Consider the following 72,089-nt stretch of genomic DNA (forward strand, 5'->3'; position numbering starts at 1 on the left):
AAAAAACCTAAACCCTAAACCCTAAACCCTAAACCCTAAAACATAAAACCCTAAACCCTAAACCCTAAGCCATAAACACAAATCCCAAAACCCTAAACCCTAAACCAAAAACCCTAAACCCTAAACCTTAAACCCTAGACCCTAAGCACTAAACAATAAACCCTAAACAGCAAATTATAAAACCTAAACCCATAACCCTAACACATAAACCCAAAAGCCTAAAACACTAAACCCTAAACCCTAAACCCAAAACACTAAATCACAAAACCTTATACACTAAACCCTACACCCTAAACCCTAACCGTAAACCGTAAACCGTAAACCGTAAAACCCTTAAACCCTTAACCCAAAATCCTAAACCCTAAACACTAAACTTGAAACCCAGAAAAACGTACAACCTAACTCTAAACTTCAAACCCTAAACCCTAACCCTAAATTCAAAATCCTAAAACCTAAACCTAAACCCTAAAACATAAAACCCTAAATCCTAAACCCAAAACCCAAAACCCTAAAACCTAAATGCTAAACAATAAACCCTAAACCCAAAACCGTAGACCCTAAACCGTAAACCCTAAACCAAAAACCCTAAACCCTAAAACCCTAAAACCCTAAACCCTAAACCCTGAACCATAAACCCTAAACCCAGAAAACCATAAACCCTAACCCTAAACCCGAAACCTTAAACCGTAAACCCTAAAACCAAAACCAAAATCCCTAAAACTCAAAACGCTAAACCCAAAACCCTAAACACTAAAACATAAAACCCTAAACCCCAAACCCTAAACCCTAACCCTAAACCCGAAGCACTAAACCCTAAAACATAAACCCTAAAACTCTAAACCCTAAACCCAAAACCCTAAAACCTAAACAAAAACTCTAAACCCTAAACCCTAAACCTTAAACCCTAAAACATAAAACCACAAACCATAAACCCTAAACCCTAAACCCTAAACAAAAAACCCGAAACCCTAACCCAAAACTCGAAACACTAAACCCTAAAACATAAAACCCTAAACACTAAATCCTAACCCCAAAACCAAAAACCCTAAACCCCAAACCCTAAACCCTAAACCCTAAATGCTAAAACATAAAACCCTAAACCCTAAACCCTAAACCAAAAATCCTAAAGCCTAAACTCTAAAACATAAAACCCTAAACCTTAAACCTTAAACCGAAAACCTTAAACAAAAAACCCTAAACCCTAAACACTAAACCCTACGCACCAAACAATAATCCCAAAACCCTAAATTATAAACCCTAAATCCTAAAACCTAAAACCTAAACCCAAAACCCTAAAACTCTAAACCCTAAACCCTAAACCCCAAACCCTAAACCCTAATCGTAAACCCTAAACCCCAAACCGTAAACCTTAAACCCTAAACCCCAAAACCGTAAACCCAAAACCCAAAACCCTAAACACTAAATCGTAAACCGAGAAAAGCCTAATCCTTAACTCTAAACCCGAAACCCTAAACCCTAACCTTAAATCAAAAATCCTAAACCCTAAACGCAAACCTTAAAACATAAAACCTTAAATCCTAAACCCTAATACCTAAATGCTAAACAATAAACGCTAAACCCAAAACCCTAGAAACTAAACCTTAAACCCTAAACCCTAAGCACTAAACCTTAAGCCCAAAAACCTAAATGCTAGATCCTATACCGTGAGACCTAAACACTAATCCCTAAAATCGTAAACCCTAAACCGTAAACCTTAAACCTTAAATCGTAAACTTAAAACTCAAAAAACTAAACCTTGAACCATAACCCCGAATCGACTCCAATAGCGGAAACCAATCGGACCATTGCTTCAGCAATTTCCCCTTACCCCAAAATAAAAAATAAAAAAATCGCACAAGTCGGAGTTGAAATGAAGAAATTTTGCCCTCTTCATTATCCTATAATCTTTAAACCCTAAACCCTAAAGCCTAACCCTAAACCCAAAACCGTAAAACCTAAATCGTAAACCCTAAACCCTAAACCCTAAACCTTAAAACAGAAAACCCGAAACCCTAAACACTAAACGAAGAACTCAAAACCCTAACCCTAAACCATAAACCTAAACCCGTAACTCTAAACCCTAAACCCCAAAACCTAAACCCTAAACCCTAAACCATAAACACTAAACCCTAAACCCTAGACACTAAACACTAAATGACAAACCCTAAACCCTAAACCCTAAGCCCTAAACCCTAAACCCTAAGCCCTAAACCCTAAGCCCTATACCCTAAACCTTAAAACGAAAACCCAAAACCCTAAAACTCAAAACCCTAAACCCTAAACCCTAAACACTAAAACCTACAACCTTAAACTTTAAACCCTAAACGCTAAAACATAAAACCCAAAACCCAAAACCGAAGACCCTAAGCACTAAACAATAAAACATGAACCCTAAATTACAAAACCTAAACCCTTAACCCTAAAACCTAAACCCAAAAGCCTAAAACACTAAACCCCAAACCCTAAACCCTAAACACTAAATCATAAAACCTTATACCCTAAACCCTAAACCCTAAACCCTAATCGTAAACCCTAAACCCTAAACCAAAAACCCTAAAACCCCAAAACCATAAACCCAAAACCCAAAACCCTAAACACTAAACCCAAAACCCAAAAAAAAGTATACCCTAACTCTAAACCCGAAACCCAAAACCCTAACCCTAAATCCAAAATCCTAAACCCTAAACCCTAAACCCAAAACCCTAGACCCTAAATCTTAAACCCTAAACCAAAGACCCTAAACACTAAAATCATAAAACCCTAAACCCTAAACCCTAAACCCTGAACCCTAAACCAAAAACCTAGAAAACGATAAACCCTAACCCTGAACCCGAAACCTTAAATCTTAAACCCTAAAACCATAACCAAAATCCCTAAAACTCAAAACGCTAAACCCTAAACCCTAGACACTAAAACATAAAACCCTAAACCGCAAACCCTAAAACCTAACCCTAAACTCGAAGCACTAAAACCTAATACATAAACCCTAAAACTCTAAGCCCTAAACCCTCAACATTAAAGCATAAAACACTAAACCCCAAACCCTAAACCCTAAACCCTAAATTGAAAACCATAAACCCTAAACTAAAACTCTAAACCCTAAACCCTAAACCTTAAACCCTAAAACGTAAAACCAAAAATCGTAAACCGTAAACCGTAAACCGTAAACCCTAAACCAAAAACCCTAAACTCTAACCCTAAACTCGAAACACTAAACCCTAAACCCTAAAACACTAAACCCTAAACCCTAAACGCAAAACCAAAAACCAAAAACCAAAAACCCCAAACCCTAAACCCTAAACCCTAAACACTAAATGCTAAAACATAAAACCCTAAACTCTAAACCCTAAACCTTAAACCCTAAACCCTAAAACATAAAACCCTAAACCCTAAACCCTAAACACTAAATGCTAAAACATAAAACCCTAAACCAAAAACCCTAAACCTTAAACCCTAAACCCTAAAACATAAAACCCAAAACCCAAACCCCTAAACGAAAAACAATAAACCCTAAACCCTAGACCCAACGCACAAAACAATAATCCCTAAACCCTAAATTATAAACCTTAAACCCTAAAACCAAAAACATAAACCCAAAACCCTAAAACTCTAAATCCTAAACCCTAAACCCTAAACACTAAATCATAAAACCTTATACGGTAAACCCAAAACCCTAACCCTAAACCCTAAACCCTAAAACCCTAAACCCAAAACCAAAAACCCTAAACACTAAACCCTAAACCTAGAAAAGCCTAATCCCTAACTTTAAACCCGAAACCCTAAACTTGAACCCTAAATCAAAAATCCTAAACCCTAAACCTAAACCTTAAAACATAAAACCCAAAATCCTAAACCCTAAACCCTAAACCCTAATACCTAAATGATAAACCGTAAACACTAAACCCAAAACCCTAGAAACTAAACATTAAACCCTAAACTCTAAACTGTAAACCATAAGCCTAAAAACCTAAATGCTAGATCCTATACCGTGATACCTAAACACTAAAATCGTAAACCCTAAATCGTAAACCTTAAACCTTAAACCGTAAACTTAAAACCCAAAAAACTAAACCTTGAACAATAACCACGAACCGACTCCAAAATCGGAAACCAATCGCACCATTGCTTCAGAAATTTCCTCCTACCCCAAAATAAATAAAAAGAAATAGCCCAAGTCGGAGTTGAAACCAAGAAGTTTTGACCTCTTCATTATCCTATAATCTTTAAACCCTAAACCTTAAACCCTAAACCCTAGAGCTGAACCCTAAACCCTAAACCCTAAATCGTAAACCCTAAACCCTAAACCCTAAAACATAAAATCGTAAACCCTAAACCAAAAATCGAAAACCCTAACCCTAAACCATAAACCTAAACCCTTAACTTTAAACCCGAAACCCCAAAACCTAAACCCTAAACCCTAAACCATAAAGACTAAACCCTAAACCCTAAACCCTAAGCCCTAAACCCCAAGCCCTAAACCCTAAGCCCTATACCCTAAACTTTAAAACCAAAACCCAAAACCCTAAAACTCAAAACCCTAAAACCTAAACCCTAAATACTAAAACATAAAACCTTAAACCCTAAACCCTAAACCCTAAACACTAACACTAAACCCTAAACCCTAAACCTTAAACCTTAAACCCATGAAACCCTAAGCCCTAAACCCTAAGCCCCACACCCTAAACCTTAAAACCTAAACCCAAAACCCTAAAACTCAAAACCCTCAACCCTAAACCCTAAACACTAAAACATAAAACCTTAAACCCTAAACTCTAAACACTAAACTCAAACCCAAAACTGTAAACCCTAAACCATAAACCCTAAAACCTTAAAACAGTAAACCCTAAACCCTAAACACCAAACCCTAAACCCAAAAAACCCTAAACCGTAAATTCTAAGACCTTAAAACCATAAACCCTAAACACTAAACCCGAAACCCTAAACCCTAAACCCTAAAAGCAAAACAAAAAAACCTAAAACTCTAAACCCAAAACCCTAAACACTAAAACCTAAAACCCCAAAACCTAAACCCCAACCCTAAACCCGAAGCACTAAATCCTAAACCCAAAAACCTAAAACTCTAAACCCTAAACCCTAAACCCTAAACACTAAAGCATAAAACCCTAATCCCTGAACCCTAAACCCTAAACCCTAAACCTTAAACACAAAACTCGAAACCTAGAAAAACGTACACCCTAACTCTAAACCCGACACCCTAAACCCTAACCCTAAATCCAAAACCCTAAACCCTAAACCCGACACCCTAAAACCCTAAATGTTAAACAATAAACCCTAAACCCAAAATCCTAGACCCTAAACCTTAAAACCCAAACCCTAAACCCTAAACCCTAAAACCCTAAAACCCAAAACCCAAAACCCTAAACCCAGAAAACAATAAAACCAAACCATGAATTTGAAACCTTAAACCCAAAACCCTAAAAACCAAAACCAGAATCCCCAAAACTCGAAACGCTAAACCCCAAACCCTAAACACTAAAACATAAAACCCTAAACCCCAAACCCTAAAGCCTAACCCTAAACCCGAAGCACTAAAACCTAAACCCAAAACCCTAAAACTCTAAACCCTAAACCCTAAACACTAAAGCATAAAACCCTAAACCCTAAACCCTAAACCCAAAACCCAAAACCCAAAACCCAAAACCCTAAAACATAAAACCACAAACCATAAACCCTAAACCGTAAACCAAAAACCCTAAACCGTAACCTTAAACCCAAAACCCTAAACCCTAAACGTAAAACCCTAAACCCTAAAACATAAAACCCTAAACCCTAAACCATAAACCCTAAATCAAAAACCCAAAACCCAAAACCCAAAACCCAAAACCCTAAATGTTAAAACATAAAACCATAAACCCTAAACCTTAAGCAAAAAACCCAAAACCCAAAACCCAAAACCCTAAAATATAAAACCCTAAACCCTAAACCCTAAACAAAAAACCCTAAACCCTAAACCCTAGACCCTACGCATTAAACAATAATCCCTAAACCCTAAATTTTAAACCCTAAACCCTAAACCCTAAAACCTAAACCCAAAACCCTAAAACTCTAAACCCAAAACCCAAAACCCTAAACCTTAAACACTAAATCATAAAACCTTATACCCTAAACCCTAAACCCTAACCCTAAACCCTAAACCAAAAACGATAAACCCAAAACCCAAAACCCAAAACCATAAAACCCTAAGACCCTAAACCCCAAACCCAAAACCCTAAAAACTAAACCCTAAACCACGAAAAGCCTAATCCCTAACTCTAAACCTGAAACTAGAAACCATAACCCTAAATCCAAAATCCTAAACCCTAAACCTAAACTTTAAAACGTAAAACCCTAAACCCTAAACCCAAAAACCTAAATGCTAAACAATAAATCCCAAACCAAAAACCTTAAACCAAAAACCCAAAACCCCAAACCCAAAACTCTAAACCCTAAAACATAAAACCATAAACCATAAACCCTAAACCCTAAACCCTAAAACATAAAACCCTAAACCCTAAATCATAAACCCAAAACAAAAAATCCTAAACCCTAAACCCAAAACCAAAAACCCAAAATGCTAAAACATAAAACCATAAACCGTAAACCCTAAATCAAAAACCCAAAATCCAAAACCCTAAACCCTAAAACAAAAAACCCTAAACCCTAAACCCAAAACCAAAAACCCTAAACCCTAAACCCTAGAACCTACTTACTAAACAATAATCCCTAAACCCTAAATTTTAAACCCTAAACCCTAAACCCTAAAACCTAAACCCAAAACACTAAAACTCTAAACCTTAAACCCTAAAACTCTAAACCTTAAACCCTAAACACTAAATCATAAAACCTTATACCCTAAACCCTAAAACCTAAACCCTAACCCTAAACCATAAACCCAAAACCCAAAACCCTAAACCATAAAACCCTAAGACCCTAAACCCAAAACCCAAAACCCCAAAAACTAAACTCTAAACACGAAACCCGAAACCATAACTCTAAATCCAAAATCCTAAACCCTAAACCTAAACCTTAAAACATAAAACCCTAAATCCTAAACCCTAAACCCTATACCCTAAAACCTAAATGCTAAACAATAAACCTTAAACCCAAAACCCTAGACCCTAAACCGTAACCCTAAATATTAAACCCTAAACTTTAAACCCAAAAACCTAAATGCTAGATCATATACTATGAGACCTAAACACTAAACCCTAAAACCGCAAACCCTAAAACGTAAACCTTAAACCTTAAACCCTAAACTTTAAACCCAATAAACTAAACCTTGAACCATAACCCCGAACCGACTCCAAAATTGAAAAAAAATCGCACCATTGCTTCAGAAATTTCCTCTTACCCCAAAATATAAAAAAAAAATCGCCTAAATTGGAGTTCAAACGAAGAAATTATGACCCGTTCATTTTCCTATAATCTTTAAACCCTACACCCTAAACCCTAAACCCTAAACCCTAAACCCTAACCCTAAACCCTAAACCCTAAACCCTAAGCCCTAAAACATAAAAACCTAAACCCTAAACCCTAAACCCTGAACCAAAAACCAAAAACCCTAACCCTAAACCCTAAACCTAAACCCTAAACTCTAAACCCTAAACCCCAAAACCCTAAACCATAAACACTAAACCCTAAACCCTAGACCCTAAACACTAAATTACAAACCCTAAACCCTAAACCCTAAGCCCTAAACCCAATAGCCTAAGCCCGATACCCTAAACCTTAAAACCTAAACCCAAAACCCTAAAACTCTAAACCCTAAACCCTAAACCCTAAACCCTAAACACTAAAAACTAAAACCTTAAACCTTAAACCCTAAACCCTAAACTCTAACCCTAAACCGTAAACCCTAAACCATGAACCCTAAAACCTAAAACCCAAAACCCTAAACCCTAAACCCCAAACCCTAAATCCAGAAAACCCTAAACCCTAAACCATAAAACCCAAAAACCCTAAACCCTATACCCTAAACCCGAAACCCTGAACCTAAACCCTAAAACCAAAACCAAATACGCTAAAACTCTAAACCCTAAGCCCTAAACCCTAAACCCTAAACCCTAAACCCTAAACCCTAAACCCTAAAATATAAAACCCTAAACCCTAAACCCTAAACCCTAAACCAAAAACCCAAACCCTAACACCAAACCCTAAACCCTAAACCCTAAACTCTAAACCTTAAACCCTAAAACCTAAACCCAAAACCCAAAACCCCAAACCTAAAACACAAAGCCCTAACCCCTAGACCCTAAACCCTAAAAAACAAACCCTAAACCCAAAGCCCTAAACCCTAAACCTTAAGCCCTAAGCCCTAAACCCTAAACCTTAAAACCTAAACCCTAAACCCTAAACCCTAAACACTAAAATATAAAACCTTAAAACCTGGACCCTAAACCCCAAACTTTAACACTAAATCCTAAACCCTAAACACTAAACCCTAAACCCTAAACCCTTAACCCTAAACCCAAAAAACAATAAACCCTAACCCTCAGCCTGAAATCTTAAACCCTAAACCCTAAAATCGAACCCAAAAGCTCTAAAACTCAAAATGCTAAACCCTAAACCATAATGAGTAAAACAAAAAACCCTAAACCCTAACCTTAAACCCGAAGCACTAAAACCTAAACCCAAAACCCTAAAACTTTAAACCCTAAACCCTAAACCATAAACACTAAAACATAACTCCTAAACCCAAAACCCCAAACCCAAAACCCAAAACTCAAAACCTAAACCCAAAACCCAAAACCCTAAAACATAAAATAAAAAATCGTGAACCCTAAAGCCTAAACCCAAAACCCAAAACCAAAAACCTTAAACCCTTACCCTAAATCCGAAACCCTAAACCGTAAACCCTAACCCCTAAACACTAAATTACAAACCCTAAACCCTAAATCCTAAGCCCAAAACCCAAAAGCCTAAGCCCTATACACTAAACCTTAAAATTTAAACCCAAAACCCTAAAACACAAAACCCTAAACCCTAAAAACTAAACTCTAACTCTTAACCGTAAACCCTAAACCATAAACCCTAAAACTTAAAACCCAAAACCATAAATCCTAAACTCCAAACCCTAAACCCGAAACCCAAAACCTAAACCCTAAAACAAAAAAAAAATACGCTAAAACTCTAAACGCTAAGCCCTAAACCCTAAACACTAAAACATAAAACCCAAAACCCTAAACCCTAAACCCAAACCCGAAGCACAAAAACCTAAACCCTAAAACTCTAAACCCTAAACCCTTAAAACTAAAGCATAAAACCCTAAACCCTGAACCCTAAACCGTAAACCCGAAACCCAAAACCCTAAATCCTAAACTCTATAACATAAAACCCTAAACCCTAAACCCTAAACCCTAAACCGAAAAATATTAAACCCTAAACCCTAAACCCTAAATCAAAAACCCAAAACCCTAACACTAAACCCTAAACCCTAAACCCTAAACCCTAAACCCTAAACCCTAAACCCTAAACCCTAAACCTTAAGCACTGAACCCTAACTCCTAGACCCTAAACACTCAACAACAAACCCTAAACCCTAAACCCTAAGCCCTAAACCCGAAACACTAAAATCAAAACCCAAAACCCTAAACCCTAAACACTAAAATATAAAACCTTAAAACCTAAACCCTAAACCCAAAACTCAAACACTAAACCCTAAACCCTAAACTTAGAAAACAATAAACCCTAACGCTTACCCCGAAACCCTAAACCCTAAACCCTAAAATCGAAACCAAAAGCTTTAAAACTCAAAACGCTAAACCCTAACCCAAAAGACTAAAACATAAAACCCTAAATCCACAACCGTAAACTCTAACCTTAAACCCGAAGCACTAAAACCTAAACCCAAAGCCCTAAACACTAAACCCAAAACCTTAAATCCTAAACACTAAATCATAAAACCCTAAACCCTACACCCTAAACCCAAAACACAAAACTCAAAACCTAAACCCTAAACTGAAACCTTAAACCCAAAAACATAAAATAAGAAACCGTAGACCCTAAAGCCTAAAGCCTAAAGCCTAAAGCCTAAAGCCTAAAGCCTAAACCAAAAACCCTAAACCCTTACCCTAAATCCGAAACACTAAACCCTAAACCCCAAACCTAAACACTAAATTACAAACCCTAAACCCAAAACCCTAAGCCCTAAACCCAAAAGCTTAAGCCCTATACCCTAAACCTTAAAACCTAAACCCAAAAACCCAAAAACTCTAAACCCTAAACCCTAAACCCTAAACACTAAAACCTAAAACCTTAAACCCTAAACCATAAACCCTAATCTCTAACCCTAAACCGTAAACCTTAAACCATAAACCCTAAAACACTAAACTTTAAACCCTAAACCCTAAACCCAGAAAACCCTAAACCCTAAACCATAAAACCCTAAAACCCTAAACCCTAAATCCTAGACCCGAAACCGTAAACCTAAACCCTAATCCCTAAATCGTTAACCCAAAACACTAAACCCTAAAACCTAAAACATAAAACCATAAACCCAAACCCTACACCCTAAACCCTAAACCCTAAACCAAAAACCCTAAACCCTAACCCTAAACCCTAAAACCTAAACCCTAAACCTTAAACCCTAAACCTTAAAACATAAAACCCTAAACCCTAAACACTAAATCGTAAACCAAAAACAAAAACTGCAAAACCCTAAACCCTAAACCCTAAACCCTAAACCCAAAAATGTAAAACCCTAAACCCTAAACCCTAAACCAAAAACCCAAAACCCTAAAACTAAACCCTAAACCCTAAACCCTAACCCTAAACTCTAAACCCTAAAACCTAAACCCTAAACCCTAACCCTAAAACCTAAACCTTAAACACTAAGCCCTAACCCCTAGACCCTAAACACTAAACAACAAACCCTAAACTCTAAACCCTAAGCCCTAAACCCTAAACCCTAAGCCCTAAACCCTAAACCCTAAAACCTAAACCCTAAACCCTAAACCCTGAACACTAAAACATAAAACCTTAAAACCTAAACCCTAAACCCTAAACTCTAACACTAAACCCTAAACCCGGAACCCTAAACCTAGAAAACAATAAACCCTAACCCTCAGCTCGAAACCCTAAACCCTAAACCCTAAAATTGAAACCAAAAGCGCTAAAACTCAAAACGCTAAATCCTAAACCCTAAAGACTAAAACATAAAACCCTAAACCCCAAACCCTAAACCCTAACCTTAAACCCGAAGCACTAAAACCAAAACCCAAAACCCTAAAACTCTAAACCCTAAAACCTAAACCCTAAACAATAAAGCATAAAACCCTAAACCCTAAACCCTAAACCCTAAAACATAAAATAACAAACCGTAAACCCTAAAGCCTAAAGCCTAAAGCCTAAACCAAAAACCCTAAACCCTTACCCTAAATCTGAAACCCTAAACGATAAACCCTAAGCCCTAAACCCAAAAGCCTAAGCCCTATACCCTAAACCTTAAAACCTAATCCCAAAACCCTAAACCTTAAACCGTAAACACAAAAACCTAAAACCTAAAACCCTAAACACTAAACCCTAAACTCTAACCCTAAACCATAAACCCTAAAACCCTAAACCCTAAACCCTAAAGCCTAAAGCCTAAACCCCAAACCGCAAACCCCAAACCCAGAAAACCCTAAACCCTAAACCCTAAACTCGAAACCTTAAACCTAAACCCTAAAACCAAAACCAAATACGCTAAAACTCTAAACCCTAAGCCCCAAATCCTAAACACTAAAACATAAAACCCTAAACCCGAAACACAAAAACCTAAACCCAAAACCCTAAAACTCCAAACCCTAAACCCTAAACCTTAAACACTAAAGCATAAAACCCTAAACCCTGAACCCTAAACCCTAAACCCCAAACCAAAAACCTTAAACCCTAAACATAAACCCTAATCCCTAAATCATTAACCCTAAACCCTAAACTCTAAAACCTAAAACATAAAACCACAAACCCAAACCCTACACCCTAAACCCTAAACCCTAAACTAAAAACCTTAAACCCTAACCCTAAACCCTAAAACCTAAACCCTAAACCCAAAACCTTAAACCCTAAACCCTAAAACATAAAACCCTAAACCCTAAACCCTAAACCGTAAACCAAAAACCCAAAACACAAAACCCTAAACCCTAAACCCTAAACCCTAAACCCTAAACCCTAAACCCTATAACATAAAACCCTAAACCCTAAAATATAATACCCTAAACCCTAAACCCTAAACCAAAAACCGAAAACCCTAACACTAAACCCTAAACCCTAAACCCTAAGCTCTAAACCCTAAACCCTAAAACCTAAACCCTAAACCCTAAACCCAAAACCTTAAACACTAAGCCCTAAACACTAAACAACAAACCCAAAACCGTAAACCCTAAGCCCTAAACCGTAAACCCTAAGCCCTAAACTCTAAACCCTAAAACCTAAACCCTAAACCCTAAACCCTAAACACTAAAACATAAAACCTTAAAACCAAAACCCTAAACGCTAAACTCTAACACTAAACCCTAAATCCTAAACCCTAAACCCAGAAAACAATAAAGCCTAACCCTCAGGCCGAAACCCTAAACCCTAAACCCTAAAATCGAAACCAAAAGCCCTAAAACTCAAAACGCTAAGCCCTAATCCCTAAAGACTAAAAGATAAAACCCTAAACCCCAAACCCTAACCTTAAACTCGAAGCAGTAAAACCTGAACCCAAAACCCTAAAACTCTAAACCGTAAACCCTAAACACTAAAGCATAAAACCCTAAACCCTAAACCCTAAACCCAAAACCCAAAACTCAAAACATAAACCATAAACCCTAAACCCTAAACCCTAAAACATAAAATAACAAACCGTAAACCCTAAAGGCAAAAGCCTAAACCGTAAACCAAAAACCCTAAACCCTTACCCTAAATCTGAAACCCTAAACCCTAAACCCTAAACCCTAAAACATAAAACCCTAAACCCTAAACCAAAAACCCTAAACCCTAAACCCAAAACCCCAAACCCTAAACCCTAAACCCTAAACCATAAACCACAAACCCTAAACCCTAAATCATAAACCGTAAACCCCAAACTCTAAAACAAAAACCCTAAACCCTAACCCTAAACCCTAAAGTAAAAACCCTAAACCCTAATCCTAAACCCTAAACCCTAAAGCAAAAACCCTAAACCCTAAACCCTAACCCTAAATCATAAAATCCTAAACCCTAAACCCTAAACCGTAAACCAAAAACACAAAACCCAAAACCCTAAACCCAAAACCAGAAACCCAAAACCCAAAAGCCTAAACCCTAGACCCTAAGCACTAAAAAATAAACCCTAAACCCTAAATTACAGACCCTAAACCTTAAACCTTAAAACCTAAACCCAAAAGCCTAAAACTCTAAACCCTAAATGCTAAACTCTAAATACTAAATCATAAGACCCTGTACCCCAAACCCTATACCCTAAACCGTAACCCTAAACCCTAAACCCTAAACCTAAAACCCAAAACCCCAAAACCCTAAACCCTAAACCCTAAACCCTAAACACTAAAACCCGAAACCCAGTAAAACGTACCCCCTAACTCTAAACCCGAAACCCTAAACCCTACCCCAAAGTCCAAAATCCTAAACCCTAAACCAAAACCCTAAAAAACAAAACCCCAAGTCAAAAACCCTAAACCCAAATCCTAGACCCTAAACTTTAAACCCTAAGCCCTAATCCCTAAACCCTAAAACCCTAAAACCTAAACCCTAAACCCTAAACCCGAAACCCAGAAAACCATAAACCCTAACCCTGAACCCAAAACATTAAACCCTAAAACCTAAAACCAAAAAAAAAAATCCCTAAAACTTAAAACGCTAAACCCTAAACCCTAAACACAAAAACATAAAACCCTAAACCCCAAACCCTAAACCTGAAGCACTAAAATCTAAACAAAAAACCTAAAAACTCTAAACCCTAAACCCAAAACACTAAAGCATAAAACCCTAAACCCCAAACCCAAAACCCTAAACCCTAAACCCAAAACCCTAATCGCTAAACCAAATCCCTAAACCCTAAACTCTAAACCAAAAACCAAAAACCCAAAACCCAAAACCCAAAACCCCAAACGCTAAACCGTAAACCGTAAACCCTAAAACATAAAACCCTAAACCCTGAACCATAAAACAAAAACCCAAAACCCTAAACCAAAAACCCTAAATCATAAACCGTAAACCCAAAAACATAAAATCCTAAACCCTAAACCCTAAACCCTAAACCCCAAACCCTAAACCAAAAACCCTAAACCGTAAATGCTAAACCCTAAACCCTAAACTCTAAACCCGAAACCCTAGACCCTAAACCCAAAATTCTAAACCCTAAACCCTAAACCATAAAACCAAAACCTAAAACCCTAAAACTCTAAACCCTAAACCCTAAACTCTAAACACTAAATCGTAGAACCATATACCCTAAACCATAAACCCTAAACCCTAAACCCTAAACCCTAAACCCAAAAACCCAAAACCCAAAACCCAAAACCCAAAACCCTAATCCCTAAACACTAAACCATAAACCTAGAAAAACCTATATACCCTAACCCTAAATCTGAAACCCTAAACCCTAAAACGTAAAAACCTAAACCCCAAACCATAAAATGTAAAACCATAAACCCTAAACCCTAAACTAAAAACCCAAAACCCTAACCCTGAACCCTAAACCCTAAACCTTAAACTCTAAAACCTAAACCCTAAAACCTAAACCCTAAACCCAAAACCCCGAACCTTAAACACAAAACCCAAAACCCTAAAGCCTCAGCCCAAAACCCTTAACCCTAAGCCGTAAACCCTAAACCCTAAAACCTAAACCCAAAACCCTAGACCCAAAGCACTAAACAACAAACCCTAAGCACAAAACCCTAAGCCCTAAACCCTGAACCCTAAGCCCTAAACCCTAAACCCTAAAACCTAAACCAAAAACCCCAAACCTCTAACCCTAAACCTTAAACCCTAAGCACTAAAACATATAACCTTAAACCCTAAGCCCCTAAACCCTAAACTCTAACCCTAAACCCTACACCCTAAACCATAAACCCTAAAACCCTAAAACCCTAAATCCCAAACCCAAAACCCAAAACCCGAGGCCCAGAAAACCCTAAACCCGAAACCCTAAACCACAAACCCAAAAACCAAAACCAAAAACCCAAAAACTGTAAAACCTAAACCCTAAACCCACAACACTAAAACATAAAACCCTAAAACAAAAGCACTAAAACCTAGTCCCAAAACCCTAAAACTCTAAACCCTAAAACCTAAACCCTAAAAACTAAAGCATAAAACCTAAGCACTAAACAATAAACCCTAAACCCTAAATTACAGACCCTAAACCTTAACCCTTAAAACCTAAACCCAAAAGCCTAAAACTCTAAACCCTAAACGCTAAACCCTAAATACTAAATCACAAAACCCTGTACCCCAAACCCTATACCCTAAACTGTAACCCTAAACCCTAAACCCTAAACCCAAAACCCTAAGCCCTAAAACCCTAAAACCCTAAACCCAAAACCCTAAACCCTAAACACTAAACTCGAAACCCAGAAAAACGTACCCCCTAACTCTAAACCCTAAACCCTAAACCCTATCCCAAAGTCCAAAATCCTAAACCCTAAACCGAAACCATAAAACAAAAAACCCCAAATCAAAAACCCAAAACCCAAAACCTTAAACCCTAAGCCGTAATCCCAAAACCCTAAAACCCTAAAACCTAAACCCTAAACCCTAAACCCGAAACCCAGAAAACCATAAACCCTAACCCTGAACCCAAAACATTAAACCCTAAAACCTAAAACCAAAACCAAAATCCCTAAAACTCAAAACGCTAAACCCTAAACCCTAAACACTAAAACATAAAACCCTAAACCCCAAACCCTAAACCTGAAGCACTAAAATCTAAACCAAAAACCCAAAAACTCTAAACCCTAAACCTAAAACACTAAAGCATAAAAACCTTAACCCCAAACCCAAAACCCTAAACCCTAAACCCAAAACCCTAATCGCTAAACCAAATCCCTAAACCCTAAACTCTAAACCAAAAACCAAAAACCCAAAACCCAAAACCCCAAACGCTAAACCGTAAACCGTAAACCCTAAAACATAAAACCCTAAACCCTGAACCCGAAACCAAAAACCCAAAACCCAAAACCAAAAACCCTAAATCATAAACCGTAAACCCTAAAACATAAAATCCTAAACCCTAAACCCTAAACCCTAAACCCCAAACCCTAAACCGAAAACCCTAAACCGTAAAGGCTAAACCCTAAACCCTAAACTCTAAACCCGAAACCCTAGACCCTAAACCCAAAATTCTAAACCCTAAACCCTAACCATAAAACCAAAACCCAAAACCCTAAAACTCTAAACCCTAAACCCTAAACTCTAAACACTAAATCATAAAACCATATACCCTAAACCATAAACCCTAAACCCTAAACCCAAAACCCTAATCCCTAAACACTAAACCCTAAACCTAGAAAAACCTATATACCCTAACCCTAAATCCGAAACCCTAAACCCTAACCCTAAATCCAATACCCTAAACCCTAAAACATAAAAACCTAAACCCCAAACCATAAAATCTAAAACCATAAACCCTAAACCCTAAACCAAAAACCCAAAACCCTAACCCTGAACCCTAAACCCTAAACCTTAAACTCTAAAACCTAAACCCTAAAACCTAAACCCTAAACCCAAAACCCCGAACCTTAAACACAAAACCCAAAACCCTAAAGCCTAAGCCCAAAACCCTTAACCCTAAGCCGTAAACCCTAAACCCTAAAACCTAAACCCAAAACCCTAGACCCAAAGCACTAAACAACAAACCCTAAGCACAAAACCCTAAGCCCTAAACCCTGAACCCTAAGCCCTAAACCCTAAACCCTAAAACCTAAACCAAAAACCCCAAAACTCTAACCCTAAACCCTAAACCCTAAGAACTAAAACATATAACCTTAAACCCTAAGCCCCTAAACCCTAAACTCTAACCCTAAACCCCACACCCTAAACCATAAACCCTAAAACCCCAAATCCCAAACCCAAAACCCAAAACCCGAGGCCCAGAAAACCCTAAACCCTGGCCCTGAGCCCGAAACCCTAAACCACAAACCCTAAAACCAAAACCAAAAACCCAAAAACTGTAAAACCTAAACCCTAAACCCACAACACTAAAACATAAAGCCCTAAAACCAAAGCACTAAAACCTAGACCCAAAACCCTAAAACTCTAAACCCTAAAACCTAAACCCTAAAAACTAAAGCATAAAACCCTAAACACTAAATCCTAAACACTAAACCCAAAACCCAAAACCCTAAAATCTAAACCTAAACCCTAAAACCTAAACCCTAAACCCTGAACCCTAAAATATAAAACCACAAACCGTAAACCCTAAACACTAAACCTTAAACCCTAAACCAAAAACCCTAAAACCTAACCCTAAACCCGAAACCCTAAACCCTAAACCCTAAACCCTAAAACATAAAACCCTCAACCCTAAACCCTAAACCCTAAACCTTAAACCCTAAACCTTAAAATATAAAACCCTAAACCCTAAACCTTGAACCATAAACCCTAAACCCTAAACCCTAAACCCTAAACCGAAAACCCTAAACCCTAATCCTAAACCCTAAACCTTTAACCCTAAACCCTAAATGCTAAAATATAAAACCCTAAACACTAAACCCAAAACCCTAAACCAAAAACCCAAAATCGTAAACCGTAAACCCTAAACCCTTAACCCTAAAACATAAAACCCAAGACCCTAAACCAAAAACCCTGAACCCTAAAACCTAAACCCTAAACCCTAAACCCTAAAACATAAAACCCTAAAGCCTAAAGCCTAAAGCCTAAAGCCTAAAGCCTGAAGCCTAAAGCCTAAACCAAAAACCCTAAACCCCAAACCGAAAACCCTAAACCCTAATCCCAAAACCCAAAACCCAAAACCCAAAACCCTAGACCCTAACCACAAAACCATAAACCCTACAGCCTAAACCCTAAATTCTAAACCCTAAACCCTAAACCCTAAAACCAAAACCCAAAACCCTAAAACTCTAAACCCTAAATCGTAAACCCTAAACACTAAAACATAAAACCTTAAACCCTAAACCCTAAATCGTAAACCGTAAACCCAAAACCCTAAAACCCTAAAAACCTAAACCCAAAACCTAAAACCCAAAACCCAAAACCCAAAACCCTAAAACCTAAACACTGAATAATAAACCCTAAACGCCAATCCCTAAACCCTAAACCCTAAACACTAAAGCATAAAACCCTAAACCTTGAACCCTAAACCCGAAACCCGAAACCCTAAACCCTCAACCCTTAACCCATAACCCAAAACCCTAAAACTTAAAACATAAAACCATAAACCCAAACCCAACACCCTAAACCCTAAACCCTAAACCTCAAAACATAAACCCTAAACCCCAAAACATAAACCCTAAACCTTAAACCTTAAACCCTAAACCCTAAAACATAAAACCTTAGACCCAAAACCCTAAAAAATAAACAATAAACCCAAAACACAAAACCCTAAACCCTAAACCCCAAACCCTAAACCCTAAACCCTAAACCATAAAACATAAAACTGTAAACCTTGAACCCTAAACCCAAAACCCCAAACCTTAATCCAAAAACGCAACATCGAAAACCCTAAACCCTAAACCCTATACCCTAAAACATAAAACCCTAAACCCTAAACCCTAAAATATAAAACCCTAAACCCTAAACCTTAAACCAAAAACCCAAAACCCTAACCCTAAACCCAAAACCCTAAACCCTAAACCCTAAACCCTAAACCCTAAACCATAAACACTAAGCCCTAAACCCTAGACCCTAAACACTAAACAACAAACCCTAAACCCTAAACCCTAAACCCTAAACCCTAAACCCTAAGCCCTAACCCTAAACCCTAAACCCTAAACCCTAAACACTAAAACATAAAATCTTAAAACCTACACCCTAAACCCTAAACTCTAACACTAAACCCTAAACCCTAAACCCTAAACCCAGAAAACCATAAACCCTAACCCTCAGTCCAAAACCCTAAACCCTAAACATAAAAATCGAAACCAAAAACCGTAAAACTCAAAACGCTAAACCCTAAACCCTTAACACTAAAACATAAAACCCTAAGCCCCAAACCCTAAACCCTAACCTCAAACCCGATGCACTAAAACGTAAACCCAAAATCCTAAAATTCTAAACCATAAATCCTAAACACCAAACACTAAAGCGAAAAACCCTAAACCCTAAACCCTAAACCCTAAACCCTAAACCCAAAACCTAAACCCTAAACCCTAAAGCATAAAACAACAAATCGTAAATCGTTAAGCCTAAACCCTAAAGCCCAAACAAAAAACCCTAAACCCTTACCCTAAATACGAAACCCTAAACCCTAAACCCTAAAGTCGAAAACATAAAACCCTAAACCCTAAACCCTAAACCAAGAACCCTAAACACTAAACCCAAAACCCTAAACCCTAAATCCTGAAACCTAAACCCTAAACCCTAAACCATAAATCCTAAACACTAAACCCTAAACCCTAAACCCTAAAACCAAAACACTAAACCCAAACCTAACCCTAAACCCTAAAACCAAAACACTAAACCCTAAACCCTAACACCTAAACATAAACACAAAACAAAAAACCCTAAACCCAAAACCAAAAACCCTAAACCCTAGACCCTAAGCACTAAACGATAAACCCTAAACACAAAACCCTAAACACTAAATCATAAAGTCCTATACCCTAAACCCTAAACCCTAAACCTTAACCCTAAACCCTAAACCTTAAACCCTACAACCCTAAAACCCTAAACCCAAAACCCAAAAACCTAAACACTAAACCCCAAACCCAGAAAAACGTACACCCTAACTCTAAACCTGAAACCCTAAACCCTAACCCTAAGTCCAAAATCCTAAACCCTAAACCGAAACCCTAAAACATAAAACCCTAAATCCTAAACGCAAAACCCTAGACCCCAAACCCTAAATGCTAAACAATTAACCCTAAACCCAAAACCCTAGACCCTAGACCTTAAACCCTAAGCCCTAATCCCTAAACCCCAAAACCCCCTAAACCCTAAACCCAAAACCTAGAAAACCATAAACCCTAACTCTGAACCCAAAACCTTAAACCCTAAAACCTAAAACCAAAACCAAAATCCCTAAAACTCAAAATGCTAAACCCTAAACCCCAAATCCTAAAGCCTAACCCTAAACCCGAAGCACTAAAACAAAACCCAAAACCCTAAAACTCTAAACCCTAAACCCTAAACACTAAAGCATAAAACCCTAAACCCAAAACCTTAATCGCTAAACCAAAACCCTAAACCCTAAACCATAACCTCTAAACCAAAAACCCAAAACCCAAAACAAAAAACCCAAAACCCAAAACCCAAAACCCCAAACACTAAACCCTAAACCCAAAACCCTAAAACATAAAACCCTAAACCCTGAACCCTAAACCCAAAATCCAAAACCCTAAACCAAAAACCCTAAACTGTAAACCATAAACCCTAAAACATAAAACCCAAAAACCAAAACCCTAAACCGTAAATCCTAAACCCTAAACACTAAACTCTAAACCCTAAACCCTAGACCCTAAGCACTAAAGAATAAACCCTAAACCCTAAACCCTAAATACGAAACCCCAAACCCTAAACCATAAAACTTAAACCCAAAACCGTAAATCAAAAAACCATATACCCTAAACCATAAACCCTAAACCCAAAACCCAAAACCCAAAACCCTAAACCCTAAAAACATACAACCGTAAAGCCAAAACCCAAAACCCAAAACACTAAACCCTAAACCCAGAAAAACCTATACCCTAAACCTAAATCTGAAACCCTAAACCCTAAACCCTAAAAACCTAAAACCGTAAAGCCAAAACACAAAACCTTAAACACTAAACCCTAAACCCAGAAAAACCAATACCCTAACCCTAAATCTGAAACCCTAAACCCTAACCCTAAATCCAATAACCTAAACCCTAAAACGTAATAACCTAAACCCTAAACCGTAAAATATAAAACCATAAACCCAAAACCCCAAACCAAAAACCCAAAACCCTAACCTTGAACCCTAAACCATAAACTCTGAAACCTAAACCCTAAAACCTAAACCCTAAACCCCAAACCCCGAACATTAAACACAAAACCCTAAACCTTAAAACCTAAGCCCTAAACCCTAAACCCTAAGCCGTAAACCCTAAACCCTAAAACCTAAACCCAAAACCCTAGACCCTAAGCACTAAACAACAAACTCTAAGCCCTAAACCCTAAGCCCTAAGCCCTAAACCCTAAGCCCTAAACCCTAAACACTAAACCCTAAAACATAAACCCAAAACCATAAAACTCTAACCCTAAACCCTAAACCCTAAACACTAAAACATAAAACCTGAAACCCTAAACCCTAAACCCGAAACTCTAACCCTAAACCCTAAACCCTAAAACCCTAAAACCCTAAATTCTAAACCCAAACCCCTAAACCAGAAACCCAGAAAACCCTAAACCTTGGCCCTAAAACCGAAACAAACAACCCTAAAAACCTAAACCCTAAACACTAAAACATAAAACCCTAAACCCTAAACCTTAAACCCTAAACCTAAACCCAAAGAACTAAAACGTAGACCCAAAACCCTAAAACTCTAAACCCTAAAAACTAAAGCATAAAACCCTTGATCCTAAATCCTAAAGACTAAACCCAAAACCCAAAACCGAAAACCCTAAACCTAAACCCTAAAACCCAAACACTAAAATATAAAACCACAAACCGTACACTGTAAACCCTAAACTAAAAACCCTAAACCCTAACCCTAAACCCGAAACACTAAACCCCAAACCTTAAACCCTAAACCCTAAAACATAAAACCCTAACCCCTAAACCCTAAACCTTCAACCCTAAACCCTAAAATGTAAAACCCTAAAGCCTAAAGCCTAAACCCTAAACCTTGAACCATAAACCCTAAACCCTAAACCCAAAACCAAAAACCCTAAACCCTAACCCTAAACCCAAAACCCTAAACCCTAAACACTAAAACATAAAACCCAAAACACTAAACCCTAAACCCTAAACCAAAAGCCATAAACCATAAACCTTAAACCCTTAACCCTAAAACATAAAACCCTAAACCATAAACCCTAAACCCGAAACCGTAAACCCGAAACCCTAAAACATAAAACCCTAAACCCTAAAGCCTAAGGCCTAAACCCAAAACCCAAAACCCTAAACCCTAAATCCAAAAACTAAAGCATAAAACCCTTGATCCTAAATCCTAAAGACTAAACCCAAAACCCAAAACCGAAAACCCTAAACCTAAACCCTAAAACCCAAACACTAAAATATAAAACCACAAACCGTAAACCCTAAACTAAAAATCCTAAACCCTAACCTTAAACCCGAACACTAAACCCCAAACCTTAAACCCTAAACCCTAAAACATAAAACCCTAACCCCTAAACCCTAAACCTTAAACCCTAAACCCTAAAACATAAAACCCTAAAGCCCAAAGCCTAAACCCTAAACCTTGAACCATAAACCCTAAACCCTAAACCCTAAACCCTAAACCCTAAACCCTAAACCAAAATCCCTAAACCCTAACCCTAAACCCAAAACCCAAAACCCTAAACACTAAAACATAAAACCCAAAACACTAAACCCTAAACCCTAAACCAAAAGCCATAAACCGTAAACCTTAAACCCTTAACCCTAAAACATAAAACCCGAAACCATAAACCCAAAACTCGAAACCGTAAACCCGAAACCCTAAAACATAAAACCCTAAACCCTAAAGCCTAAGGCCTAAACCCAAAACCCAAAACCCAAAACCAAAAACCCTAAACCCTAAATCCAAAACCCTAAACTCTAATCCCAAAACCCTAAACCCTAAACCTAAAACCCTAGACCCTGACCACTAAACCATAAACCCTAAAGCCTAAACCCTAAATTCTAAACCCTAAACCATAAACCCTAAAACCAAAACCAAAAACCCTAAAACTCTAAACCCTAAACCCTAAACCTTATACACTAAAACGTAAAACCTTAAACCCTAAACCCTAAACCCTAACCCTAAACCCTAAACCCTAAACCCTAAAACCTAAACAATAAACCCTAAATCGGAAACCCTAAACCTTAATCCCTAAAGTCTACACCCTAATCCTTAAACCCTAAAACCTAAATGCTAGATCCTATACCGTGAACCCTAAACACTAAACCTTAAAACCGTAAACCCTAAACCTTAAACCTTAAACCCTAAACTCTAAAACATAAAACCACAAACCGTAAACCCTAAACCTTAAACTGAAAAACCCTCAACCCGAAACCCTAAACCCTAAACCCTAAATCCTAAATCCTAAACCCCAAAACATAAAACACTAAACCCTAAACCCTAAACCATAAACACTAAACACCAAACCCTGAACCGTAAACCTTAAACACTAAACCCTAAACCCTAGACCCTAAAAAGAAAAAAAACAAACCCCAAACCCTAAACGTTAAACACTAAACCCAAAACCCCAGACCCTAAAAAGAAAACAACAAACCCAAAACACAAAACCCTAAACCCTAAACTTTAAACCCTAAACCCTAAACCATAAACCCTAAACCCTAAATCCTAAACCCTAAACCCTAAACCAAAAACCTTAAACCCTAACCCTAAACCCTGAACCCTAAACCCTAAATTCTAAACCCTAAACCAAAAAACCTAAACCCTAAACCCTAAAACCAAAACCCAAAACCCTAAAACTCAAAACCCTAAACCCTAAACCCTAAATCCTAAACACTAAAACATAAAACCTTAAACCCTAAACCCTAAACCCTAACTGTAAACCCTAAACCCTAAACCCTAAAACCCAAAAACCCTAAACCCAAAACCCAAAACCCTAAATCCTAATCCAAGAAAACCCTAAATCCTAAGCCCTAAACCCTAAACCCTAAAACCTAAACGCGAAACAATAAACCCTAAACCCTAAACCCTAAAGTCTACACCCTAATGTTTAAACCCTAAAACCTAAATTCTAGATCCTATACCGTGAACCCTAAACACTAAACCCTAAAATCGTAAACCCTAAACCCTAAACCTTAAACCTTAAACCCTAAACTTTAAAACATAGAACCACAAACCATAAACCCTAAACCTTAAACTGAAAACCATAAACCCTAACCCTAAACATGAAACCCTAAACCCTAAACCCTAAACCCTAAAACATAGAACCCTAAACCCTAAACCCTAAATCCTAAACCCTAAACCAAAAACCCTAAACCCTAAACCCTAAACCTTAAACCTTAAACCCTAAACTTTAAAACATAGAACCACAAACCGTAAACCCTAAACCTTAAACTGAAAACCATAAACCCTAACCCTAAACATGAAACCCTAAACCCTAAAACATAAAACCCTGTTGACCCTATGGGTCATACCCTATTTTGATTATGACAAATACTCTAGTATTTAATGGTTTGATGAGTTTGTGTGCAGGACCGATCGAACGTATCCTATGGTGCACGCACACGACACATGAAGTGAAGACCTGAAGACCTTATTTATGTTGTCTTGTAATTTAATCATTCATTTGGGTCTGTAATAGTAATTAGGAGACCATGGTCTGTAATAATTAATGCCTTACCTGCATGATAGGATTGATAAGCTCAAGACCATAGATGGACTTTAGGGAACACTCTTCGGTCGACCGACACCGGATTTTTTTGGTGTCTTGAAAAAGGCCTAAAAATGACCCTAGGACACTCACTCATGCATATATTTGAATGGTTATTTAAATAGGGTGTTTGCATGATTAAATGGGACCAAAATGCTCTAAATGGGCACTTTCGGTCGACCATACTTCACAGTACAAATACTCCCGGTCGACCGAACCCGGACTTGGTCAACCGTTTGACCACAGTACGGTCGACCGAATAGTTATAGTTCAAAATCCCTGATCGACTGAGACACTCTGGGTCAAAGTTTGACCATCCGGTCGACCAGCAAAGGTAGTTCAAAAGGCCCTGGTCGATCGAAACCCTCCTGGGTCAACAGTTGACCATCTGGTCGACCGAGAACATTTGTTCTCCAACTACCTGGTCGACCAAAGGGTCCTCGGGAGAATTCCCAGCTGTCTGGTCGACCAAACCAGGCAGTTCAAATTGGCCTAGTCGACCGAACCTCGGTAAAATTGGAAAATCGCCTTTGGAAAGGCACTTTCGGTCGACCGACCATTTAGTTCATTTTTCTCCTGGTCGACCGAACCTAGAAAAATTGCCCTTGACATATATATACGGTCGACCAACCATTTAGTTCAAAATCCTCCTGGTCGACCGAACCATATGTGACTTGGTCGATCGAAACCTTTCTGGTCGACCGGACCTCTCGGGTTGCCCCTTAATTTTTACCGTGGTTAATATTTTTAAACGGGGTTAACTTGGTTAAAATATAATAAAACTTTCCTAATAATCCCATATGTGTCCTCAACAGTTATATTTTAAGGGTAGTCTATATATACCCCTTCATTTGGAATAATTAGTAAGAGATTAGAAAATATAATTAGCCAAAATCCTCTCAATCTCAAAAAGCCCATATTTCATATTCAAGCTTTAAACTCCTACTCTTACTCATTTATATTGCAAATACCTCCTTGTAAGAATATTCTTGTGCTTATCTCACCTAGCTTATACTCTCTTTTGGTTGTTTTTTTGTGATCTATATTTCATAGAGAGTAAGCTACAAGTTCTCCTAGGGGGCTTCATAAATAAGCCTTCCATAGGAAAACTCCCTTGGGCTTCTGAGTTTTGCATTTTCATTGCGATACTCAAGAATTCATATTGAGTTTTGGTTGCGAAAAATATTTTACAAATCGTTTTTCAAATATCTCTTGTGATTTATCTTGAGAAAAATATTTTGAGATATTTGCTTGCGTGCTGAAGATCATTGTTACTATACTTTTTGATTGAGAATATCTTCTTAATACAAAGATCAAATAAATATTTTTGCAAACCATCTTTGAATATTTCTTGTGGTTATATTGAGAAATATTACTTGTTGAGATATTTGAAGTATGCTTGTGATCTTTGTTTGTGCATTGTGACTGAAATATTATTTTGACACAAAGATCATACCATTTACACTCTCACGCACTGATTGTTATATTTGCATAAATATTTGAGAGTAAACACTTAGACTACATCGAGCTTATCAAATCCTATCTTTTGGTAGTGTATTGATTATACTGTGCGTAACTGGGTACATATCTGCTTTACATGAAAGCACAATCACTGTACCATTTGATTGTACTTTAAATACTATTGTATTTCTAGGAACGGGCCTGAAGAGGGAGACTAGCCCTGGAATAGTCCCGGATTGGCTTAGACCCGGTTAGGAAAGCTAGGTGCGTCGTCCTGTTAAGGCGTGTAGGTTGAGGTCAGCCCCGCTAATTGACCTGGTTAAGGTTGAGGTCAGCCCTGTGTTAATTTGACCTGGTTGTAAACGGTGCCGCTCCACCCTTAAGTGAGCTATTAGTGGAATCCTCTAGCTTGCGAGTTAGAGGTGGGGAAGTAGGCACTGTTGGCCGAACCTCGATAACATATCGTGTGTGTTCATTTACATTTTCGCAATTTACTTACTGCACGTGTATGTTATATTGTGAATGATTAGGTTTACATTTGCATAAACAAACCCTAGGTTAAGTAATACTGTTTATCTGGTTTAACCTAGGCGATAAACTTTAAATATCCAATTCACCCCCCCTCTTGGGATTGCACCAAAGCTAACATAGGGTTTAGGGTTTAGGGTTTCAGGTTTAGGGTTATGGTTTAGGGTTTTTGGTTTAGGGTTTTGGGTTTAGGGTTTAGGGTTTGCGGTTTTTGGTTTTATGTTTTAGAGTTTAGGGTTTAGTGTTTAGGGTTTAGAGTTTAGGTTTTGGGTTTTGGATTTTGGGTTTTGGGTTTAGGGTTTATCGTTTTGGGTTTAGGGTTTTATGCTTTAGTGTTTAGGATTTACGGTTTACGATTTAGGGTTTTGGGTTTCGGTTTTAGTTCTCTGGGTTTACGGTTAGGGTTTAGGGTTTAGGGTTTGGGGTTTTATGGTTTTAGGGTTTTAGGGTTTTGCGTTTAGGGTTTAGAGTTTTAGGGTTTTGGGTTTAGGTTTCCCTGTTTATGGTTTACGGCTTAGGTTTAGGTTGATGGTTTTGTTTTAGTAGTTTAGTGTCTAGGGTTTAGGGGGTTGAGTGTTGAAGTTTAGGGTTAGGGTTGAAGGGTATATGGGTTAGGTTGTTCGGTTTAGGTATAGGGTTTCGGCTTTAGGTTGTAGGGCTGCAAACCCTAAAAAACCTAAAACCCCAACACGAAACCCTACCCAAAGCCTAAACCGAAAACTCTAAAACCCGGAACCCGAACAAAAACCGACAGACGGTAAACCAAAACTAAACCCCAAGGAAACGCTAAAACCCTAACCCTAAACCGAAACACGAACCCTAACCCGCACCCTAAAACATACCTAAACCCTAACCGAACACCAATGCCGACCTAACTTAACCCAAAAAAGCCCTGAAACTCTAACCCTAACCCGAATGCCTAAACCCTAAGCCCTAAACCCTAAACCCTAATCCCTAAACCCTAAACCCTAAACCCTAAACCAAAAACCTTAAACCCTAAACCCAAAAACCCAAAACCTTAAGCACTAAACCCTAAACCCTAAACCTTAAACTCTAAACCCTAAACCCTAAACCCTAAACTCTAAACCCTAAACCCTAAAACATAAAACCATAGACGGTAAACCCTTAAACCTAAACCCTAAAGGAAAACCCTAAATTGGAAACCATAAACCCTAAACCCTAAAACAAAAAACCCTAAACCCTAAACCCTAAACAAAAAACCCTAAACCCAAAACCCAAAACCCTAACCGCTAAACCCTAAACCCTCAACCCTAAAACATAAAACCCTAAACCCTAAAGCGTAGACCCTAAACACTAAACCGTAAAGCCTAACCCTAAATCCTAAACCCCAAGCCCTAAACCTTAAACCCTGAACCCCAAACCCTAAAACCCTAAACCCTAAACGTTAAGCCCTAAACCCTAAACCCTAAACCTTAAACCCTAGAAAAAAAAACTATAAACCCAAAACCCTAAAACCCTAAACCCTAAACCCTAAGCCCTAAACTGTAAACCCTAAACCCTAGACCCTAAACAAAAGACCATAGACCCTAAATTTTAAACCCTAAACCCTAAACCGTAAACCGTAAACCCTAAGCCCTATACCCTAAAACCCAAAACCCTAAACCCTAAGCCCTAAACCACAAATTCCAAAGCATAGACCAAAAACCCTAAACGCTAAACCCCAAACCCTCAACCCTAAACCCTAAAACATAAAAACCTAAATCCTAATCCTAACCCTAAACCCTAAACACAAAACCCAAAACCCCAAACCCTAAGCCAAAACCCGAAACCCTAAACCCTAAAACGTAGACCCTAAGAACTAAACAATAAACCCTACACCCTAAACAGTAAACCCTAAATTCTAAACCCTAAACACTAAACCCTAAAACAAAAATACAAAACCCAAAAACTGTAAACCCTAAACCGTAAACCCTAAACACTACAACATAAAACCTTGAACCCTAAACCTTAAACCCAAAACCCTAACCCCAAACCCTAAACCCTAAACCCTAAAACCCTAAAACCCTAAACCTTAAACCCTACACCCTAAACCCTAAAACATAAAACCACAAATCGTAAACCCGAAACCCAAAACCCTAAACCCAAAACTTAAACCCTAAACCCTAAACACTTAACCAAAAACCCAAAACCCAAAACCATAAACCTAAACCCTAAACTGTGTACCCAAAACCCAAGACCCTAATCCCTAAACAATAAACCCTATACCCTAAACCCCAAACCCTAAACCCCTTAAACATAAAACCCTAAACCCTAATCCGAAACACCAAACTCTAAACCCAAAACCGAAAACCATAAACCTTAAACCTAAACCCTAAACCCTAAACCCTAAACCCTAAACCCAAACCCTAAACCCAAGACCCTAAGCACTAAACAATAAACCCTAAACCCAAAACCTTAAACCTTAACCTCTAAAACAAAAACCCAAAATCCTAAAACTGTAAACTTTAAACCCGAAACCTTAAACACTAAATCAGAAAACCTCAAACCCTAAACCCTAAACCCCAAACATTAAAACATAAAACCTCAAACCCTAAACCCTAAACCTTAAAACCCTAAAACCCTAAACCGAACACCCTAAACACTAGACCCTATGCCCTAAACCTTAAACCTTAAAGCGTAAACCCTAAAACCTAAAAGCAGAAACCGTTAACCCCAAACCCTAAACCCTAAACCCAACACCCTAAACCCTAAACCTAAACCCTAAACGCTTAGCCCTAAACCCTAAAACATAAAACCACAAATCGTAAACCCTAAATCCTAAACACTAAACCAAAAACCCTAAATCCTAGACCCTAAACCCTAAACAATAAAACATAAAACCCTAAACCCTAAACCCTATAGCCTAAAACATAAAACCCTAAACCCAAAACCCTAAACGCTAAACCAAAAACCCAAAAACCTAACCCTAAACCATAAACCCTAAATGCAACATAAAACCCTAAACGTTAAACCTAAACCCTAAACCCTAAACCCGAAACCACAACCGCAAAACCCTAAACCCTAAAACATAAAACCCCAAACCCTAAACCCTAAACCCTAAACCATAAAACATAAACCCTAAACCCTAAACCTTAAACCCTAAACCAAAAACCCTAAACATAAAACCCTAAACCCTAAACACTAAACCCTAAACCCTAAACCAAAAACCCTAAATCCTAAACCCTAAACCCTAAACCCTAAAACATAAAACCATAAACCCTGAACCCTGAATCCTAAACCCTAAATCCTAACCCCTAAACCTTAAACCAAAAACTTTAAACCCCTAAAACCCAAAACTGTAAATCCTAAGCCCAAAATCGTCAACCCTAAACCCTAAACCATGGACAACAAACCCTAAACCCTTAACCCTAAACCCTAAATCCTGAACCATAAACCCTAGACCCTAAAACCCTAAACCCTCGACCCTAAACTTAAACCCAAAATCCTAAACCCTAAACTCGAAACCCTAAACCCTAAACACTAAACCCTAAACCCTAAAACCGTAAACCGTAAACCAAAAACTGTAAACCATAAAAAAAAACCCTAAACCCTAACCCTAACCCGAAACCCTAAACCCTAAACCCTAAACCGAAAAACATAAAACCCTAAACCCTAAACCATAACCCCTAAACCAAAAACCCTAAACCTTAAACCCTAAAACCTACAACCTAAAACATAAAACCCTAAACCCTAAACACTAAACACTAAACCATAAACCCTATACCAGAAACCATAGACGCTAAACCCTAAACCAATAGCCCTAAACTCTAAAACCTAAACCCTAGACCCTAAGCACTAAACAATTAACCCTAAACCCTAAACCTTACACCTGAAACCCTAAATTCTAAACCCTAAACCCTCAAACCTAAACCCAAAACCCTAAAATTCTAAACCCTAAACCCTAATCCCAAAACACTAAAGCATAAAACCTTAAACCCTAAACTCTAAAGCAAAATCCCAAATCCCTAACCCTAAACACTAAACCCTAAACGCTAAAACATAAAACCCTAAACCCGAAACCTGAAACCCTAAACCTTAAAACATAAACCCTAAACCCTAAACATAAAACCCTAAAGCCTAAACCCCAAACCACAACCCCAAAACCCTAAACCCTAAAACATAAAACCTTAAACCCTAAACCCTAAACCCTAGACAACAAACCCTAAACCCTAAACCCTAAACCCTAAAAAATAAACCCTAAACCCTAAACCCTGAAAACTAAACTCTAGACCCTAAACCCCAAACCCTAAATCCTAAATTCTAAACCCTAAACCCTAACCTCTAAACCCTAAACCCTAAACCCTAAACCCTAAAACATAAAACCACAAACGGTAAACCCTAAAACCTAAACCCCAAATGAAAACCATCAACCCTAACCCTAAACCCTAAACCTTAAAACACAAAACCCAAAACCATAAAGCCTAAACCCTAAAACCCCAAACCCTAAACCCTAAGCCCTAAACCCTAAGCCCCAAACCCTAAACCTTAAACTTTAAACCCTAAACCCTAAACCCTCAATCCTGAACCCCAAACCTTAAACACTAAACCCTAAACCCTAAACCCTAAACACTAAACAACTCTAAACCCTAAATCCCAAACCCTAAACCCTAAACACTAAACCATAAACCCCTAACCCTAAACCCTAAACTCTAAACCCTAAACACTAAACCAAAAACCCTAAAACCCTAAACCATAAACCCTAAGCCCTAAACCCTAAAACATAAAACCACAGATGGCAAACCCTAAAGGAAAACCCTAAACCCTAACCCTAAACCAGAAACACAATACGCTAAACCTTAAACCCAAAAACATAAAACCCTAAACTTTAAAGCCTAGACACTAAACACAAAACCCTAAAGCCTAACACCAAACCCTAAACGCTAAGCCCTAAACCCTAAACCCTGAAACCTAAACCCTAAAACCCCGAAGCCTAAACCCTAAGCCCTAAACCCTAAACCCTAAACCCTAATCCCTAAACCAAAAACCCTAAACCCTAAACCCAAAAACCCTAAACCCTAAGCACTAAACCCTAAACGCTAAACCATAAACTCTAAACCCTAAACCCTAAACCCTAAGCCCCAAACCCTAAACTCTAAACCCTAAACCCTAAAACGTAAAACCATAGACGGTAAACCCGTAAACCTATACCCTAAAGGAAAACCCTAAACCCTAGCCCTAAATCGGAAACCCTAAACCCAAAAGCCTAAACCCTAAACCCTAAAACAAAAAATCGTAAACCCTAAACCCTAAACGATAAACCCTAAACCCTAGACACTAAACCAAAAACCCTAAACACAAAACCCAAAACCCTAAACCCTAAACGTTAAACCCAAAACCCTAAACCAAAAACCCAAAACCCTAACCGCAAAACCATAAACCCTTAACCCTAAATGATAAACCCTAAACCTTAAACCCTAAACCAAAAACCCTAAATCCTAAACCTTAAACCATAAACCCTAAACCCTAAAACATAAAAACCATAAACCCTGAATGCTAAACCCTAAACCCTAAACCCTAAACCCCTAAAACCCTAAACCGTAAACCCTATGCCCAAAACGAAAAACCCTAAACCCTAAACCAAGGACCCCAAACCCTTAACCCTTAACCCTAAACCCTAAATCCTGAACCATAAACCCTAAACCCTAAACCCTAAACTTAAAACCCAAATCCTAAACCCTAAACCCTAAACCCTAAACCCTAAAACCTAAAATCGTAAACCATAAACCCTAAATCATAAAACAAAAACCCTAAACCCTAACCCTAACCCGAAACACTAAACCCTAAACCCTAAACCCTAAACCCAAAAACATAAAACCCTAAACCCTAAACCATAACCCCTAAACCAAAAACTCTAAACCTTAAACCCTAAACCCTAAACCCTACACCGAAAAAGAAAAAACCCTAAACCCTAAACACTAAACACTAAACCATAAACCCTATACGCGAAACCCTAGACGCTAAACACTAAACCAATAGCCCTAAACAATAAAACCTCAACCCTAGACCCAAAGCACTAAAAAATAAAACATAAACCCTAAACCTTACACCCGAAACCCTAAATTCTAAACCTTAAACCCTAAACCCTCAAACCTAAACCCCAAACCACAACCCCAAAACCCTAAACCCTAAAACATAAAACCCTAAACCCTAGACCACAAACCCTAAACCCTAAACACTAAACCTTAAACACTAAACCCTAAGTCTAAACACTAAACAACAAACCCTAAACCCTAAACCCTAAACCCTAAACTCTACACCCTAGAACCCAAACCCTAAACTGTAAACACTAAACCCTAAACCCTAAACCCTTAATCCTAAACCCTAAGCTCTAAACCCTAAACCCTAAAAGAAAATCCCTAAAACATAAAACCACAAACGGTAAACCCTAAAACCTAAACCCTAAATAAAAACCCTCAACCCTAACCCTAAACCCTAAACCCTAAACCCTAAACCCTAAACCCTAAAATATAAAACCCTAAACCGTAAAGCCTAAACCCTAAACCCTAAACCATAAACCCTAAACACTAAACCCTAAACCAAAAAACCAAAACCTTAAACCTTAACACTAAACCCTAAACCCTAAATGCTGAAACATAAAACCTTAAACCCTAGACCCTAAACCCTAAACACAAAACCCTAAACATAAAACCCTAAACCCTAAACCGTAAACCACAAACCCTAAACCAAAAGCCCAAAACCCTAAACTCTAAACCCTGAACCCTCAACCCTAAAACATAAAACCCAAAACACTAAAGCCTAGACCTTAAACACTAAACCTAAAAACCTAACCCTAAACCCTAAACCCTAAACCCTAAGCCCTAAACCTTAAACCCCGAACCCTAAACCCTATATCCCTAAACCCTAAACCCTAAGCCCTAAACCTTAAACCCTGAACCCTAAACCCTAAACCCTAAACCCTAAACCAAAAACCCTAAACTCAAAACCCTAGACCCTAAAACCCAAAACACTAAACCCTGAGACCTAAACCCTAAATCCAAAACCTTAAACTTTAAACCCTAAACACTAAACCCTAGACCCTAAACACTAAACAACAAACCCTAAACCCTAAACCCTAAACCCTATGCCTAAACTCTAAACCCCAAACCCTAAACTCTACACCCTAAAACCCAAACCCTAAACTCTAAACTCTAAACCCTAAACCCTAAACCCTTAACCCTAAACCCTAAGCTCTAAACCCTAAACCCTAAATGAAAAACCCAAAAACATAAAACCACAAACGGTAAACCCTAAAACCTAAACCCTAAATGAAAATCCACAACCCTAACCCTAAACCCTAAACCCTAAACCCCAAACCACAAGCACAAAACCCTAAACCCTAAAACATAAAACCCTAAACCCTAAACCCTAAACCCTAAACTCTAAACCCTAGACCACAAACCCTAAACCCTAAATCCTAAACCCTAAACACTAAACCCTAGGCCCTAAACACTAAACAACAAACCCTAAACCCTAAACCCTAAACCCTAAACACTACACCCTAAAACCTAAACCCTAAACTCTAAACTCTAAACCCTAAACCCTAAACCCTTAACCCTAAACCCCAAGCTCTAAACCCTAAACCCTAAACAAAAAACCCTAAAACATAAAACAACAAATGCTAAACCCTAAAACCTAAATCCTAAATGAAAACCCTAAATGAAAACCCTCAACCCTAACCTTAAACCCTAAACCCTAAACCCTAAACCCTAAAATATAAAACCCTAAACTGTAAAGCCTAAAGCCTAAAGCCTAAACCCTAAACCATAAACCCTAAACCCTAAACCCTAAACCCTAAACCAAAAAACCAAAACCCTAAACCTTAACCCTAAACCCTAAACCCTAAATGCTGAAACATAAAACCTTAAACCCTAAACCCTAAACCCTAAACACAAAACCCTAAACATAAAACCCTAAACCCTAAACAAAAAGCCCAAAACCCTAAACTCTAAACCCTAAACCCTCAACCCTAAAACATAAAACCCAAAACACTAAAGGATAGACCCTAAACACTAAACCTAAAAGCCTAACCCTAAACCCTAAACCCTAAGCCCTAAACCTTAAACCCCGAACCCTAAACCCTATATCCCTAAACCCTAAACCCTAAGCCCTAAACCTTAAACCCTAAACCCTAAACCCTAAACGAAAAACCGTAAACCCTAAACCCTAGACCCTAAAACCCAAAACACTAAACCCTAAGCCTTAAACCCTAAATCCTAAACCTTAAACTTTAAACCCTAAACCCTAAACCCTAGACCCTAAACACTAAACAGCAAACCCTAAACTCTAAACCCTAAACCCTAAGCCTAAACTCTAAACCCTAAACCCTAAACTCTACACCTTAAAATCCAAACCCTAAACTCTAAACTCTAAACCCTAAACCCTAAACCCTAAACCCTAAACCCTTAACCCTAAACCCTAAGCTCTAAACCCTAAACCCTAAACAAAAAACCCTAAAACATAAAACCACAAACGGTAAACCCTAAAACCTAAACCCTAAATGAAAACCCACAACCCTAACCCTAAACCGCAAACCCTAAACCCTAAACCCTAAACCCCAAACCACAACCCCGAAACCATAAACCCTAAAACACAAAACCCCAAACCCTAGACCACAAACCCTAAACCCTAAACCTTAAAACCTAAACACTAAACCCTAGGCCCTAAACACTAAACAACAAACCCTAAACCCTAAACCCTAAACTCTACACCCTAAAACCCAAACCCTAAACTCTAAACTCTAAACCCTAAACCCTAAACCCTTAACCCTAAACCCTAAGCTCTAAACCCTAAACCCCAAATGAAAAACCCTAAAACATAAAACCACAAACGGTAAACCCTAAAACCTAAACCCTAAATGAAAACCCTCAACCCTAACCCTAAACCCTAAACCCTAAACCCTAAACCCTAAACCCTAAAATATAAAACCCTAAACCATAAAGCCTAAAGCCTAAAGCCTAAACCCTAAACCATAATCCCTAAGCCCTAAACGAAAAAACCAAAACCCTAAACCTTAACCCTAAACCCTAAACCCTAAATGCTGAAACATAAAACCTTAAACCCTAACCCTAAACCCTAAACACAAAACCCTAAACATAAAACCCTAAACCCTAAATCGTAAACTCTAAACCCTAAACCAATAGCCTAAACCCTAAACTCTAAACCCTAAACCCTAAACCCTAAACCCTAAACCCTAAACCAAAAGCCTAAAGCCTAAACCCTAAACCCTAAACCATAAACCCTAAACCCTAAATCCTAAACCCTAAACCAAAAAACCAAAACCCTAAACCTTAACCCTAAACCCTAAACCCTAAATGCTGAAACATAAAACCTTAAACCCTAAACCCTAAACCCTAAACATAAAACCCTAAACCCTAAACTGTAAACCCTAAACCCTAAACCAAAAGCCCAAAATCCTAAACTCTAAACCCTAAACCCTCAACCCTAAAACATAAAACCCAAAACACTAAAGCCTAGACCCTAAACACTAAACCTAAAAGCCTAACCCTAAACCCTAAACCCTAAGCCCTAAACCTTAAACCCCGAACCCTAAACCCTATATCCCTAAACCCTAAACCCTAAACCCTAAACCTTAAACCCTAAACCCTAAACCCTAAACCCTAAACCCTAAACCCTAAACCAAAAACCTTAAACCCTAAACCCTAAACCCTAAAACCCAAAACACTAAACCCTAAACCCTAAACCCTAAATCCTAAACCCTAAACCCTAAACCCTAAACACTAAACAACAAACCCTAAACCCTAAACCGTAAACCCTAAGCCTAAACTCTAAACCCTAAACCCCTAACCCTAAACCTCTAAACTCTGAACCCTAAACCCTAAACTCTAAAACCCTAAACCCCAAACCTTAAGTTCTAAACCGAAAACTCTAAACCCTAAACCCTAAAACATAAAACCACAGACGGTAAACCCTAAAACCTAAACCCTAAAGGAAAACCCTAAACCCTAACCCTAAATCGGAAACCCTAAACCCTAAACCCTAAACCCTAAACCCTAAACCAAAAATCCTAAACCATAACCCTAAACCCTAAACCCTAAACTATCGACCTTATAGGTCACGCCCAGTTTTGATAATGAAAAATACGATTGTATTTAATAAATATCTAGTTTATGTGTAGGTTCATATTAGCATATCATCAAATGGCATGCGATAGCTCAAAGCTTGAAGACAAATTCATGCTCCTAATTGTAAATATTAGTGAATTTGTCTGTAATAGCAATTAGGGTATTCGGTTTGTAATAAGCACACACGTCACATGCATGATTTATTTTGTAAGCTCAAACCAAATACAAATAAAAAATGACCTTAGAAATAAGCACACACACACTGGACCTTTTCGGTGTCCTCAAATTGGACCCAAAGTGCCCCTAGGACACACACACTTTCATATATACTTGTTAGGCACTTGAATAGGACTTGTTTGTTCTAATACGGGACTGAAATGCACACACGATGCACTTTCGGTCGACCAGCCAAACCGGTTCATTTTGGCCTGGTCGACCAAGACACCCTAGGTCAAAGTTTGACCACCCGGTCGACCAGAAAAGGTAGTTTAAAAGGCCCTGGTCGACCGAAACTCCTTGGGTCAAAGTTTGACCACCCGATCGACCAGCCAAGGTAGTTCAAAAGGCCCTGGTCGATCGAAACTCCCTGGAGTCAAAAGTTTGACCATCTGGTCGACCGAGACCCTACAGTTCATTTGACCCGATCGACCGAACTACCTAGGAGTCAACATTTTGACCTCCCGGTCGACCGAACACTTTTGTACTCCAACGACCTGGTCGACCAGAGGGTCCTCAGGAGAATTTCCAGCGGCCTGGTTGACCGAACCAGGCAGTTCAAAAAGGCCCGGTAGACCAAACCTCAGAAATTTGGGAAATCACCCATTTCTGGTCGACCGAGACCTCAGTTCAAAAACTCTCTGGTCGACCGAACCATATGAGTCCTGGTCGACCGAAACATTTCTGGTCGACCAGACCTCTCGGGGTGCACCTAATTTTTTTACCGCAGTTAAAATCTTTAAACGGGGTTAAAATGTTTTAAACGTTATTAAACTTTTCTAATAATCCCTAATCGGTCCCAACGGTCAAAAACTTTGGTATGTCTATATATACTCTTTCATTTGGTTGATTAAGCATCGATTAGCAAAAAGATTAAGAAAATCTCTCTCAAGAAAAAATACTTTCTTTTGATTCCCATTTGCTCATACTCTTCCAAATACACTCTAGCTTACATTCAATACTCGTAAAATCATTTGTAAGTATTCTTGAGTGCTTAGATAGGAAGGTTTACTCTCTCTTGGTTGTGAGATTGATATAATTTTATTGAGAGCAAAACCAAAAGGATTCTTAGGGTACTTAGCCAATAAGTTCATCCTAAGAAGACTTTACTAGGTCTTCTGAGATTGCATATTTGTTGCAATATCTTAAGAAGCCCATTTTTACTTTTGGTTGCAAAATATTTTCAAAATCATTTACAAATATCTATTGCTCTTTATTTTGAAAACCATTTGAGGAGATATTTTTGTTTGAGGTGAAACATCTTTGTTGCAATATTTATTCACTCAAATATTTTTGTTGAAAACAAAGATCCTATATATTTTGCAATCCAAGCATATACATACTTCCATGATTGAGATATTCTATTGATTGATATTCTTGAGGCTTATCTGATATTCTGTGTGAACACATTTGATTGAAATACCTTGAGATACACAGATTGCTTGTTTGACACTCTCACGTACTTTCTACACTGATAGAAAACATAGTTGAGAGTTGAAATATTTAGACCACACAGAGCTTACATTTTAAATCATCTGTGGTGTTTGTGTTTGTGCGCATTTGTGGTACAAATCTGCTTTACGTGAAAGCACCCATATATTGTACCGTTTGATTGTATATCTGAGAGATTCTAGGCGTGACCTGAGGGGGCGGTAATCCAGCTTGGTAAGGATTGGTATAAAGGTTGAGGTCAGCCCTGTGGTAATTTGACCTGGTTTGTATAGGTGACGCTCCACCCGTTTAAGTGAGCAAGTTATTGTGATAATCCTTGTGCTGGTTAGCCAAGGCGGGGACGTAGGCAGTTGGCCGAACTTCGATAACATATCTGTGTGTCATCCTTTCTTTACTGCTTTCTGGTGCTTGTGTGATTGTTTAAACTGCTTTATTTAATTTCTGGTATATTTACATTATTTCCACTACATTGACCATAGGCTTGGGAACATACTGCTATTAGGAGGAATACCTAGGAGATAAATTTTAAAAATACCCATTCACCCCCCCCCCCCCCTCTTGGGATCACGGTAAAGCTAACATAAACCCTAAATGCTGAAACATAAACCTTAAACCCCAAACTCTAAACCCTAAACCAAAAACCCTAAACATAAAATCCTAAACCCTACACCCTAAACCCTAAACCCTAAACCCTAAATCCCAAACCAAAAACCAAAAACCCCAACCTCTAAACCCTAAACCCTAAACCCTAAAACATAAAACCCTAAACCCTAAAGCGTTGACCCTAAACACTAAACCCTAAGCCCTGACCCTAAACCATAAACCACAAGCCGTAAACCCTAAACCCTTAACCCTAAACCCTAAACGCTAAGCCCTAAACCGTAAACCCCAAACCCTACACCCTAAACAAAAAACCCTACACCCTAAACAAAAAACCCTAAACCCTAAACCCGAAATCCTAAGCTCTAAACGCTAACCCCCAAACCCTAAACCAAAAACCCTAAACCCTAAACATTAAACCCTAAACCCTATACCCTATACCCTAAAACCCTAAACCCAAAACCCTAAGCCCTAAACCACAAATCCTAAACCATAAACTAAAAACCCCAATCCCTAAACCATAAACTAAAAACCCCAATCCCTAAACCGCAAACCCTAAACCCTTAACCCTAAAACATAAAAACCCAAACCCTAATCCTAAACCCCAAACCTTAAACCCTAAACGCTAAGCCAAAAACCCTAAACCCTAAACCCCAAACCTTAAACCCTAAAACGTAGACCCTAAGCACTAAACAATAAACGTGAAACCCTAAACCCTAAATTCTAAATCCTAAACACTAAACCCTGTAACCTAAACCTAAAACACTGAAACTATAAACCCTAAACCCTAAACCCTAAACCCTAAACACTAAAACATAAAACCTTAAACCCTAAATCCGAAACCCTAAACTCTAACCCAAAACCCTAAACCCTAAAACTCTTAAACCCTAAGCCCAAAACCCTAAACCCTAAACCTTAAACCCTAAACCCTAAACCCAATACCCTAAAACATAAAACCTCAAACCATAAACGTCAAACCCAGAACCTAAAACCCTAAACCCTAAACCCTAAACCCTTAACCCCAAACCCTAAACCCAAAACCTTAAACCTAAACCCTAAATTGTGAACCCTAAACCCTTAAAGCTAAGCACTAAACAATAAACTTTATACCCTAAACCCCAAACCCTGAACCCTAAACCCTTAAACATAAAACCCTAAACCCTAATCTGAAACCCCAAACCCTAACCCAAAACCCAAAGCCCTAAACCTTAAAACTAAACCCTAAACCCTAAACCCTAAACCCAAGACCCTAATCACTAAACAAGAAACCCTAAACGCTAAACCCTAAAACATAAACCCAAAACCCTAAAACTGTAAACTCTAAACCCGAAACCCTAAACACAAAAACATAAAACCTCAAACCCTAAACCGTAAACCCCAAAACCTAAACATTATAACATAAAATCTCAAACCCTAAACCCTAAACCCTAACCCCAAACCCTAAATCCTAAACCCTAAACCCTAAACCCTAACCCTAAACCCTAAACACTAAACACTATACCCTAAACCTTAAACCCTAAACCCTAAACCCTAAAAGATAAAACCACAAACCGTAAACCCCAAACCCTAAACCCCAAACCCAACACGCTAAACCCTAAACCTAAACCCTAAACCCTAAACCCCAAAACATAAAACCACGAACCGTAAACCCTAAACACAAAACCAAAAACCCTAAATCCTAACCCTAAACCCGAAACCCTCAACCCAATACACTAAACCCTAAACCCTAAAACATAAAACCTTAAACACTAACACCTAAACCAAAAACATCAAACCCTAAACCCTAAACCCTAAACCCTAAAACATAAAACCCCAAACCCTAAACCCTAAACCCTAAACCCTAAATGCTAAAACATAAAACCCCACACCCTAAACCGTAAATCCTAAAACCTAAACTCTAAACCCCAAACCACAACCACTAAACCCTAAACCCTACAAAATAAAAAACTAAACCTTAAACGCTAAAACATAAAACCTCAAACCCTAAACACTAAACCCTAAAACCAAACCTCTAAACCCCAAACCACAACCCCTAAACCCTAAACCCTAAACATAAAACCCTAAACCCTAAACCATAAACCCTAAACCCTAAACCAAAAACCAAAACATAAAACCCTAAACCCTAAACCCTAAACCAAAAACCTTAAATACTAAACCCTAAATCGTAACCCCTAAACCCTAAAACATAAAACCGTAAACCCTGAACCCTAAACACTAAACCCTAGACCCTAGACCCTAAGTCATAAATCAAAAACCCTAAACCCCTAAAACCCTAAATCGTAAACCATATTCCCCAAACCCTAAAACCTAAACAAAGGACCCTAAACCCTAAAACCTTAACACTAAACCCTAAATCCTGAACCCTAAAACCAAAACCCTAAACCCTAAACTTAAACCCTAAATCCTAAACCCTAAACCCTAAACCCTAAAACCTAAAACCGTAAACCCTAAACCCTAAACCCTAAACTCTAAACCAAAAACACTAAACCATAACCCTAACCCGAAACCCTACACCCTAAACCCCAAACCCTCAACCCAAAAACATAAAACCCCAAACCCTAAACCCTAACCTCTAACCAAAAACCCTAAACCCTAAACACTAAAACATAAAAACCTAAACCCTAAACCCTAAACCATAAACCATAAACCCTAAACCCTAAACCCTAAACCCTAAATCCTAAACCCTAAACCAAAAACCCTAAACCCTAAACCCTAAACCCTAAACCCTAAACCCTAAACCCTAAGCAATAAACAATAAACCCTAAACCCTAAACCTTACACCCCAAACCACAACCCCTAAACCCTAAACCCAAAAACAAAAAACGCTAAACCCTCAACCATAAACCCTAAACCCTAAACCCTAAATCCTATACCCTAAACCAAAAACCCTAAACCAAAAACCCTAAACATAAAACCCTAAACCCTCAGCACTAAACCTTAAACCCTAAACCAAAAAACCTAAATACGAAACCCTAAACCCTAAAACATAAAATCGTAAACCCTGAACCCTAAACACTAAACTCTAGACCCTAGACCCTAAACCCTAAACCGAAAACCCTAAACCCCTAAAACCCTAAACCGTAAACCATATGCCCCAAACCCAAAACCCTAAACCCTAAACCCTAAACCAAGGACCCTAAACCCCAAACCCTTAACACTAAACCCTAAATCCTGAACCCTAGACCCCAAACCCTAAACTTAACCCCTAAATCCTAAACCCTAAACCCTAATACGTAAATCATAAACCCTAAAACCTAAAACGGTAAACCCTAAACCCAAAACTCTAAACCCTAAACCCTAAACCCTCAACCAAAAACGCTAAACCCTAACCCTAAACCGAAACCCTACACCCTAAACCCTAAACCCTCAACCCAAAAACATAAAACCCTAAACCCTAAACCCTAACCCCTAAACCAAAAACCCTAAACCCTAAACACTAAAACATAAAAACCTAAACCATAAACACTAAACCCTAAACCATAAACCCTAAACCCTAAACACTAGACCCTTAACCCTAAACCAAAAACCCTAAACCTTAAACCCTAGACCCTAAGCACTATACAATAAACCCTAAACCCTAAACCTTACACTTGAAACCCTAAATTCTAAACCCTAAACCCTAAACTTTGAAACCTAAACCCAAAAACCCTAAAACTCTAAACCCTAAACCTTAAACCCAAAACACTACAGCACAAAACCTTAAACCCTAAACCCTAAACACTAAACCCTAACCCTAAACCCTAAACCAAAAACCCTAAACCCTAACCCTAAAACCTAAACCTAAAACGCTAAAACATAAAACCCTAAACCCTAAACCCTAAACCCTAAACCCTAAACCGTAAACCGTAAAACCTAAACCCTAAACCCTAAACCCTAAACCCTAAACCATAAACCCTAAACCCTAAACCCTAGGCCCTAAACCCTAAACCAAAAACCCTAAACCCTAAACCCTAAAAGCTAAACCCTAGACCCTAAGCATTAAACGATAAACCCTAAACGTTACACCCGAAACCTTAAATTCCAAACCCTAAACCCTAAACTCTGAAACCTAAACCCAAAACCCTAAAACTCTAAACCCTAAACCCTAAACCCAAAACACTAAAGCATAAAACCCTAAACCCTAAACCCTAACCCTAAACCCAAAACCAAAAACCCTAAACCCTAACCCTAAACCCTAAACCTGAAACGCTAAAACATAAAACCCTAAACCCTAAACCCTAAACCCTAAACATAAACCCTAAACCCTATACCTGAAGCCACAACCCCTAAACCATAAACCCTAAAACATAAAACCTTAAGCCCTCAACCCTAAACCCTAAACCCTAAACCGTAAATCCTAAACCCTAAATCCTAAACATAAAACCCTAAACATAAAACCCTAAACCCTAAACCCTAACCCTAAACAAAAAACCCTAAACCCTAAAACCTAAACCCTAAACCCTAAACCCTAAACCATAAACCCTAAACCCTCGACCCTAAACCCTAAACCAAAATCCCTAAACTCTAAACCGTAAACCCTAAACCCTAGGCCCTCGACCCTAAGCACTAAGCAATAAACCCTAAACCCTAAACCTTGCACCCGAAACCCTAAATTCCAAACCCTATACCCTAAACTCTGAAGCCTAAACCCAAAACCCTAAAACTTTAAACCGTAAACCCTAAACCCAAAACACTAAAGCATAAAACCTTAAACCCTAAACCCTAAACCCTAAACCCTAACCCTAAACTCTAAACCAAAATCCCTAAACCCTAACCCTAAACCTTAAACCCGAAATGCTAAAAGATAAAACCCTATACCTGAAACCCTAAACCCTAAAACTAAACCGTAAACCCTAAACATAAAACCCTAAACGAATAAAAACCCAAACAGTTCAAATGGTAACTGAACAAAATAAAAATGAAAACTTTAACAAGACTGACCCTGAACTAAACCGAACTTCGATAAAAAAAAATTAAATTTTAAGAAGACGACTTGTCGAGTTTCTTTAAAAAAACAAAGTACTTCCTCTTCTTTTCTTTTTTGTTTTTTCTTTTCTTTTCTTTTTATTTTTTTTTATTTTTTTAAGAATTAAAATGATATTTCAATTAAAAGACAGATAAATAAAAAAAATAACTTAAAACCTCTAATTCAGAGCTAGATCAATAAATAAATAAAACAAAATTAAACTTTAATAAAAAAATAAAATGAAAGCACTTAAACAAAGATTCAACGCTAAAATTTCCAACAACTTTAATAAAGAAATAAAATAAAAAAACATTATTCAGTTGTAATAAAAAAAACAAAGAGAATAAAAGAGAGAGAGAGAAAGAGAGAGAGAGAGAGAGAGAGAGAGAGAGAGTCAAAGAGATAGCCATGGGAGGCTGTACTGGTGTTGTGCAGCAGCTTAGGGACTACTGTTGTGCTGTGATAGAGCTGCTTGGGTGGTCTGGTGATGGGCTTTTCTGCTAGTGGTCGTGGGAGGTTCAGCAGCTACTGTGTGTTGGTTTGGAGCTATTGGCCGAGGGAGCTGCTTCTTGTGTGGTGGTGATTGGAGGTTGCTTGGTGGCTTTGCTAGTGTTGTGGTCAAAGGCTAGCTGTGCAGAGGGCTACCCGACTGCTGCTGTGGTGTGATGGAGGGCTCGGGGTAGCTGGGGAATGCTGAAGTTGCTGCAGAGCTCAAGGAAAGATTTGCAAAGGGAGATAGGGGAAGAGGAGATACAAATAGGGGCTGTGTTTCTAGAAGAAGAAGAGGAACAGAGGGAGAGAGAGAGATGATATTTTTCAGAGGGAGAGACCAAGGAAGAGGAAAGAGATAAGAGAAAAGAGAAAGGGAAGAGATTGAAGGGAAGAAGGGGGAGCCCTCGGGTTGCCTGCAGGAAAGAAGAAGAAGAAGAAGAAAATATAAAGGGGAGGGGGATGCACTGCCCTAAGACCCGAATGGAAATAACCCGACCCTGCAATGCATGGCCGAGTCACATCAACACTAAGTATTATATTTTTTTTTCTTTTTCTTTTCATTTTCTTTTGTTCTCTGTTCACCGCCAAATTTGACCCTTCTAGAGCCCATTTCTTATAAAACTCGAAACACAATAATTGTATATAAGTCATAAAGACCGGATTAAAGTGCCCAATTACGCAGTTTTGACGCATAATCACACCCCCTGACTAACATTTTTCTAGTCTCTAGAGTTGTGCCTACAACTACAAACTTCGGTAAACAAGAAATCAATGCACATGCAACACAAGTATACCATTTCACATACAAGAACATAACTGAATTTCACATAGGCTCGTTTATATTCAGTACACACAACTCCAAAGCACATCACTTATGCAAGTTTCATCGTTTATATGTCATTTAAGAGCAGTATACTCACATGAAGTTAATCAGTGGCACTTTCAAAGTTAATGCAGTCATATAAGTCCGAGGATAAATAGGTAAACTCTCGAGATGTGTGTGATGTGTGTGACTTAGTACACCTAGGATACCAATGGATACCTACAGAACCAAAAATGACTCGGCCTAACTATTATACCCTAAAAAACACTCAAAGAAAATGGGTTCACTCATTATATGTCAGGAAGAGTGTCGCGATCAAACATCCCACATACTAAAAGGAACAACGGTAAATGTACGGAGTGGACAAGTCTGAGAAGGATCTAGCCTATCTATGAGGTGTTAGGTCCTTCACCCTAGCATCTTCTCACCTGCTCACCATATCCAACCGAGACCACCCTAGATCACCTTATTCACAAACTTGTCGTGAATACATCTGAGGCATTAATCGGTTGAAGAATCTTCATACGTGGAAAATATGTGTTGGTCCTTGTGATATGTTTGTGGGTTGGCATTGACATTTCATTTCATGCACATGTCTATTTCTTGTTCTTTCTTCTACTCATTCTTTATTTTCTATCTTTTCTTAAGCAATTAGGATAATCATGAAACTTCTTTTGTAATCTTCAAACAATCAATGGGAATTGAGCTCAAATAGGGGTTCATGAATTAAGTCTATCTCTGGGGGTGGCTCAGCCTTCACATTTTCAGTAGGCTACAAGACCTAGGTTTCTATCTCCCCACTAGGTGTCACCTCTAGGCTAGCAAATCAAAACATAGACTAGTGTAGAAAGGATATCCAGAAAAAAAAAAAAAAAAAAAGGAAAGTTGAGTTTCGGGAACTCTGAGCTAACGTCAAAAACTCAAAAGAACGATAATTGGTTTAACAATACTTCACAAGGTTTCAAAGTTGTCACGGGTGTTCTTTTAGTGCTCACAGGAAACCCTAAGTGCATTGAATCATGTGAATGTGGTTATTCAACCTCGTGAGATGCCGTGTAAATATAAGAAATTATATAGCTAGATTAACACAAATGTACTACCAATTGATTCTTCATGGAGTCATAAGATCATATAAAAAGAAATATGCATGATTGACTCAAGTGTGTAATTCGTAAGTTACACACAAGCATGTGAAGGATATGAGTTAGGGTTACACATGGCATAGTGTAGTGTAATTCTTCAGTGCCCCTCTTTCTTTCTCTCTTTCTTTTTTTTGATTTTTTTTATTTTTGAATTTTTTTTAATATAAAACCCGGTACGTGTACGTGCACAGTGTTACATGTGAATGCTCACCCCCCCCCCCCAACTAAAGTGGAACATTGTCCTCAATATGAAAGCATAGGGGAAATAGAAAAAATCGTGCACGGGAAAGGTAAGGCGTACCTGAACAGCGGGATAGTGGAAAAGAAAAATTGAACTACAAGAAAATGGACTTGAAAACTAACTAAAAATAAAATAAGATAAAATAAAAGGAAAAGAAGGGAAAGAAAAAAATCACAATTGTTTGGCGGAGGCTCAGGAGGAATTTCTTCTAGTGGTCGCAGGTCTATAAATTGCACCGGCAGTTCTCCAAATTTGAGCCGCCACAGTGGATCAGTTTTTATACCTGCATGAAAATCAACCTCAAATGAATTAATGCATATCAAAATACCAAACAATATGTGTGTAGATTGACCCTCGTGTGTTGATAAGAAAGGGTCTTTATTCAACATCATGTCTAGGAAATTTGCTTCTTTATGAACTAACGTTTAAGAGACAGTGATTGGAACAATTGCCTGTAGTTCTTCAAAAGCATTAATATTAAAAGCTTTACACGGTTCCTTGAAAATATGACATTCACCAGTCTGGTCACCCTCTTTATCGGGTACACATATCATCTCACCACTGCAAGGGTCTGCCTCCACATTGGGCTCCTAGACATCTGATTCAGGCGGGAGTGACGGTGCCACGGTTTCTAGGCTTTGAGAGCGAGGTACCACAGGTTGGTACTCCGTATGAGTGTCAGTGTCATCATCAACTAATTACTCCGCTTCTGGGCCCGTTTCCTCTGATTTTTCTTTGAATTCATCTATTTCAGCCATAACTTCCAGTGTTGGGACAATTGGTTGTCCGACGATGAGCATCTCAAGTTGGGGAAATTCTTTCTCGCTTTTCGAAGTAGTGGTGGTCTCTGCTGTCTCAAAAGAAACATCGTGTATTTGTTGGTGTGGCTGCTGTTACTCTTGAGGACTAGGCTGATGTTCTTCAAGTGATTCCTCTTGTTCTAAGATGTCCAACTACGTGCTCATCGCATTAATGGTGTCTCGTAATTCATCATTATGATTGACTTGAGTTTGTATGAACTACTGGAGCATGTTCTCCATCTATGTTATGCTATCCTCGAAAAGGTCTAATGGCGTACAGCTCTGAGGGATCTGTTGTGGTTGGTATTGAGGCGGAGGATCATCTGGATAATATGTTGGCTTATACGCTTCTCTACCACTGATTGTGCTGATAGGGTGTGCAGTCATGGGTGCTTGAGTGTATCATGTGTTCCATTGTGGGACATTGTCAGTTAAGTAATTAAATAATGATAATACCTAATTTGGATTCTTGCTGATGGGCTCTCCATTAAACATGGTCTGGACAAAATACTTGCAATCAAGGGTAAGAACAGTATAAAAACAATCAGCTAACCTCCATGAGTCGAACCCGTGATGTGGACAAGTGCTTAGTAGATCCTTGAATCGCTCCCAGCAAGCCCAAAATGTCTCATCATCCTGTTGCACAAAATTAAGAATATGTTCCAGCAAAAATTGAGTTTTCTTTGAGGGACAAAATGCATGCAGAAATTCAGGCACCATATCAGACCAATCAGTGATAAAGTGAGGTCTTAATGAATGAAACTAGATCTGTGCCCTATCCTACAAAGTAGCAAGAAATAAATTCAGTCGAATAGATTCATCAGTCCTAGCATGAGGGAAAAAAAATTGCCAGTTAATTCAAACTCTACTAAGTGCTGATAAGGGCATTTAGATTCCATCTCATAGAACTCGGGTAGCAATGACGTCCTCCCACGCTGCATCATGAAATTAAGCTCATCATAAGGCAAAATAGTGGAAGAGGGTGCAATGGCATACTCAGGCTGTAAAAAGTCCATTATCGTGCGCGGTGTAGGTGCAGCCATTTTTTCAAAACTTTATTTTTTTTCTATTTTTTATTTTTTGATTTTTTTTTATTTTTCATAAAACTAATAAAAATGACGGGAAAAATGCAAATTTGAGACTAAGTCCGACATTCCCCGGCAACGGTGCCAAAAACTTGACTCACACGAAAAATGAGCAACTCGGAAACTATCCCAAGTATATGAGTTTTGTCATGTAATATTCAGCCCAAGGGCTAGATCGTCTCCTCAAGAAATGCGTTTTAATCTCAAAATTTATGTTTTTCCAATCGAAAATAAAATTGTACTGAACTCGATTCAGATTCGGGTTTTCAAGATTGTTGAAATTTCACTATTGGCAAATTAAACGACACGCAATTTAAAAACCCTAACCTAACAAGCACTGAATTAATGAGCAAAGATGGAAACCCTAATCTACTGAAACAAAACCGAAAAACATGCTAATTAAAGATGACAACTTTGATCTTAAAATACGTAATAACAAAGCTCACATAAACACGGACACGAATAAAAACCCAAATAGTTCAAATGGTAACTAAACACAATAAAAAACGAAAACTTTAACAAGACTGATCCTGAACTAAACCGAACTTCGATAAAAAAAAATTAAATTTTAAGAAGACGACTTTTCTAATTTCTTTAGAAATATAAAATACTTCCTCTTCTTTTCTTTTTTGTATTTTATTTTATTTTATTTTTTAAAAAAAATTAAAATGAAATTTCAATTAAAAGAAGGATAAATAAAAACAAATAATTTAAAACCTTTATTTTAGAGCAAGATCAATAAAAAAATAAAAAAAAATTAAACTTTAATAAAAAAATTAAAATAAAAGCACTTAAACAAAGATTTTACCCTAAAATTTCCAACAACTTTAATAAGGAAATACAATAAAATAAACATTATTCAGTTGTAATAAAAAAAAAAAAAGAGAATAAGAGAGAGAGAGAGAGAGCTAAAGAGACAGCCATGGGAGGCTGTACTAGTGCTGTGCAGCAGCTCAGGGACTGCTGCTGTGTTGTGATGGAGCTACTTGGGTGGTCTAGTGATGGGCTTTTCTGTTGGTGGTCGTGGGAGGTTCAGCAGCTGCTGTGTGTTGGTTTGGAGCTACTGGTCGAGGGAGCTGCTTCATGTGTGGTGGTGACTGGAGGTTGCTTGGTGGCTCTCCTAGTGTTGTGGTCGAAGGCTGGCTGTGCAGAGGGCTGCCCGACTGCTGCTGTGGTGTGATGGAGGGCTCGGGGTAGCTGGAGAATGCCGAAGTTGTAGCAGAGCTGGTGGAAAGATTTGCAGAGGGAGACAAGGGAAAAGTAGATAGAGAGAGAGGTTGTGTTGCTAGAAGAAGAAGAGGAACAAAGGGAGAGAGAGATGAGATTTTCCAGAGGGAGAGACAAAGGAAGAGGAAAGAGACAAGAGAAAAGGGAAAGGGAAGAGATAGAAGGGAAGAAGGGGGAGCCCTCGGGCTACCTATGAGATAAAAGAAGAAGAAGAAAATATAAAGGGGAGGGGGATGCGTTGCCCTAAGACCCGGATGGAAATAATCTGACCCGGCCATGGTACGATTGGTTTCCGATTTTGGAGTCGGTTCGGGGCTATGGTGCAAGGTTTAGTTTTTTGTGTTTTAAGTTTAGGGTTTAAGGTTCAAGGTTTATGGTTTCGGGTTTACAGTTTCAGGGTTTAGTGTTTAGGGTTCACGGTTTAGGGTTTTTCGTTTAGCGTTTAGCGTTTAGGGTTTAAGGTTTTGCGTTTTGGGTTTTGGGTTTTCAGGTCTAGGGTTTAGGGTTTAGGGTTTAGGGTTTTATGGTTTAGGGTTTAGGATTTTGGGTTTAGGGTTTAGGGTTCAAGTCAGGTTTTTGGTTTAGGGTTTAGGGTTTTGGGTTTAGGGCTTAGTGTTTAGGGTTTAGGGTTTTAAGGTTTACGGTTTAGGGTTTTTGGTTTAGGGTTTAGGGTTTAGGGTTTAGGGTTTAGGGTTTAGGGTTTAGGGTTTAGGGTTTAGGTTTAGGGTTTAGGGTTTAGGGTTTTTGGTTTAGGGTTTAGGGTTTAGGGTTTCGGGTTTTATGCTTTAGTGTTTATGGTTTAGGATTTAGGGATTAGGGTTTAGTGTATTAAGGTTTTGGGTTTAGGTTTTAGTGTTTTGGGTTTAGCGTTAGGGTTTAGGGTTTAGGGTTTAGAGTTTTAGGGTTTTTGGTTTCGGGTTCAGTGTTAGGGTTTAAGGTTTCCGGGTTTAGGGTTTAGGGTTTTAGGGTTTGGGGTTTAGGGTTTAGGGTTAGAGTTTAGGGTTTAGGGTTTAGGGTTTAAGGTTTTATGTTTTAGTGTTTAGGGTTTAGGGTTTAGGGTTTAGAGTTTTAGGGTTTTGGGTTTAGGTTTTAGGGTTTAGGGTTTAGGGTTTAGGGTTTAGGGTTTAGGGTTTAGGGTTTAGGGTTTGTTGTTTAGTGTTTAGGGTCTAGGGTTTAGGTTTTAGGGTTTAGTGTTTAAGGTTTAGGGTTTAGGGATTAGAGTTTAGGTTTTAGGGTTTAAAGTTTAGAGTTTAGGGTTTAGGGTTTAGGGTTAGGGTTTAGTGTTTTTGGTTTAGGGTTTAGGGTTTTGGGTTTTATGTTCTAGGGTTTAGGGTTTAGGGTTTATGGTCTGGGGTTTTATGTTTTACGATTTAGGGTTTAGGGTTTAGCGTTTTGGATTTAGGGTTTAGGGTTTACGATTATGGGTTTAGGGTTTTGGGTTTAGGGTTAGGCTTTAGGGTTTAGTTTTTAGGGTTCATGGTATAGGGGCTAGCATTTAGGTTTTAGGGTTTAGGGTTTAGGATTTTTCGATTTAATGTTTTAGGGTTTAGGGTTTAGGGTTTAGGATTTTGGATTTAGGGTTAGGGTTTAGGGTTTCGGGTTTAGGGTTATGGTTTAGGTTTTTCTGGGTTTAGGGTTTAGGGTTTAGGGTTTAGGGTTTTAGGGTTTTAGGGTTTAGGGTTTTAGGGTTTAGGTTATAGGGTTTTATGTTTTAGCGTTTATGGTTTTGGTTTTTGGGTTTAGGGTTACGGTTTTGGGTTAGGGTTTAGGGTTTAGGGTTTATGGCTTAGGGTTTACAATTTAGGGTTTTGGGTTTAGGGTTTAGGATTTTATGTTTTATGGTATAGGGTTTAGGGTTTAAGGTTTTTGGTTTTTGGGTTTTGGGTTTAGGGTTTAGGGTTTTATGTTTTAGGCTTTAGGCATTAGCGTTTAGGGTTTTGAGTTTAGGGTTAGGGTTTAGGGTTTACCGTTTGGGGTTTTTTGTTTTTGGGTTTAGGGTTTAGGTTTAGGGTTAGGGTTTGGGTTTTATTGTTTGTGGTTTTATGTTTTAGAGTTTAGGGTTTAGGGTTTAGGGATTAGTGTTTAGGGTTTTGGGTTTGGGGATTTAGGGTTTAAGGTTTGCGGTTCAGTGTTTAGGGTTTGAGGTTAGGGTTTAGGGTTTAGGGTTTAATGCTTGGGGTTTAGGGTTTATTGTTTTGTGCTTCAGGTTTAGGGTTTTTGGTTTATGGTTTAGGGTTTAGGGTTTTGTATTAGTGTGTAGGGTTTTATGTTTTTGGGTTTAGGGTTTATGGTTTTGGGTTTAGGGTTTAGGGGTTTTGTTTAGGGTTTAGAGTTTACGATTTAGGGCTTAGGGTTTAGGGTTTACGGTTTTAGGGTTTAGGGGTTAGGGTTTGGTGTTTGGTGTTTAGGGTTTGGAGTTTAGGGTTTAGGGTTTAGGGTTTAGGGTTTTGGGCCTGATGTTTTATGTTTTTGTGTTTAGGATTTAGGGTTTAGGGTTTACAATTTTATGGTTTTGGGTTTAGGGTTTAGGATTTAGGGTTTAGGGTTTAGTGTTTAGGTTTTTTTTTTTGTGCTTAGGGTTTAGGGTTTAGGGTTTAGGGTTTAGGGTTTTTGGTTTATGGTTTAGGGTTTAGGGTTTAGTGTTTGGGATTACGGTTTAGCGTTTCATGTTTTAGGGTTTTGGGTTTTGGGTTTTGGGTTTGGGGTTCAGGGTTTAGGGCTTTTGGTTTAGGGTTTAGGGTTTAGGGTTTAGGGCTTAGCGTTTAGGGTTTAAGGTTTTATGGTTTTTGGTTTAGGGTTTAGGGTTTAAGGTTTACATTTTAGGGTTTAGGGTTTAGGGTTTAGGGTTAGGGCTTTGGGTTTTTGGTATAGGGTTTAGGGTCTAGGGTTTTATTTTTTAGGGTTCAGAGTTTGGGGTTTAGGGTTTAGGGTTTACGATTTTATGTTTTAGGGTTTAGGGTTTGGGGTTTTGGATTTAGGGTTTAGGGTTTATGGTTTCGGGTTTAGGGTTAGGGTTTTGAGTTTTGGGTTTTGGGTTTAGTGTTAGGCTTTAGGGTTTAGTGTTTTGGGTTTAGGGTTTAAAGATTATAGGGGAATGAAGAGGGTATAAGTTCTTCGTTTGAACTCTGATTTGGACCATTTTTGTTTTACTTTTGGGTAGGAGGAAATTTTTGAAGCAATGGTGCGATTGGTTTCCAATTTTGGAGTTGGTTTGGGGCTATGGTGCAAGGTTTAGTTTTTTTTTTTAAGTTTAGGGTTTAAGGTTCAAGGTTTACAATTTCGGGTTTACAGTTTTAGGGTTTAGCGTTTAGGGTTCACGGTATAAGGTCTTGCATTTAGGTTTTAGGGTTTAGGATTTAGGGCTTCATGTTTTACGGTTTAGGGTTTAGGGTTTAAGATTTTGGATTAAAAGTTACGATTTTGGGTTTCAGGTTTAGGGTTATGGTTTAGGGTTTAGGTTTGAGGGCTATGGTTTAAGGTTTAGGGTTTAAGGTTGAGGGTTCTTGGTTTAGGGCTTATGGTTTAGGGTTTAAGGTTTTATGTTTTAGGGTTTAAGGTTTAGGATTTCGGGTTTAGGGTTAGGGTTTGGGGTTTTTTTTTTAGGATTTAGGGTTTAAGGTTTAAGGTTTAGGGTTTAGGGTTTAGGGTTTAAGGTTTAGGTTTTTAGGGTTTAGGGTTTAGGGTTTAGGATTTGGGGTTTAGGGTTTAGGGTTTAGGGTTTAGGGTTTAGGTTTTTGGGTTTAGGGTTTAGGTTTTAGGGCTTACTGAACAAGACAGGATGATAACAAGAAATAAAAGATAAAAGGATAGTAAACTTGATTTTAGGACCTAAGCTCTAATACCAAATGATGCGATCTCCAATAGACACTCGTTGAGACCCAACGAACAATATTGGAATACTTGCCAAATGATGCGAACCTCAACCGACACGCGTTGAAACCCAACAATCAATATTGGAATGTTTGCCCAAGAAAGCTAAAATTCAGATTTTTGATAGAAAACAACAACCCAATGTTTATAAATCATGAACTGAAGGTATAAAGTAACAAACTTCAACCCAATGATTATAATTAAATCATGAACCGAAAGTATAAAATTTGAACACCACAAGGAAAAATCCTTGACAAGTTCACAAGTTCTCTGAAGAACCAAGAAGAAACAAACCCTCACATTTTTATTCTATGATCTTCATTACAATAAGTGCATGCTATTTATAAAGCATGGATGGAGAAAAGACAACAAAATAGGTAAGTAAATCAACTATTTTTTCCTGGAAAGTCAATCGGCTAACTAATTGGTCTGGAAAGTCAATCGGTTAATTAATTGGTTGTCTGCAAATTCAATCGGCCAACTACTTTGTCTGGAAAGTCAATCGGCCAACTAACTGGTCTAGAAAGTCAATCGGCCAACTAATTTGTCTAGAAAGTCAATTGGCCAATTAATTGGTTCTTTGGAATTTACGCGCAATTAAGCAAGATTAGCTTCATCAATTAAGCATTATCAACTCTGTCAAAAAACTTGGACTAAATTTATTAAGCATTCATCTTTCTTTGGGCCAAGCTTGGAGTGCCCTATTTTTGAATAAGCCAAAATATCTTGAATCGGCCCATGAAGTGCTTATTTGATCTTCTTCGATCTCGCTCTAGTGATAAGCCCAACTAGAATATGTAATCCTTTAATGGTACTTATTGATTCTCATCATTGTAGCTTCTCAATTCTTCCTCTACATTAGCGACTTTGTCAACCCTTGTAGCTTTTCGCACAACTCTCGGTAGTAGTAACTTGGAACGAACCGCTTTCTCATCATTGTTTTCATCTCCCCCCATGTCTCTATTGGTCGTTCTCTATTCCGCCTCCTGTTTATAACAAGTTGATCCCACCAAGTAATAGCATAGTCAGAAAATTCAATCACAACTAATTTTACCTTCTTTGTTTCGGAATAGATGTGCCAGTCAAATACGAAATCCATCTTCTTCTCCCACTCAAGGTATGCTCTAGGGTCGGATCTACCTTGAAATGACTGAATCTTCATCTTAATACTGCCCAAGTTGTTATCTTCTCAGTTCCTAGCTTCTCTAAACCTACCCTCCATGTTCCTGTTGGGCCTATTACTAGAGCAATATCTAAGAAGATCAAAGAAGCACTTCATGGGCTAATTGAAGATATTTGGGCTTATTCAAAAAAGGGCCACTCCAAGCTTGGCCCAAAGAAATATGAAGGTTTACTAAACTTAATGCAAGTTTTTTATGGAGTTAATCTTGCTTAAATTTTGTAATATCCTTAATAATGGTGTGCTATTCAAATATGGGATTTGACTCTTTGACTTTTGTATTATATTTAATTTTTAATCTTGCAAAAAGTCTTAGTAAGTTGTTGAGAGTTGTTGAGAGTGGTTGAAAGTGTTTAATGCTTTGTCTCCCAGGCTATGCCTATAAATAGCCTTCTCATTGTAAGAACAAATATCATTGAATAGAAATTATGAAAATGTGAGACTTTGTTTCTTCTTTGGGTTCATTAGGGAACTTCTGAACTTATAAAGGATTCTTCCTTGTGGCGTTCAAATTTTATACCTTCAGTTCGTGATTCGTTCATAATCATTTAGTTCAGGTTTGTTAATTTATACCTTCGGTTCATGATTAAGTTATAATCATTGGATCGGGATTTTTTAGTTTAGTCCTTCGGTTCACATTTCATTTATAAACATTGGTGTCGCAACGTCCCGAAAGCGCAGGTGCCCCGGGCGGCGAAATGAAAAATGGGGTTTAATATTTTCAAGAAAAACATGGAGTTGTCGGAGTCGCCACTAAGCTTTTAGTGCGGTTAGAACATATGATTACTACCCCGTTAAGGGTAGAGTGGGTCTACGTTACCAGAGCTGGGGTCGGGAGTTTGGTTACGTGAGGAGAAGGTAAAAGCACCCCCTACGCGCCCGTTCTTACTGACGGTACCTAACTAATTTGGAATTATCCCTAAGTTAATTTAAAAAGTCTTTCACATTACTCCTCTATTAGTAGATTTAAAAATATACATGCAATATAAATAAATAAATAAATAAATACGTGAATCATACAAAAATATATGTACTATATATATTCCCTCAGAACTAAAGGTACGTGAAGCCTGAAAGCTCATACCCTAACATTAAAATCATAGGATTAAAAATCAAGAAAATATTTAAGAAAATACGCTCCCAAATTTTGAAAATGTATAGAATTTTTCATAGGAAAATATTAGTATGGGAGGTTTTAATATATGATAATAGGATAATCAGCAACTACTAAAATATTACAAGTGTCAAAACAGGTAACAAAATACTATGTATATTACAATATTAAAAATACTGAAAATAAATAAATAAATAAATAATAATACCTAATATATTGAAAGCACTAAAAACACCCTAATAGGTAATACAAAATATGCTAAAGATACCATATGAAGTAGTTCCCTATATGTTAAAATACTAAGAATACCCTAATAAGTGATACTAAATATAGTAATAATACCATATAATTCATAATAATGACAATAAACATATAATATTAACTTAAATACTAAAAAAAAAATACCATATAAACTAATAATAATACTAAAATGCCATAATAGTAAACTAATAATTATAAACTACATTGTAAATACCATCATAAGACTAACGTAAACATAATGATAAAGATAAACCTAATATACTACGTCTAAAGATAAATATAATAATATATGAACATAGTAATACCTATAAATACAACAATATACATAAGATGAACATAGGAACGATAAAAACGTGATAACCAACAACATACCAAAACATCACACAATAATAAAAATACTACAATAAAAGACAACTATATTCATTATTTAACATGCATTAATATAAACAATAAAAATTTAAACCTAAATGAATACTATGACAAAAGCAAACCCCTGCAAAAAATAAAATAAAATAAAATAACATAAAATAAAATATAATATAATAAATCGAAGTCAAATATATATATATATATGAAACCTAAATTAATATTATTGCAAAAGGTGGAAAAATCCTACAAAAAATAGATTAATGTTAGATATACACATATATAAAGCTCCAATTAAATGTACAATAAAAAAAATTAAACTTTGCATGTCAAAACCCCAAACAAATCCAAAAATATATGTATATGTGTGTGTGTGTGTGTGTGTGTGTGTGTGTGTGTGTGTGTACAAGCATGTGTAGGACAGTGTGAGTGCACGTGTGTGTTTTGTGTGTCTACATGCAGAGGGGCAGGGGACTCACGGAGAGGAGAGGTCGGTGTACTAGGTGCCGATGTGGCTGGAGCAACAGAGTGGGGATACTCGAGTGGCTGTATGGTTTGCAGGAGTTGCAGCCAGAGGCCAAGAGGGTTATGGGAGCCTCGATGGCAGAGCTGCTGTAGAGGAGCTCGGGGACGGTGCAGGAATTGAGCATGGACCAACCGTGGGGTGGGGCAACTGGTGGCTGGCCTATAGTCTTGGAGTCCTATGGTGGCTTCCGGGGGCTGTGCAGAGAGAGTGACGGGAGGATGAGGGAGACGATGGAAAGAAAGTAGAGGGACTCCGGCTGGTAGCAGGCACGGTGCTGTGAGTGTGGAGCAACAGCAGCGGTACGAGTTGTTTGAGATTATAGTGGCAGAAAGTATGGCTTGACCAAAGCAGGGGGATCGGTAGGGATTGGTGGCTCGAGTCTTAGCTGGCAATAGGCATGGTGGCTGCTGGGGAATTCGCGTGCAGGCTCGTAGGAGAGGGGACTGCAGGGGAGAGCGTAGGCAGGAAAGGGAAGAAGATGGTGAAGCAGGGGGATGGAGAGGATGAAGGAGGCGCTAGTTTTTTTTTTTCTCTCTTTTTTCTTATTTTCTTTGGCTCCGTGCGCCCCCCCTTCAGCCGTGCGAGTCCCCTTTCTTTTATAAAAAAATTTCAAAACCCTGATTGCTTAAAGTATATGCCGCCCTACCCTCATTCGCATGGGCTTTTGATTTGCAATGGCCCATGGAATTAAATGTTCAATAGCTGAGAGGCCTGGTGAACTTTAATTCCTGAAAACAAATGGATCCAGACTTGATTAATAAAATGACTCAATAAAATATTTAATTTGAAAGACTCAATTTAAAAATAAAAGATTCGATTTAAAAATTGAAAGACTCATTTAAAAATTGAAGGACTCAATCCAAAAATTAAAAGACTCGAACTTAAAAATCAAACTAGCCTAAACTTATATTTTAACATGACCAGAAACCCTTTTTTTTTGTTTTGTTTTTAAAACATCGAGGACTCGAAATTAGGAACTCAAAAATAATTAAGCTAAACTAAAACACTCAAACTCAATGTAAAAACAATGCCGGATTCTTTTAAAATACACCGGGACTCAATCGGATCCTCCTATTCCCAGGAACACAAAGTCAACTTTTTAGTATACCGAGTCTTCACAGAACGGCCTTGTTAAAATTGGGGTGTCTATAGCTGCCCCTCTTTGTAGGCTTTGTTGTTTCAATGTAATAGTGAGAACTCTCCTACGTTATTTGTAACAACAAGCCTGCAAAGATAAAAGACACCTATTTTAACCAGATCGAATAGCTGCCTGAAGCTTTCAGATCAACTAGATGCAGTTTGCTTTTTCCAACTAGGGATGAGAAAAATTAAACTGGACAAAATGGGAATGTGGCACAATTCTCTAGGAAGTTAGTGGATAGAATCTCTGAAAAATAGTTACTCCACTGGGGATGATCAATCAAGTGTAAGATCTTGAGTATTCAAGTGTAGGGACTTGAGTCTTTGAAAAATGGTTACTCCATTGGGAAACGATCAATCAGGTGTAAGATCCCGAGTGTAGGGTCCAGAGTCTTTGAAAAATGGTTGCTCCATTGGGGAATGATCAATTGGGTGTAAGATCCCGAGATCCTTTGGATGTTTGACTACTTAGTTGTAAGATCCCAAGTCACTGTTGATTGCTCAAGTGTAGGATCTCGATGACTTCTCAGATGTAAGATTCTGAGATTCTGCTGGTTGCTCGAGTGTAGGTTCTCGAGGATTTATCAGATGTAGGATTCTGAGATTTTGTTAGTTGCTCGAGTGTAGGATATCGAGGATTTCTCAAATGTAGGATTCTGAGATTATGTTGGTTATTCGAGTGTAGGATCTCGAGAATTTCTCAGATTTAGGATTCTGAGATTATGCTGGTTGCTCAAGTGTAGGATCTCGAGGATTTTTCGAATGTAGGATTTTGAGAGTCTACAGATTGCTCAAGTGTAGGATCTTGAGGATTTCTCAGATGTAGGATTATGAGATTATGCTAGTTGCTTGAGTGTAGGATCTCAAGGATTTCTTAGATGTAGGATTCTGAGAGTCTGTGGATTGCTCATGTGTAGGATCTCGAGGATTTCTCAAATGTAGGATTCTGAGATTATGCTAGTTGCTCGAGTGTAGGATCATGAGGATTTCTCAGATGTAGGATTTCAAGAGTCTGCGGATTGCTCGAGTGTAGGATCTCGAGGACTTCTCAGATGAAGGATTCTGAGAGTCTGATGATTGCTCGAGTGTAGGATCTCGAGGGCTTCTCAAATGTAAGATTCTGAGAGTCTGATTACTATTCGATGGGAACTCTGGACCGATGGTTAATGATGACTCGGGTGTAGAATCCCGGTTAGCAAGGCTTTTGAGGAGGACTTGTATTGGGTGTAGGATCTAGATGAATTAGGAAGTGACTACTCATGCGTAGGATCATGAGAGTCTAATGACTACTCAAGTGTATGATCTCGAGAACATGATGAATTGTCTAATTGAAGATGAATGCTCGGGCATAGGACCTTGAGACCAGATGAATTGTCGAATTGACAATGAATGCTCGAGTATAGGATCTTGAGAGCCAGACGAATTATCGAACTGACGATGAATGCTCAGGTATAGGATCCCGAGAGGCAAATGAATTTTCGAATTGACAATGAATGCTCGGGTATAGCATCTTGAGGGCCAGATGAATTGTCAAATTGACGATGAATGCTTAGGTATAGGATCCTGAGAGTCAGATGAATTGCTGAATTGAAGCTGAATGCTCGAGTATAGGATCCCAAAAGCCAAATGAATTGATGATTGCTCGGGTATAGGATCCTGAAAGCCAGATGAAATTTTGAATTGATGATGACTGCTCGAGTATACGATCCTGAGAGCCAGTTGAAATTTTGAATTGATGAGGAATGCTCGGGTATACGATCCCGAGAGCCAAATGAATTTTTGAATTGATGATGAATGCTTGGGTATAGGATCTCGAGAGCCAGATAAATTTTAAATTGATGATGAATGCTTGGGTATAGGATCCTAAGAACCAGATAAAATTTTGAATTGATGATGAATGCTTGGGTATAGGATCCCGAGAGCCAGATGAGTTTTTGAATTGATGATGACTACTTGGCTATAGGATCTCCAGAGCCATACAACCTAATTTGGTCCTAAAGGCTGGTGCCCCAACTTCAAAATAGAGGCTAAAATTTGGACTAGGGTCGATTGTCCCTATTTTTTTTTTTGCGAGACATGGATAGTTTAAATAAGGATGTCAAGACAAATGTGAACGAATGATGCAATGTGGTGTATGCATGTTGCTACTTATGACGCTAGAAAGTAGGGATGCATGCATGCTATTTGATATGATACCTTAACATAGGGATATGTATGCATGTTGCACGATATGATATATATGCACTTTTTGTGTACAATACATGAAATGCATGATGATGCATGAACTTCCTTTCTCCAATGTGCTTGTAATCAACCAATCAACCTCTAATCTTGGCTATGTTGTCTCAGAATTGGTTCCCTTGAAACTCAACTCGAAACCTACCCCAGCTGAATGGATCTATAACTGATCTTGGCTCGATTTTATTAACGGAGGTGGTCAACTTGGCTCAAATGAAGCTCAGTCACAAACTCTGCCCCAGTTGAATGGATCTATAATTGCTCTTGGCCCTATTTTCATATATATTCCAATCTAATGAAAAGGTGGTTGAATGGGTCCCACTGAAACTCAACTCGAAACTTGCCTCGGCTGAATTAATCTATAACTGATCTTGGCCCGATTTTATTAACGGAGGTGGTCAACTTGGCTCAAATGAAGCTCAGTCACAAACTGTGCCCTAGTTGAATGGATCTATAAATATATATTCCAATCTAATTAGAAGGAGCTTGAATGGGTCCCACTGAAACTCAACTCGAAATTTTCCCAATTGAAATTATTTGGCACTAATCTTGACCCTTTTGTTAGATTCTTCTTGAATAAAAAGATCTCTAAAGCTTGACATGAAATTTTCCCCAGTTAGATTATTCTGTGACTGATTCTGCTCGCATCGTACATTCCCAACAGGGACTTTCTCTATGAGAAGCTTATTAGTGATTCTGAAACTCTTCGACCATCCGTCTTCTTTTCAAGCATGGAAGAGTAAGAAGGTGTTCTTTTTTTTTTTTTTTTTTGATTGAGGAACGATTATGCAATTATAACATCAACTTGTTAAATCAAAAGGTCACCGCTATTACGAAGAAAATTCATACCAATATTCAAAAGCCATATGATAATGATGTTAATTTACCAGACTCAATGACTAATCTTCGACTGCCCTAATTTTATTAAGGACCACTTCTCCTATTTTCGTCTCACTTTGCTGTGAAACCACTAGAAATCTCTTGTTTAACTGTTGCCTTTAGTTTAGTCAAGTTCAGTCCATGTTTTGATCTCAAGATGGTCTTTAAGACTTGGACGAAACATTGGCTTAGGAATATAGGTTTTTAGAAAAAAAAAGGGAAACTAAGGCTCAAAAATCTCTTCCCATGATAAAATTTTTGAGGCACTTTGCAAGATATTGACTGAACTTGTCATTTGGACAAGCTGCCCCAGTTGAATGGATCTATAACTGCTCTTGGCCCTATTTTCATATATATTCCAATCTAATGAGAAGGTGGTTGAATGGGTCCCACTGAAACTCAACTTGCCCTAGATGAATGAATCTATAACTGATCTTGGCACGATTTTATTAACGGAGGTGGTCAACTTGGCTCAAATGACGCTCAGTCACAAACTCTGCCCCAGTTGAATGGATCTATAACTTCTCTTGGTCACTATTTTCATATATATTCAAATCTAATGAGAAGGAGCTTGAATAGGTCCCACTGAAACTCAACTCGAAATTTGTCCCAATTGAAATTATTTGGCACTAATCTTCACCCTTTTGTTAGATTCTTCTTAAATAAGAAGATCTCTAAAGCTTGACATGACATTTGCCCCAGTTAGATTATTCTGTGACTGATTCTACCCGCATCGTACATGCCCAACAGGGACTTTCTCTATGAGAAGCGTATTAGTGATTTTGAAACTCTTTGACCATTTGTCCTCTTTTCAATCTTGGAAGAGTACGAAGGTGTTCTTTTTTTTTCTTTTCTTTTTTTTATTGAGGAACAATTATGCAATTATAACATCAACTTGTTAAATAAAAAGGTCACCCGCACAAAATAAATGTTTTACCATGTTCTGATGTTATTACAAGGAAAATTCATACCAGTATTCAAAAGCCATATGACAATGATGTTAATTTACCAGACTCAATGACTAATCTTCGACTGCCCCAATTTTATCGAGGGCCACTTCTCCCCTTTTCGTCTCACTTTGCCATGAAATCACTGGAAATCTCTTGTTTAACTGTTGTCTTTCGTTTAGTCAAGTTCAGTCCATGTTTTGATCTCAAGATGGTCTTTAAGAATTGAAAGAAACATAGGCTTAGGAATATAGGTTTTTAGAAAAAAGAGGGAAACTAAGGCTCAAAAATCCCATCGCATAATAAAATTTTCTGCCCCAGTTTGATTTGAGGCATTTTGCAAAATATTGACCAAACTTGTCATTTGGACAAGCTGCCTACGTACCTTTTTAGGATCAGGTCATTATGTAGTTTAGACTCGTTATTGAGTCTGACAAATCATTTGAGACAATGATGTATACCATTCTGGTCAGGACTTTTATTTGGACCGTAATGTAGGCTAGGGGTATGGGTTAAAGAAGAAAAGAGTTAAATAAGGCTCAAAAATTGTCGATTTTATCAAAGATAATTTGGTCAAAGATCACATATGTAGTATGTCCCTTATTTCTTCCTTTCCTTTTTCTTTTCTTCTTCTTTCTTTTTCCCTCTCTTTTTTTCATTCGTTTTTTATATCTTCTTCTTCTTCTTTTACCACAACTTTTTTTTTTCCTTTTATAAAGGAATCTTAACTTCATTTTCATTTGAACTTCATTTGGGATTGACCCTTTTAAAATTGCCCCAGTGTGGGGTGTGATCTTTTGACAGGTTAATCAAGAATTGAATTTTCTAGACTTAAAAGGGCTTGCAAGGGATTTCTTCTTTGAATTTCTTTTGGGTAGCAGAAAAATGGCCTGCCATCATTTCGATAGCCCATTGTTGTCTCATATGACTTGCCAAACGCTAAGAGACCCCACCCAGGTTAAATTTTTGGTGAACTGGCTTTTAAGAAAAGACTAGTTTAACATTCAAGCTTAACTTGATTAACAATTGGTAAATCAATATTTGGTTCTTTTTAGGGATAACTGGTCGGCCAAAGATGACCATCTATCATTTGATCAAAACATGAATAGCGAATTGACTTGAAATTCTCGGCACAACACATATATTTTACTGAATTCCTTCGAGATTCTTTACTTCTTCACAACATCTAAGTTCATAGGGTGAGGAAAATTGTTTTATCTTCTTCTAATTCCACCTCCCGTATTTGGTTTTCAAAATTAACATCACTTTCTGGCTTATGAATATTGGTATTATCATTTTCCTTATCTTTACACGAAACAACAGCAAACAAATTTTTGGTCAATTGAACTCATGACACAAGTGATATAAGAAAATGTATAATTCAATTTATTGATGAAAGGGAAATTTTCCGAGACAATAGTGTCGAAATACTGCCAAAAGAAAGGGAATTAAAATGATATCATTACATGAAATAAACTAGATAATCAACAACTTGCCCCTTGTGTGCTTCGACCTTCTTACAACATATGAACCATTTCTTTCCCCATGATTGGGTAGGGGATTACTGTGGATTCCAGGTTGCTTATCATCGAAGACCAACCAACCGGCATCCCTCAACAATAGTACCTTATGCTTAAATGTCCAACAGCGGTCAACGGTGTGACCTGGAGAATTGGAATGATACGCGCACCTAGCATCTGGGTCATACCATTGTGGCAGGAGGTGTTGTACGGCTACTCCAGGGATCGTTGAAATGAGCCTTATTTGGAGCAATTGGGGGAACAATTCTAAATAGGACATGGGAATTGGTTCACCCCTAGTAGGATCATTTCTCCATGTCTGAACATTTTTCTATGTGAGCGTAGGCCCATAGGGAACAAACTGAGACCCTGCGCCTGTATGCGCTATTTGGTTAACAAGATTTCTTCTAAGCCCTTGGTTATGACCTCTTTGGTATTGTCGCCCTTGAATCATATGAGCTTCCTCATCCTTCTTCTTATTTATCCATTTCTTGTATGAACCGGTTTCTGCGCCACTACTTTTGGTTCTTCTGACTTTGATGGTCGTTTCAATTCTCTCTCCGGTAGAAACAATACCATGAAGTCATGGGGGGTTGCCCCTAAGAGATGCTCAAAGTAGGGATCTTTTAATGTATTTACGAATAAAGAGATAGCCTCCCTATCTTCCACCGGAGGGCTCACTTGGATGGACATGTCCCTCCACCTATACGCATATTCTTTGAATGTTTCGTCAGGTTTCATTTGCATGCTTTGTAGGGTCATACGATCAGGTGCCATTTCTATCATATGTTGGTACTAAGCTATAAAAGAATTTGTCAGATCTTTCCAAGTACGGATTCGAGCTCGATCTTGCTAAATGTACCATCTGATAGCTGCTCCAGTCAAGCTATCCTAAAAGCAATGCATCATTAACCTCTCATCATCGGTGTGTGCAGCCATTTTTTGGGAATAGAGGCACAAGTGGGTCCGAGGACAGTGGGTTCCATTGAATTTTTTGAACTCCGATACTTTGAATTTTGGTGGTAGGATGACCTTTGGCATGAGGCACAAGTCATTAAGATCAACGGAGTCAAATGTATTAGATCCTTCCATTGCTTTCAAGCGCTCTTCTATTACGTCACAGTGATGCTCGGCCTCAAATTTGTTTATCCCCATATCAGGAGGTACTGACGGAGGAGCTTCTGCCACTGGGAACCCCTATGCTAGCACAGTAGGGATAAAAGGAGGCTTATTTGGCAGTGGACCCCCCATGACACCAAGTGGTGGAACTGATGTTTTTCCATGATCTGGGATGAACCCTGGGAGATGAGTGGGGTCCATATCTACTTCGAGATCAACCTGTACCTCCTTTCTTTTGTTCATCAGTGACTCCAAGACCTTACTTATCTTCTCATTTATCTCTTCTTGTCTTTGTTCTAGACCTAGAACCTTGTTTTCCAATTATTCACTCATTTCTCTTGCCCTTCACCTGGTATTCTACTGATGCGTGGTGGTTTCAATTATTACTTTATGTTACTCAAACGACCTCTTTGATTAGGAACTGAAAACCAAAAATTTCCTTTTTGGAATCATGAATGCACAATTATGTACTGCATGAGTAAATGTATTTTGATGCATGAACAGGGGATGCAATAGGTGTTTATGCATAGATGCAACATAAAAACAAAGATATGAGCGTGCATGCAGCCTATCGTGCATAACTATGTATGAAATGAAGTGCATGAATATGATGTAACCTAAATGACTACTTTGCCAGCATTCTATGGAAAATCTCAATAATGAAAGGTTTCAAGATTAATACGGCCATTAATGGACCACAATTTTAGTTCAAATCTTCCCTCAACCATTCTTTTCCTTGTTGATGGTCCATGTACCTCAGACTCTATAAAGGGTCAGATTATGATCCGAGGTTGGGGTTGACCGAGGGTAGTCAACCTGTTGGATTTGTTCAATACGGACTTGTGAACTTTAGTGTGCACTTGTGCCTCGAGTATTTTTAAATATGGGCTTCAATGTATTTCATGATGATTTCAGGCCCTAGTTTTAAAAGGACTTGGGCTTGGATTGCTTAGAAAATGTTGGCCCGAATTTTTAGGTAATAGGGCCGAAGCCCATTTTTGAAATCTGGGTTTGACCCTTTTTGAAAATCAGGCCTGGGCCGAGTTTTTACTTAAGAAAAGGTCGGGCCTATGCTTGTTATTGCTTAAAAAAAATTGGGCCCGAGTTATTTAAAAAGGGTTGGGCCGACCCGTATTTTAAAATGCTCGGACCAAGTGCTTCATTTTTTGAAAGGATGGGCCATGGTCTCATTATTGGGCTTTTTCAAAATACTGGCTATGTAGTAGGTAAGTCTAAAATGAATACAAAATGTATGGTATAATACAAGGTATCTCACAACATATATACAACATGCTATACGTGGAGAAGGATGTGGCTCCTGTCTCGCCCCAGGGCAGGTACGTATATACAGGGTTCTTCATGGTCCTATCCTAGTTAAGGAAAACTATGTACAAGTATGTGTGGGTAGGTTCTAATTCCTATTGATAAAAAGGTTCCTAACCTGAACCCTATCTTCACCCAATGGGCTTGGATAAAGTTCCAACTGAGCGGAGTGGTTCACGCGCCCCCAAGGACCTTGTCGCATGAGGGCTAACGATATTGTGCTCCTTTCTAATCCTACAGGGTAAAGCCCGAGTAGAGGGCTAGTGAAAGTGTGTGAATCAAAGCTTAACCTAAACCCACTACCCCACATGCATGTCACATGCTTATTCACAATTACTTACATGCTTATTCCAACACCAGTGGAAACAAATTAAAGTAAGGATATTTTCAAACATGGGAACTAAATAATCACATTAATAAATGATATCTACATATATATGGGAACATCAATTCACATTAACTAAAGGTATCTACTTATATGGAAACCACACATTTATATTAATTAAGGGTATCTATTTGTATGGAAACTAAATATTCACATTGATTAAGGTACCTACCTTTATGGAAACCAAATATATACATTAATTAATGGTATCTATCTGTATGGAAACTAAATATTCATATTGATTAAGGTATCTACCTTTATGGAAACTAAATATATACATTAATTAAGGGTATCTATCTGTATGGAAACTAAATATTCATATTAACTCCAAGATATCTACAACTATGGAAATATATATATTTACTAAGTCAAATAGGTTATAATGTTAACAAATTACTTTATTCAAATATAGGGATATTTTATTTACAAAATAAAGTGGAGTAATTAAAATACTTAATAAATTTAAATTGGGATAATTCCAAATTAATTATTGACTCGACTCTCAAAAATCCCCAGCGGAGTAGCCAAGCTGTCGTGACGTCCCGGCAGCACGGGTGCCCCGGGCGGTGAAATGAAAAATGGGGTTTAATATTTTCAAGAAAAACATGGAGTTGTCGGAATCGCCACTAACCTTTTAGTATGGTTAGAACACATTATTACTACCATGTTAAGGGTAGAGTTGGTCTACGTTAACAGAACTGGGGTCGGGAGTTCGGTTATGCGAGCGGAAGCTACAAGCACCCCCTACGCGCCCGTTCTTATGAACGGTACCTAACTAATTTGGAATTACCCCTAAGTTAATTTAAAAAGTCTTTCACATTACTCCTCTATTAGTAGATTTACAAAAATACACGCAATATAAATAAATAAACAAGTGAATCATACAAAAATATATGTACTATATATATTCCTTTAGAACTAAAGGTACGTGAAGCCCGAAAGCTCATACCCTAGCATTAAAATCATAGGGATAAAAATCAAGAAAATATTTAAGAAAATACGCTCCCAAATTTTGAAAATGTATAGAATTTTTCATTGGAAAATACTAGTACAGGAGGTTTTAATATATGATAATAGGATAATCAGCAACTACTAAAATATTACAAGTGTCAAAATAGGTAACAAAATACCATGTATATTACAATACTAAAAATAAATAAATAAATAATAATACCTGATATATTGAAAGCACTAAAAACACCCAAATAGGTAATACTAAATATCCTAAAGATACCATATGAAGTAGTTCCCTATATGTTAAAATACTAAGAATACCCTAATAGGTGATACTAAATATAGTAATAATATCATATCATTCATAATAATGACAATAAACATATAATATTAACTTAAATACTAAAAAAAATACCATATAATCTAATAATAATACTAAAATGCCATAATAGTAAACTAATAATTAAAAACTACAATGTAAATACCATCATAAGAGTAACGTAAACATAATGATAAAGATAAACCTAATAAACTACGCCTAAAGATAAATATAATAATATATGAACATAGTAATACCTATAAATACTACAATATACATAAGATGAACATAGGAACGATATAAACGTGATAACCAACAACATACCAAAACATCACACAATAATGAAAATACTACAATAAAAGACAACTATATTCATTATTTAACATGTATTAATATAAACAATAAAAATTTAAACCTATATGAATACTATGACAAAAACAAACCCCTGCAAAAAATAAAATAAAATAAAATAACATAAAATAAAATAAAATAAAATAAATCGACATCAAATATATATATATATATATATATATATCAAACCTGAATTAATATTATTGCAAAAGGTGGAAAAATCCTACAAAAAATAGATTAATGTTAGATATACACATATATAAAGCTCCAATTAAATGTACTATAAAAAAAAATTAAACTTTGCATGTCAAAACCCCAAACAAATCCAAAAATATATGTATATATGTATATATATATATGTGTGTGTGTGTGTGTGTGTGTGTGTGTGTGTGTTTGTGTGTACAAGCATGTGTGTGACAGTGTGAGTGCATGTGTGTGTTTTGTGGGTCTACATGCAGAGGGGCGGGGGACTCACAGAGAGGAAAGGCCGGAGTACTAGGTGCGGGTGTGCCTGGAGCAGCAGAGAGGGGATACTCGGGTGGCTGTGTGGTTTGCCGGAGTTGCAGCAGGAGGCCAAAAGGGTTGCAGGAGCCTTGGTGGTAGAGCTACTGTAGAGGAGCTCGAGGACGATGCAAGAGTTGAGCGTGGACCAACTGTGGGGTGGAGCAACTAGTGGCTGGACTAGAGTCGTGGTGTCCTGTGGTGGCTGCCGGGGGCTGTGCGGAGAGAGTGACGGGAGGATGAGGGAGACGATGGAAAGAAAGCAAAGGGTCTCCGGCTGGTAGCAGGCACGGTGTGGTGAACGTGGAGCACCAACGGCGGTACGAGTTGTCTGAGATTATAGTGGCAGCAAGTTTGGCTTGACCAGACCAGGGGGTTCGGTAGGGGCTAGTGGCTCAAATCTTAGCTGGCAATCGGCACGGTGGCTACTGGGAATTGGCGTGCAGGCTCGTAGGAGAGGAGACTACAGGGGAGAGCGCAAGCAGGAAAGGGAAGAAGATGATGAAGCAGGGGGATGGAGAGGATGAAGGAGGCGCTGGTTTTTTTTTTCTTTCTCTTTTTTCTTTTTTGCTTTGGCTCCGTGCGCCCCTAATTGCTTAAAGTATGTGCCGCCCTACCCTCATTCGCATAGGCTTTTGATTTGCAATGGCCCATGGAATTAAATGTTCAATAGCTGAGAGGCCCGATGAACTTTAATTCCCAAAAACAAACGGATCCGGACTTGATTTAATAAAATGACTCAATAAAATATTTAATTTGAAAGACTCAATTTAAAAATAAAAATTTGATTTAAAAATTGAAAGACTCATTTAAAAATTGAAAAACTCAATCTAAAAATTAAAAGACTTAAACTTAGAAATCAAACTAGCCTAAACTTATATTTTAACATGACTGGAAACCTTTTGTTTGTTTTGTTTTTAAAACATCCAGGACTCGAAATTAGGGACTCAAAAATAATCGGGCTCAACTAAAACACTCAAACTCAATGTAAAAATAATGCGGGATTCTTTTAAAATACACCGAGACTCAATTGGATCCTCCCATTCCCAGGAACACAAAGTCAACTTTTTAGTATGTCGGGTCTTCCTAGAATGACCTGGTTAAAATTTGGGTGTCTACAATTGGGTCTGGGTTTTCTGTCAAAAATATGAATTTTAGCCTTTTTGGGCAAGTATGGAATATTGTTCGTTGGGTCTCAACGCGTTTCGATTGAGGTTCGCATCATCACACGCCTCATTTCACTCATCGTGGCCTCCGTAAACACTTTCGGATTAGCCAGTTCTGTAGCATCTTCAGCAACGCTCTTAGCATTGTTGTGAGGTATGTTTGCTGTAAAGGAATGTTAGAAAGAAAAAAAAGACCTCATAGTTCTCTCCCTTACGTAAACACACTCAAGAATGTGAATCACTCTACACTCGTTTCACTCAAAAAAATATGTGACTTTTAACCCTCTAATGTTCACACCACTCTTGCCTTTTTCCACTTGATTATTCTCCTCCAGCTCTTTTGAAACTAAACAATACTTCAAAATTTCCAGCAACAATTCACCAAGAACTCATCAAAGAATTTCAGGTTTTCAAAGCAAGAATACAAGGAACACGACTGATTAGATTTTCGAAAAAAATATTTAATTTTGGGGTCAGGTGATTTTCAGGCTTATTGGAATCCAAAATGAATGAAAACAATCAATTTTCTTTTTCCTTTTTTTTTTTTATGAAAAAAATACGAACGGAATGGGGTAAGGGAAATTCGTCTAAACTAGGGTATGTGAATCGAATTTGGAAACTACAAGAACACAGAATAAAGAAACAAAAGAAAGGTTTTTAAGAGATAGGAACACCTGAACTAGAACTTGTGCTCTGATAGCAAATGATGCAAATCCCTCCAAAATAACGAGATTTGACAATGAAAAGGAACCCAAGATCGTTCTACGTTAAAAATTGAATGATAGACTTCGACCTGCTGTTTATGACAAACAAGAACCTTGGTATATATGACCTTAACCCATTTTTTATTGTGAAACAAGAACCTCGGTGTAAGGAAGACACCACAAAAGGTGGTGGAAAAAAACTGTTTGACTCATTGGTGAACACCACGGGAAATCCCAATAAGTTCGTATAGTTCTTCAAAGAACCGTAGAGAAAATACTCTCACAATTTATTGAATAATGATCTGTCCCTTTTCATTACTTAGACGCCTATTTAAAAGGTTGGCCATTACAAGGAAAAATTCCTAAAATAGTTAACCTAATTAGGGCTAAAATCTGGTAAAGAAATAACTCTTATTTGCCTAAAATAAAAAAGACAATCAGCCTTTTAATTGACTGATCACATGCCTAATACATGCCCATAAAATTAGAAACAAATAAAAGGAAAATAAATGACATGCAAGCCTTACAATCAGACCCAAAAAGGAGTATTCTTAAACATGCCAATTTAAGCTTTAGCCTTGGCTAGATTCCTCTAGAACTTGAATCATGTTGATGAATCTTTATTGCTCACGTGGGTCATGCCCAATGGGCCTCTATGAATTTTCTAGAGTCCACATGCCTCGTGAATTAGTCCATTGAGTACAACTTTAAACTTCCTTGCCTATGCTCTTGTAACCGGCCCAATTGGGACTTGAACTAGTTATTTTGAAGTTGTGTTATGATTTGCATCCGAATAGGATGTTAGACTTTACCATAATGTTGTTGATAGCCCTGCAATCAACACACATCTCCAAGTTTCATCCCTCTTAGGCACAAGTAGCACCGGTACCGTGCACGGACTTATGTTCTCTCTTACGTGTCCTTTGGCCATCAACTCCTCAACTTGCCTTTGAAGTTCCTTTGTCTCCTCCGGATTACTCCTATAGGCTGGTCGGTTAGGAATTGTTGCACCTGACACAAAATCAATTTGATGCTCTATTCCTCTAATAGGTGGCAATCCACTAAAAGAAGGGCTAGCCTTTGTCTCCATATGCTCCAATCAAACACTTCAATGTAAAGGATTCATGTTTCATTTTCAAATGTTACACGTGCATGTCATCAATGAGAAGTTGACTTAAATTAAAACTAGGTTGCTAAATTCCTTTTGTATCCACTAGATAGAAGGAATGTTGTCATCCTATTTATAAGTCACTCACAAACTCCTTTCTTCCTGGGAAAAAGGAAAAAAACAGTAATCTCCCTGTTGCTATTTGTTTCTTACTTGTTCTATAGAGACCTGGCAAAGAAAATATGGATAATCTATGGAAGATTAGGTGGATATAATACGATGAGAAAATTATATTCTATATCTGAATGGCAGTGTAGATTAGATAACTCATGGTGGGTGGCAAGTAATTTTTAGTATTCGATTGGCTTTATTTCGT

This window comes from Malania oleifera, chromosome 13 (genome assembly GCF_029873635.1).
Source record: "Malania oleifera isolate guangnan ecotype guangnan chromosome 13, ASM2987363v1, whole genome shotgun sequence".
NCBI lineage: Eukaryota > Viridiplantae > Streptophyta > Magnoliopsida > Santalales > Ximeniaceae > Malania > Malania oleifera.